This window comes from Rhamphochromis longiceps, linkage group LG13 (assembly GCF_057381845.1).
Source record: "Rhamphochromis longiceps isolate RC_006_pf linkage group LG13, R_longiceps_female_GT1.1, whole genome shotgun sequence".
NCBI classification, from domain to species: domain Eukaryota; kingdom Metazoa; phylum Chordata; class Actinopteri; order Cichliformes; family Cichlidae; genus Rhamphochromis; species Rhamphochromis longiceps.
In genome coordinates, this window is record NC_140569.1 from 26,222,796 (window position 1) to 26,294,884 (window position 72,089).

A 72,089-nucleotide genomic window follows, 5' to 3' on the forward strand; every position below is an offset into this window, starting at 1 on the left:
TGACGTGGAGTAATCAATGGTCAAAAGAGTTTGAGGCTGACTGCAACTCCACCGCATTAGTGGAGGGGGAGGACCCTCGGATTACAGTTGGACGAATAGATTTTGAAGTTTCCTCCCTGATAAGTGAGACCGAAGATCGTGTATGAAGAAGATGGATCACTCGCGCACACGCCACTGACGTGCAGAATTGTGGGATTAAGCCACCATACTGAGTGAGTAAGCCCCTTGGACACAGCGACTGAGTAGTGGCCATCATTTTCTTCGTCACGTGTTTATCTTATTAAGAAAATCTGAAGCAATGAAAATACTGTTGTGTGGCTTATGACACTAGTTATCAGGGTCCCTTCCCAGGGCTTCAACTCACACCTTGCCCTAGGTGACCTCGATAGGGTGGGGCAAGCTCTCACAGTTGTTTCACCCTTATTTATTTGTTTGTTTAATCTTTATTTTATTTAACCATGAAGTCGTTTAAGATTAACATAATATTTTCAAGGTAAACCTGGTTTCAACCCCCAGTGATGGCAATGACCCACGCCTTTCTCCACACAACTCACACGATCAATATGGGTCCTTCAGGACCACCTCCAAAGAGGACGCTGCCTTTATGGGTTAAATGCTTGGGAAACTCCACCTTTTGTTTTTAGAACAGAAGAAATGTCTTGTATGAGGGCCGAAACGTCTTCAAAAACTTAAAAAAAGACAAGCTCTCAAGACCAACATGACCTGGATGACTGAGAATCTACACAGACATGGTTAGACTTGAGCATGACGTGTAAGTGATTTCAGGATTCACAATCTTTGCACTGCTAATGGCCGCATTAGTAATGCTGGTGTGATAAAGAGAATGCATGTTTGAGCCTGTAATTCTGCCTGGAGCAGTTAAAGCTCAACCAAGTCACTTTACATTGTTGTGATTATTAAAATCAAACTTTTCCTGGTACTGGTCTGGTGTTGAATGTGCAAGGGTGTCTTTAGTATTGCTGCTAAGGTTAAAAGAAGCATGTGAAGACTGAATTTGCGCTGGACTGGGAGTAAGTTGTTTCGTTTTGGATGTGTTTCTGTAAGGACTGCTAAAGTCAGCATGTCTGCTTGAAGGTGAACCACCATATGTGATGGATGAATCACATCCTGACTGGGCTTCAACACTTTGCTTGAGTCACTCTGAAGCACACCCTGCACACTTATAGCGCCCACATTTGTCGAGCATGATGGATCCAAAACACAAGCAGAGGATAAGGATTAGAAGGGTCAATTCTTCATAAATGCAGAAGAAAAATGATGGCAAAGAAAACATTTAGAAGAAAAAAATACTATAAGAAGTCACTAATTTGATTACATCTGTAGTTGTTATTAATTCTTGTTAATTATGTTTTTATCTTGTCACTTTAAGCCTTGATTATACTGAGACACGGGCAGCTGGAAACACCTCCTGCAGACTAGTAAATCCTGTTACCCTTCTTTGAAGTCTCTGCAGACAAGTCCACGTGGTCGCAAAAACAAGCAGGCACGTGGATGTCTGCACAGCTTAGCCCTTTTGGAATTTTTACTTGTGTTGGAGTTTGTTTATTTTTTTAAGAGTGCCAATGTGAAGCACTGAAGCATGCTATAGCTTGGTCCCAATTCAGTGACTGCATCCTTCCAATGCTACAGAGGAAGAGGAAAGGACGGTACTGAACAGGCCAGGCAGATGTGTATGGACACAACCGTGGTAACGTAAATGAAGCATATAGAGTCTACAGAGGGGCAAACGTGCCAGTGTAAACACGTTCCCCTGTAATATCCCAACTACACATTGCTTGTCATGGATGATGCTGCTCTTCAGTCAAATGCTGATTGGTTGACAAATGGGCCAAGTTCACCAGAAATGGGTTTCCATAGCCGAGCAGGTACATCCACCAAGTGCAATGCAAAGAGTTGGATGCGGTGGTTGTAAAGCACGCCTTCACTGACCAGTGGAAACATGTTTTCTGGAGTGACAAATCACACTTCTCCATCTGGCAATCCAATGGACAAGTCTGGGTATGGCAGTTTCCAGGAGAACGGTATTTGTCTGACTGCACTGTGCATAGTGTAATTTGCCTGCACAGAGTCCTGACCTCAATCCAAAAAAAACCACCTTTGGGATGAATTAGAGCAGAGACTGTGGCCTTTTCGTTTAACGCTAGTGTCTGAATTCACAAATGTGCATCTGGAATGATGGTCAGAAATTCCCATAAACGTGTAAAACTTGAGGAAAGACTTCCCAGAAGAGCTGAAGCTATTATAATGTGAAGGGTGGGCTGACATCATATTTAAACCCTATGAATTAAGAGTGGGTTGCCACTCAAATTCATATGCATGTGTAGGCAGACGGGTGAATACTTCAAAGATCTTTATCCTATAACTTGCATTTTTTAATGCTCGTTGTGCCTTGAATTACATTTTTTGTTGTTGATGTACATAAATAAATGTGATTAATCTCTCTGTTTTTTTAATTTATTGTTCTTTATCGGCACATACATCCACCCATAATCTTCGGCTCATCCAAATCGGGAGTCTATCCCAGCGGAAAATGTTAATTGATGACTATCCAAATACAGTTCATGAATAAATCACATCTCTAAATATCAGTACCATACAATTTCCTTATTGAAAGAAAACACTAACTTAAATCACAGTGGTCTAATCTTCCTTTACTAGCAGTAAGGAGAAGAAATTAATTTTTATATTAAGCAGTTCCACTGCAGTGGCTATGGTGACCCGTTTGTTATCATCACATCAGAACGATTACTTCTGAAGAGACCCCACGGACAGCAGCTTCTTTCCAACGGAGATTGCTTGATCTCCAGGAACTCCTTTAAATTCAGCTGGCCTTTTAGGGCCTTTCGTTTAATTTCTCTGGTGCTCTTGCTTCCTCCCCTGTCCAAAGACATGCATGTTAACTGATGATTCTAACCGGGCTATTGGTGAGGGCTCGATAAGGTGTTTACAGTGTGTGGAATAAAACAAATCAAAGTCTAAAACACTTTGAGTGGTCAGCAATGCTAGAAAAGCATTACATTGTATGATGACAGCTGTGCTTTTGTGCACACCAAAGCAGTTTAACCACTGGAAGGCCACAGCCTCACTGTGTCCATGAAATTCTGCTGCGTTAACCTAGAAGCTGGAAGCTAAAGGTGTTCAGGCAGGAACTTTGTGTTGTTGAACATAACTGAGACCTTTTTTGGAGGAACTTGTAGTGTTTCCTCAGAATAATGAGGAAGATGTGAAGCACTTTGCCAACTCATGCTCTGCGGCTTGACGAACTGATCGGCCTGATTGCTCACTTTAAAAAAAACACCATTTAATTTTCATCCTCGTGGTGAATGATTGCGTAACACTGTGAAGATACTGATACAACTCAGAAGTGCTGTAGTTCCTGTGTTACCGAGAAGATGCACAAAGTAATTCAGAATAACATCATATGAAATTGCAGGACACTGCCGATCCTCCCATTCAGCGAAGGTTGATAATACAGTACTGTAAAGTATTATCATTGCATTTGGTCAGCTACAACACCTAAGGTGACAGTTTACTACTGATTCTTGGTACTGATGCCTGGATGTACAAATAAGAGAACCACAATTGATGGCAAGTATTAAAACACAAAATAATATCAAAGATTTTGCATCATACACTGTGAAGTTTGGCCAAAAAAGAAATTAAACATTCTTTGCTTTTAATTTAATTTTTCATTATTATTAAACTGATATTAAACAACAAAAAAGTGCAACTTTGCTATGACCACATTATTTTTAATGAAAGGACGTTTCTCTGAAAGCAGAGCAGAGTGGTACCTCTTCCTGTTTTGGACCTCTCACAAGAGCTTCAGTTCGTTTTAGAGACGTCGGCCTGCCCTTGCGTCACCGTGTTATGTGCAAACTTACCATTTATGGTAGAGCTAAATCCCAGGATGTGGAATGTGCCGCTCCCAAAAACTGAATTCCTGCCAGAGGGCCTCTGCTGAAAGTGGAGGAAAAAAATAAAGGGGGGGCAAGGCGGCCAAACTGAATGAAACACGTCCTTTCTTGTGGGTTTTGCTTTGTAATGTTAGGTATGCCAAAAAGTCTGTGAGCCTGTTTTAAAGTGACGCTGTTATCAGTTCAAGTGGATATGGATCAAGTGCTTCTGGCTGTTCTGTCAGCAGGACTCTGAGCGGCTTTCAGCATTTGTTCACTGTGATTACAGGAGTCTGACATTTATTGCTTCATTTCACCCAACAGCATTCACCCACTTTCCTGAGTGCAGCCACAACACTGCACTACATCAGAAATGATCATCAGATAACACAGCTGACGTTCAACAGTCCAGAGGTGAACAGCTCCCCTTCGAACCCGTCTTGTAGGCAAAGTTTGAAGATCTGCTTTTTCAAAACAAACAAACAAACAAACCAAACATAACCCCCACACCCACTTCATTAGTTACACCTTGCTGATACTGGGTTGGCCTTCATCTGGCACAGATTCAACAAGGTGCTGGAAGCATTCTTCAGATTCTGGTCCACGCTCACATGATAACATCACACACTTTACATCATGCAAATCTCCCGTTCCACTACATTCCCAAGGTGCTCTATTAGATTGAACTCACTGACATGTTCAAGAAACCAGTTTGAAATGATTTAAGCTTTAGGACACCAGGGCATATCTTGCTGGAAAGAACCATCAGAAGATGGGTACACTGTAGTTTTTCAGTTTCCTGTTTTTAACTGTCAGTAGTGGGGTCTTCCGCTGCTGTAGCACATCTGCTTCAAGGTTTGATATGTGCATTCAGAGATGCTCTTCTGCATCCTTTGGTTGTAACAAAGTATTATTTGAATCAGAGATTTTCCCTTTTTCAGATCATTCTCTGCAAACCCAGAGATGGCTGTGCTGGAAAATCCCAGCTGATCAGCAGTTTCTGAAATACTCAGACGAGCCTGACTGGCATGACCATGCTACATTCACAGTCATTAAATCACCTTTCTTCCTCATTTTCATGCTTGGTTTGAACTTCAGCAAGTTGGCACGCCCCCTTCCCGAAATGTACTGAACTGCTTTTGAGATCAGCTGATCAGAGAGTTATTTTAACTAGACAAAGAGGTGTACCCAGTGAAGTGGCTGGTGCTATATTTAGGACCCCGGTGATCCTGTGTCCAGAAAAACAATTTAACTTGGCAACTTAAGTGCTTAAAATACTGTTAGTAATTTACTTTAAACACTTGAATATACAGTGCTGAATTCATTGTTCGTCTTTGCAGGTTTTCGTCTATTACATTTTCTAAACCAACACTCTAATGAGCCAGGATGAAAACTCACATGCTCACACAGCCGGAACAAGTTGGCCAATGCTAAAAACGGACTTTTCCCCTCAGATTTTTGTCAAAAAACAAAACTGGCAACACATGCAATGGTTTAAATGGTTTATTAAATATTGCATAATACCGAACACAGCAGTGTATAGTATCTTTATTTTAATATTGTCAATGTAACAGCACTGCAAATTGAAGCAAACAAACCAAACCTGTTGCAGGCTGTGCGTCCGTTTTTCATGAGTGTTAATCATGTCGAAGCGTTATGTCACACTTTTAGGTTCTTGTACAGTAACAGACAAGTTCTTAGTAAATGTTCTCCCGTCACAGAGACTCGAACAAACGGGGAAAATCAGGGTTACACAAAATACGTCATGGATACATTTCAGTGATACTGAAAAAAAAGAAAATGAGGCACAATTTTTCAAACATAAGGCAACATGATCCTCACAAATGGCAGGGTAATGTTTAATCTTTCTGTGCTCAGTAACGCTCCACTCTGTGCTTTGACAATAAAACAAAACAAAAAAATCCTTCAGGCAAAATAAACCACTGCAAGTGACAGAGAGTTCAATCTGACGCTCCTATTGCTCGCAGTCTATTTTTTATTTTACATATTTACAATCCTTCATTTGCCGAACTGTTCAATAACGTTTCACACGTTTTTTTGTTTTTTTACATGTTTACACTGCCTGCAACACATTCATATATTCATACATTCATACATCCCGTGACGTTTTACGGACAAAAATCACAGAAACAATCTATTGCCAATTGTTTTGTCACTAAACGAGTGATTATTTGCCCATCGTGCAGTGTGTCTGAGAAGGAGCAAACCTCTCTACGTCGCAACAGGATTCATTTCGAAAGGCGACAGCTCAGCAGACTCCCGACTAATCAACACTTTCATGAAGAGCTGGAGTTACAGAGGCGGAGGTAAAATAAAAAACAAAACACGCTTTTGTGATAAAATGAAATGCCTGGACATTAAAAACAGTGTGATAAAAAGGCAAACCCACACTGCAGTGTAATATATTCCGTGTGATATCTCGCTGGGAAAACATTATTTTGCTGATGTTGGCAAAGTAGCGGTTGTGATCTGCACAGGAAGAAAAACCCAATCTCACAGGAAACACTGATTGTACTGACCTGGCTTAAATGAATGTACTTCATCAATTAATAAAGTTCAGATATGACCTACGTGGTGGCCACATGCACAACTGTAGCTAACACATCATGGTGCAAAAAACAAAGACACTGTCGACATACGCTTCTAGATCTAATAAGTCTTATCTGTCTTATGTTTCTATACTTCAGCTTATCTTTCAGATTTTGTGTGTTCATAAACAGCTACACTGTAGGCCCTTTAATTTGAGTTTTTGGATAAGAAGGTGATGACAGCGCTTCTCTGAGTTCCACTGCTCACTACCATCAATCTTCCCAACATAAAGTACGATTAGATAAAAATACTTCTTTAGCAATTGCGCAACGAACTACCCCCGTCTGCTGCTCCGAGCAGGTCATAACAAGCACTAAGGGTTTTTTTGGACACACTACCCGAAAGCTCTGCACGGCGCAGACACTGATGATGTGAGGGCGCTCGTGTGTTTGTGTGTGTAGGATCTATTCTGACACGTTACCGGATCTGATGGCGCTGGAGATGTGGGCGCTTCGTATTTGCAGGAAGACGGCTCTGATGCTTTGGTAGCGGAGATCAAAGCAATCTTCCATCGGCTATCGGCCATTAAAGGCTCAAAAAAGCGGCGTTCACCGCGTCATTACTTCTGTTTTCTTTAAGTTAAAAGTGCAATTATTAGGGTGTTGGCTGGCTGATAGTGTTTCATGCTCCAGTGTGATTTGTCAGTCTCTCAATGATCTTATAGTGCATGCTGTATTAATGCTGACCTTACAACTGTAGTCATTATGAATGAAAATGTGCAGCCGTACGTATACAGTTCTCTGTACGCATTTACATATACAATCATGTCAGTAAGGGCACAGTTAAAATCTCAATACGCTCTAAAAAAAATCACTGATTATTTACTAAGACACCTTGTTGGCTTTGACTTAAAACTTGAAAGAGTTTTAGGTCATCAGTGCTATTACACTGTTAGGAGCGATCTTCCTAAATGACCAAACAGGAAGTTAAGTGCTACCACGCCTGTCCTGTGGTTGCTCTGAAGCTAGGCGTCTACCATCGGCTACCTTAAAGGCATCAATAATCAGCAAACACAGTTTTAAAATATACAAAATATAGGATGTGCATATACACAGTTTTTGTTTCACTTTTATGACACATGCAATAAAATCTGCGTGTCCTGTAATATGTGTTTGCAGTGGAAACTGAGAAAAAGAGAAGCCAGCAGCACACATCAACATTTTAGAGTTTCTACTCATGCACACGGCTGTTAATAACTTCTCTGTAGCAACCTTTGGATAGAGAATGAAGACAATACTGTATTCAATGTAACACACTTGGGCTACAATGAGTTGTGAATGCTGTGAGGCAAATACTGACTTTTCTGATGATTCAGAAAATGTGGAGGAAAATAGTTTAATATTTTAAAAAGGGTCATTTTACATAAGGCTTTAAGTATTTAGAGTACCAAGGGCACTGACTTTAAGCTGTTTTTTTAAGGGAACTGTCTGGTTAACAGGGTCATAGAGTGATCTGATCATATTACAGGTTTTCTTTAAGTAGCTAAATCGAATCAATTTCATTCACGATACCTGATTTACATCATACTTTGCCAGCGATGTTAAACACCTCTGGCCCTGAAAGATCAAAACACATTCTGACGCCTCCCCAGGTTCAGTTCAGGTAATAAGATCCACTCCTTTTATCCATACACTGCTCTGCTGCCTGCCTCTAGACTGAGGTGCTACGCAAACTCTTGCATACTGTAAAATTACACACACACAATAAAAGCTATTACGTGTACGTCGAAAAGCTAATTTGCAGGAGGCTTTCACAGAGAAATTCCACGTATGGAGACCGATGACTTCTGTGGAGACGTGCGTAAAATGTGATGGAGGTGTTTGGGCAGTGAGCTGTCCCCGTCTTCGCCTCGTGCAGTTTGACATACCTGGAGCCGATCTGATCACTTTCCCAGATAAAAATATTCGCCCGGCTAAATGACTATTCTAACCAACAGCCATGCGCGGTAGTTATGACTTCCCAAGCTTGACAGGCAACCGTGTGTTACAGCCAGATTAGATAGCTTTACAGTTTCACCTCCTTCACGTAATTCCCCGGGAAAGTCCCAAACTGTTTTGTCCGCTTTGATGTACCTGTGGAGGAAAAGAAAGATGAACATTGATCAGATTCTTTCTCAGATTTAATGCTTACATGACCTCAGTGTTAGTACCAAAATAACCCCTTTGAGCTTTATTTAAAATTCTGTACAGGACCTGAGCATGCACACTGCACTCAATCCTCTGCTGTCATTCTTTAGAAACTCTATATATGAAGGAGATGACACGCTGAAAGAACCCTGAGCCTGCACATTGCACGCGTGCAGTCCTTTTTTGGCATTTTGCAGAAACCCTATATAGATTAATGTGACACACCGAGTGTGACCGCATCTCTGAGGAATCTAGGCCTGTGACACATACCAACGAACCAGCCGTCATCGCACTTCTCCATGACGCTGACGAGATCTCCCTCCTGCAGCTCCAGCTCGTCGTCGTTTTGCGGCACGTAGCTGTACAAAGCCTGAAATCTGGAGCGGCATGAAGCAGGGAAGACACAAAGTGTGAAATCAGCAAAGGTCTGTCTTTACCTAGAATATTAATAAGAGTCTGAAACGTGAAACAGATCTTACTCACATTCCACAGTTCAGACGGTTCGGCTCCGGGCTGCTGCTGTGTGACTGGGGTTGCTGGGAAATGATGAGAGATTGTTTACTGGGGTGGGGGTGCAGTCTATGAAGAGAGTCATTATGGTGGTGGGACAGGGTGCTGCAGTACCTCACCGAGGTCTCAGCTATATTCAAGATCTCATTACACACTGCCTCCTAGTAGTAGTAGTAGTAGGTGAAGTCGTCAGAAAAGAGAGAGAGAGACCCGGCCCACCGAGAGTCCCGGAGGAGGCCGAGGTGAAGGTGAGGAGGGGAGGTGAAGAGTTAGAGAAGGGGAGGTAAAGTGCAAGACAGGAAGGTAGGTCCGGTGAGTAGCAAGACAGAAAAGGATGTGATCCGTTAAAAGCCAGGAGAAAAGGTAGAGGGGGTGTTGGCCCAACCCGGGAGAAGAGGCATGAAATGGAAGGTCACCAGTAGAAGCATGTAGACAGGAAACATGAAATATTAGTTCAGTTGTACAGGATATAAGGCAGTAAGTGCACGCAGTATTAAAGGTGGGCTGACAGATTCAGCTTGAAGGAACAAAATAACCTCTTTGCTGCTAAAAGCTCTGTGAGCAGACTGATGTACATTCAATATACAGCTCAAGTCGGTAGCCTGTTAGCTTAGCTTGACAACTTAAAGGCTCAGGCTTATACTTAATGATAAAGCCAAACAGTAATTTAAGAGTAGCTTCACATAATTTTCTTAAAAAAAAAACTCATCTGTGTTTTGATCGGCCATGCTGCATTTTAAATTTTGACATAAAGACTACATATTAGAACAATAACTGTGCTTTAGAGATGCTGGTGGAGAATTTTATCAGCTCTGGATACATTTCATTTCCCCATTTTTTTGGTATTTATGCTAAGCTAGCTATAGCGGCTTCGTCAGCTGCAAAATGATTGATATTTAACTATAACTTCAGCAGGAGAGTAAGTTGAACTTCTGTTATATCATACGTCTAATATGTATGGGAGTTCAAGGTGCTGTGAGTCAAATGGATCTGTTAAGGTGGTATGTTTAGGATGGCACAAGATGAAGTCAGGTAGCAAACTACACATGCTCTTTGTAAACCTTTAACAGAGGTTCAGGAACACTTTCTATCACCTTACCGCAAACGAGTTAACATTGTTGTTATCTTGGATATCAAACAGCATCACAGGGCTTCTGGTGCTTCGTCCATGATGGTCGGCCTCATTTTTTACAAACTGTAACACAAAAAAAGGAATTCAAAATGAAAGCCTTGCACTGCATATCAACGTGCTGCGAATATGATCAAACTCCAGCGTGAGTCAAGTTTCCTGCAGGTGGATATTTCAGCTTCACGGCAGCTTGTCACTGTCCAAACAAAAAAACGTCCAACCAACAGAAGCATCTAACTTGTCAAGCTTGTGCACGGAACAACAACATGCATCTGTACGCTGAAATTTACAGTATAAAAATCAGAACTTATTATTATTGCAGATCAACCCTGGAAATGCAAACACACTTGTCTTACAGCTCTCTGCAGCTAGGAAATCTAAGACTTAATACATAAGCACTCAAACACAGTAAACCATTTGCATATTAGTGGCTCACACACAACACCATGCAGACTTGCATATGTAAGCAAAGTGACCAGTTCAGTTACTGTCTTTAAAACTGAAACCAGCTATTGGCTAAAATCACCTTCAGGTCAGATCTACCAGTTAGTTCTCCACAAAAATGTCTGCGTCAGTACTCAAGAAAATCTACTTTAATGTCTCAAACTGTGGCATAAGCCTGTGTTCCAGAGTGAACTTCAGATGCAACACCACACACCATGCAGAAGATACCTCTGCAGGGCTATTTCGCCTGCTGCCCGGGCCTGCGCGGCCCCTGTCCCCCTCTGCGCCTTCCCCCTCTGTCAATTCCTTCTCCCCCCTCAGCCAGCACTCCAGCACCGGCCCACTGCTGGGGCTCACACTACGTGACACATGTGGGGAGGAAGGAGAGAGCAGGAAGCCCCCCCCTTGAGGCGGGGTAAATGTGAGGGAGGGGGTGGTCGAGTTGGGTCTGGGTGGGTAAGGCGGGGGTAGAGGGGAGGCGGATGGGGAGGCCATGGGGGAGACGCAGTATGGGCTGCCAGTGATGGGAGGCACGGGGCTGGCAGAGAAAGGTGGGGGCAGGTATTCGCCCCAACGGTATGACACAGTGGGCAGTGGTGGCAGCGGAGGAGTGGGAGCCGCAGGGGGACTCCCACCTCCCACAGTCAGGGAGATCCACTCAGAGGAGACAGCATGGACCTCAGGGGACACAGAGCGGCGGGGGGAGCGAGGGAGAGGCAGAGGGGAGGTGGTCAGACGATTACGGTACAGCTTTTTAGGGCATGATGGAGACAGAGAGAGGAAGAGGGGTAAGAGAAAGAAAAAGCAAATGAAAGACAAAATCTCTACACAACACAAATTAAAAGGTGGGCGTCGAGGTGTGTGTAGAAGGGAAATCATTTTTGGATATTAAAAGCACACAGAGGTGGTGGTAAGAGAAATTGCTCAGTGATCAGTGTGTTTGAGTCCCTACCTGTGGTGAAGCATTGGTGCTGCGCTGAGGTGAATGGCTGACAGGTGGATCCGGGTACTCCACCCCGTTTTTGACCCGTGGTCGTTTGTGAACTTCTACATAGGTGACGGGGAAAATGCCTTGACGATTGGTGCCTGAAATTTTGCCCTCATACCAGTTCTCGTCAACTCTGCGAATCAGTGTAATCCTCTCTCCCTGAACACACACAGGCAGATCCACTAATCAGGGTTTTAAAAAATCCTTGTTTGGATTAAAAGAGAAAGGGAATAAAAACCCGCTAGTTAATAGTTTATAATAACTCTTATTAAGTCACACCTTTCTGAAGGACATTTCCACAACTGTGTCCCCAGTGAAGTTAAAGCGGGCGACAGCTTCTCCATATTCCAGCACCTGCACTGGGGCACTTTTCTTTGGCTGTGCTTTCTCTGTGGGGGGGAGGAGCTGTGCAAGCAGACAAAACACCCAAATGTGACCAACCAAGAATATAAAATAGGGCATAAATTGTGAAAAGAATCGATTCTGAAATGCTTTAAAAAAGATATGAACTATGAGTCACAAATAACACACATTAACAGGCAATATACCTCAACATAGCTTCGAGGGAAAATACCAACTCTTCCATGATGTTCACCTTCATACCAGTTCTGATCAACTTGTCGAATGATGTACACAATGTCTCCCTTCTGAAATGGCAGCTCCCTGAAAATACAAAACCAACACACATTTAGAGATTAACCTCTCATAGTGTAACAAGATTGAGACGCTTTGAGGATCACATGGGTGGAATATACAGCATCACTTCACGGTCAAATGGTAGTTTTCTGTGATTGTTACATTTTTTTGGCACTACTTTATTAAAAGTTGAAAAAATTACTTAATATTACTTAAAAATATTACTTAAAATTACTTAATTAAGGTCCACTAGGCAAATATTTAACTCATTGGTGGTGTTATCCTTGCTGCTGCTTTGAGCTTCAATGCATTTATGGTATTTTCTATAAAAAATATATACATATAAATTCTCATAATTTCCACTTACTTTAGAGTTTCTGCTCTGAAGTCAAAGCGAGCCATGGCGGGCATTTTCTGTGTAGATATATAAAAACAAAAATAAACGTCTGTGACTGTTACTATTTGGCAGCAGCTACACCAGTGTTATTCTCTGAATCGCACTGAGTGAGTGAAAGTTTCCCTGAAGGCTAAATACCTTAAATGCCTCCATCTTTGTTCTTTTTGGCTACTACGCTCTCTGGGCTTTGGCATTTATGTGCGCTAAGAAAAGCTTTTCCTGGAATTTGTTGTTAGCTGTAAATCTGCACTGGCCTCTCTGAACATAAATATTCTAGCAATGGGAAGAATGATATGTTTGCGACTGAAAGGATGACTTGACCTCGGGGGCATGCTCAGTTAGAAGCTATTGTGTGTAATGTGCGAAACAGCATGCATGCCCTGCCACTCTGGACGTATAGCTGGTAAACTGAGTCCACTCTGCAACTTGAATCAAAATGTATATGGGAAATATTCCAGTGATAAACAGGTCAAATGTTGCCTTCTATCATGAATTTTTGACCAGGAGTGGAAAAGCCATCTGTGCCTGCAGAGACCTCCCCCCACAGCCTGACTCACAAAGTGACAAAGCATCTGCCGTCTTTCTTCCTGCTTACACAAGGATAAGACACTGCCGTGCATTGTACCTCTATGCCCGATTTCCTTTTCTCTGTGTTATCTGTGATGTTAAGCAGGTCTCCAAAGCGCTCGTTGGTGATGAACTGGTGGTGTGTGGGGACAATGCTCGTGTGTCGCCTCGATGCTGTGTCAGCCTCTTCCTGTTCCCGCTTCAGCCGCCGCTGCTCCTCCAAGATTTTCTGCCAGGAAACCAGACTGAACTGTTTGCACATTCCAGATATGGGTCTCTACTCTTTTATTCACAGATCCTTTGTTAGGCATAACACTCATGTTTCACAATAATCTTTATCAAAGTATTTGTGTTCAGAGGGTTAATTCATGAATTTTGCACTGAGAGGCATCAGTTATGAAAGTCTGGATTAAAGTTGAAGAAAATTCACCTCTTTGTCCCCATGACGCCTCCTCAAAACTTCATCCTGGCTTTCTCCGTGAGCTGGGGAGGAGTCTGAAACAGAAACCGTGAGGCGATTATCCCGTGAAGCGTTCTCACTGACCACCTCAAGGCCAGCTTTCAAACAAAAGAAGATGGTATTGCAGAAAACTCTCAATTTAAGTGAAAAAAAATCTCAAAACAATACAAAAAATATAACCATGCATGATTTAAATAACCATCTTTTATTTTTGCACCACTAAAACAAACAGCACACGCACGTTAAAAAAAGAAAAATCCTGCATGCACGTAGGAATGAACACAGAATGACCCAATGTGTGTTCATGACAAAGAAAAAAAGAAATGCAGGAAAGAAACAATGTAACCTACTGTGTCATGGTCAAAATAAATAAATGTGACATCATGACTTTACTGATGTTGATCGACCAACCAGCATCCACTATTTTACTAAAGAATCCTTTCAGTATTGCTAACACCGCCGTACCACCATAGATGTTTCATTTTGTGTCCGAGTGAGGGCCACAAGAAACAGCTGTTAATGCTTCAGGCTTTCTATCAGATGCTCAGAGTAGCATCTGTTATATGAGATAAGTTAAAGCAGGAAACATCCTGACAGGCTAAGGAATGAAACATGGTAGATGTGGACAGTCCCAAAAAGCAGAGAGGGTACAAAAATGGACACAATAAGACATCAGTTTGAGAAAGCCTTTGCTCTGTTAAATGCCTAAATATCAGAGTCAATTCCTAGAAATGTCGCTTTTACATAGGATGGGCATTTCAATGCAAGGTAATGCATTCAAAGTTTAACATTACATCGCATAATATAATAAAATACTGCTTGTTTTCGATGTAATGCCTATGCAGACCTACGCAGCATGCAAACAACTCAAATCTGATGTCCAGGGATTATATACGTTACCAAAAGCTTCCTGAACCTCCCCTACAGTCACTGAAGTGTTTTGATGCATTTGTGGGACCATACTCATTGACAGTGAAATGGAAGGGCACCGAACAGCACACTCATAATGAAATGGAGAGTTCCCTGTCACTTTGTAAACACACCACACAGACTGGAGATGGAAGGTGGTGGCATTGCTTTGTGGAGAAAAGGGACACAAGGTGAAGATAGAGTCAAGATAAATGAAAGACCACACAGGGAGGGAGGGTGACAAGTGGTGAAGGGATGGAGATAGCCACCTCTGCGGTGAGCTGCCAGCGGCTGCAGTAGGTTCCCGTTGGCGTCCAAGCCCTGCCCGTTACTCAGGTAGCCAGTGTTGTTTTCCTCTCCGTTACTCAGCCTCTCCAGAACCTCCAGGGAGGACAGACGCTGAGGGATGGAAGGTCTGAGCTCAGGCGAGAGACTGATAGGCCTCTGGGTGCCCGCTGGCACCCTGGTGGCTAACAACATCCTCCGAGTCTGATGGGACTGTGGGTTCTTCCGTAACCTGAAGGGAGCGGGGCCCATGAGGAAGAGGTTTCCAGGTAGTGTGGTCTTCTTCTCTGTGGGTGGCTGCTTCTCCTGCTGGTTCGTGGCCTGCTGCCTCTCATGCCTGAGGATAGTGGTAAAGCGGGTGTAGGAAGCTGGGCAAGAGCCTTTGCATTTGCTGGGTTTGAGGAGGAGTTGATTGTTCAAGTGGTGCAGGAGGTGGTGGTGGTGGTGGTGGTGGAGATGGCTGTGTTGCGGAGGAGATGCTGTAAGCATCACTGAGGGGCTCTTTGATTCACTGATGTTTTGGTGATTTAGTTCTGGGGAAATTTCTCTCAGGATTTGTTCAACTTCTGCTTCTGTGTTACAGGGGGATTCAGTTCTGCTGTCATGTCTGTCCTCAGTGGACGAAGCAGCCTCCTCCACCATCACACTTTCTGGTGACATGTCCTCCTCCCCAGAGCTCTTGGCCTCCTGCTCGTCCAGGTTGCAGACATCAGCCTGCGTGTTGTTGGCCACTAAAAGGGACTCTGCTGACACTGCAGAGGCCATGTAGAGGTGGGCAGGGCTGTGGCTGGGGCTGTGGCTGTGGCTAAAGTGCAGGATGGGCAAGGAGGAGGAGCGGCTGGGAGCCGAGGTGGAGCGCTGGATAATCATTTCAAACTCGTTGACCCGTGAGGATACAGTATCCCGTGGAATGCTACCCCCATCATCTGCCTCTGACCTCTCATCCCCGTTGTCCTTTGGTTTTTCAAAAAGCGAGGTCAGGCTACGGACACTGCCGTGTGGGCTGCAGCCGGTCGAGCTGGGCCGCTGGATGTGATGCATGGTCCTGTACAGGCTGGAAAAATCTGATGCGCTTCTCCTAATTGCAGGGGAAACATTTCTGAGACCATCGCCACACTCACTCCCACAGCTGGACCTAGAATCTGAATGTTGGGCCTCCGCTTCAGCACAGTCTGTGTCACATTGCCCCGTGTAGATATCCTCACAGCTGTGGGCCTTCGGGTGCCTGGCATCTTTAGTCCTGCTGTCCTTACTGTTGCCACAGGGTGGCAGCAGTTTGGGCTTAAACTTAGAGGGCAGGATTTGGGGTATGCAGGCTTTGGCAGCAGATAGAGGCTTCTTACTCTTACATTGGTTACCTATTGCATTACTGGCAAGACTCGATCGACTATTTACAGAGGAGCAGGGTGAAATTATATAGCCATTCCCACCTTTATAATCCACTGGCAAGCATGCAGGACAACAGAATAAACAACATATTAGATTACAATGGTCACAGGTTTACACACATACACACTAAAACAGTCAGGCACAGTTCTAAAATAAAGACCAAGTTCCATCAGAAGTTGATGAGAAGAGGAATCAGACTTGATGCACTGTGCATCAAGTAATATATGACTGTTAAAAAGCTAAAAGCTAAAAAACATGGTGCTGCAGCAGGGGATAAAGTTTTACAAAGATAGAACTAGCAGATTCCCCGTTTATCAGTATCACTGCGAACAGCAACATAATGAGTGAAACAGGAAGTATCAAAAGGGTAATATAACGTGAAATGTTATGTGATGTCGGAGGTTATAAAGGACTCACTAAACAGGGACTACAGTAACTGACATTTTAAAAACAAACAAAGAAGAATGCAAAACCTTTCTGTTATCTATTTGTATTCCAGTAAGCAGTAAAATTATCCTCCATTGCGTTATCCTCCTACACAAATCTCCTCTCCTTTTAGCAATTACACAGACGTCTACAGTGATAAATGGCTGCTGGCACCAGTGCTAATACACCGCTCCTCCTACACGGCTGCAACCCCCCCAAACAAAAAAAACAAAAAACCCCCCCAAAACTATTCTGAGTCGACCTGCACAGTGAAAAATGAAAACCTATGAGAAATACTCATGTCAGTTCCTGGCTATACTAAGCTTGTGACAGCACTACAGATGGCACTGGGAAATGACACAACGCTTTCGCATGCTGCGAGCCACTTCTGTAGCATGAGTGACCAATCTGTCGCGTTCGTATCTGCCAGGAAAAACACACGCACTGAGGAAGTTAACTTGATATACTATCCAAGTCATATGGCAAGTAAAGAGTTACCATTCAGCCCACAAAAAAAAGCCCAGAAGGAGGCTCTGTTCTTTGAAACACAAAGATATTTTTTAAATTTTATTTTAAGAGCGCAAGGCAGAAACACATGATGATGATGAAGTGTTCCTTGCACTTGGTTATGTCTTCGGGCTTGTCTACACTCTACCTTCTGTGTCTTAAATAGAAAGAGACTCTAATGATCAAGGTGGCGCCTCAGGCGGGAGGGTGAAACAGGAGTGTGGTAGTCAGTTGACTGGAGAGCCAAATTTATTTACCACAGTTCAAATGGTTAAAAGTCAACACAAATTGGTCCAGAACAGCAGATGTAAATGGCTCTTCTTTTATAAGATTCCTGTAACAGTCATATTTTATGGAAAATACACCAAACTTTAAGTATTGGTGGGCAGTTTATAATCTGCTTATATCCCTAATGTAATGTACTGACATGTACTGGGTCAAACTGCCTCTTACACTCTTTTTCTTACATCTCTTCTTCTCTCCACCTGAGTGTTTCTCTCTCTAGCCATGTGCGCAGGCATTCCAGCCTCTGACCCCACACTGACAGCTGACTTCCTCATGCCCGCCCACCCTCTGTGTCCTTTCTGTTTATCTCAACCCTGTCTGGCTGGGTTGTGAAGAGCAGAGCTCGTTTTATCTCACGCGTATCTCCTCGTCCATCCCCTCACTGGCCCTTAGCTCCCTGGCGCTGGAACGCTCTGGAGTCTTGCCCTAAGCCTGCCTAGCGACTGGCAGCTCACAACTGGAGCAAGGGTGGGTGGGTGGGGGAGCCCCAAGGTTAGCTTCCATCGACTTAACAAGACAACCTCACTCCCTCCGTGAGTTTTCCAAAGCAGATACAGTACACGCTTGATGAAAACATCCATGGCATTAAAAGCTTCTGGGGGAAATGAATGCTGTGAGGTGATTGGCCAATGCTGTGTGGTCTGGGAGCAAAGGAAAATGTGTGAATTCCGACATAAAAGTAAACAGAAACAGATGTATCCCTGTCTGATGATTTGAATGGTCCAGCATCACCGCCTCTAACTGATTGGTTCTGTCTCGGCAGGAGAAGCCTTTAAAGGCCAGCTGAACTGTCTACCATGTCCACATACATAAACATACACACACCTGCTTTTTTTACTGGCCACATATGTGAAGTAGCTGCTATCCTACCTTTAGAGGAGGAGGAGCTGCCGGGGCGCTTGTTTAGAGCCCGTAGACCTTGCAAGGGAATATCGCCGCCCTCTAGGACACTCTTGTAAACATGACGGTCACATTCTGGAGCCACAGGCTCATCAGTAGATGATCCTCTGTCCTTCTCCACCTCGCTGTGTCCAGACTTGCTTGAGGAGCTAGACAGCAAATCACAGGAACGCAGACAGCTAATTAAACACAGTCAATTTCGTTCAGCAAGAGCTGTTGTTGAATGTTTTTATGATAGCCAAAGGCACACAAATTGGGTAATGGGCTGCCATATGGTTCTTATTTAGCATATCTTGAGGTAATTCCTGTCTTTGCAGACTTGTGGGAGACGAAATAACCAGAAACAGAAAAAAGCTAAACGAGAGAGGGAGAGAGAAAGGCTGAATTTGGAGGCTGATGTTGAGAGAAGACACTGGCTACAACAGATATCTTGGCATTCTAGAGAGGCCAGCAGCAGAGATTTCTATAAATATTCTCCGAACATTCCCACATGGTACATCAGCCCCTGCCATGCACCTGTAAGACTCTCAGGTTAACTCTCTTTCCCATGCTGTCATGTGTTATTCATGTTGCTTCTCTCTCTGTACAAACAATCCTCCCGTTTAAAGAGACGTAGTCGCCAATAACATCTTGGTAATATAAAAACCCATTCAAACCATAGTGTTTAACATCTGCAGTGCTGCCAAGCCAAAGTTTTACATACTTGCGAATACCTCAACAAGAAGCTCTTTCATAGCTGTCAGAGAAAAAAAAAAAAGTGCGCTGCTGGCTATACAGAGCCATTAAAATCACGTTGGCTCTACTTTACTTGCAAGAATTCACATAAACGGTCTCCAGGAAATGTACAGTACAGGAGCCATGCCAGATTTAGAAGAAGAAGAATCTCCAGGGAAGGTTCAAGGAAAATCAGACACCACTGTGACGCTTTAAAAGCAGCAACACTTCCTGCAGGTTAAAAACAGTAACACATTTATCTGGAATGATGAGGATTTCCATGAAATGCAAGTCACTGTGTACGTACTGCTCCATCATGACAAATTTCTCTTTTGTACGTTCATTAGATCAGTTTTAATGAATCTATTTCTGAGAGAATAAGACGCACTCCCATGTGCTGTGCTGCCTCAAAACATACACAAATTTGCTTAGCGTGAGCCTAATGATGCTATTTGGGCAACACACAGCTCTTGAAAAGTCTTCAACTTCAGACAGAGTCAAAAAAAAAAAAAAAAAAAAAAAGAGGACTGCCATAAACATATGTGCCTTTGAAGGAAGTCAGTTTATGAGCTGAGGTTTCCCTTGAAAACCTTTGGGTGAGTGAAATTCCACTCGGCTTTCATCAACCACTTCTTCCTTTCAAATTAACAGCAAATCAGTGGATTAAAAAGCCGGGGTACGAATGTCTTTTGCAAATGCTTGGCCATGATGACATAATGATTGTAGCAGATGGAAACTTCTGGACTGTAAGCGCATGACAGTGACTATTACTCATACTTAAATTCCTAACATTTTATTACACAAACAGAAAAGACAGCATGCCAGTATCACCAGACAAAATTAAAATGATCAAAAGCTTTGTCCTAATGTGAGCTAACGTCAACTCTCATAATCCAGTTGCTCATCCTAGTTCTGTGCACACATTGGAAGGGACATAACGGTTTTCTGAGTTATGCAGCAGCTGGGCAAGTTCCCTCTATCCCAGTGACATCCAGGTTGCTGTCTTTAAATAAATCCCCACATAGCAGCCATGTCTCGACACCACAACCACCACCCCCGTAAAAAAGAAATACGGACAGAGGACACACTGTTCTGGTGGCTTTTTGCCTTATTAACAGGATCTCCTCAGGAAGCAGGAGTCTCCCGGTTGTAGGCGGGCGACCTCACCAGGGTGGAGAAATCTCTCATTGATATTTATACCCATAAGATGACTTAAATAATAATCTACACACTGGAAGGAGGACGCACAAACATTAAAATAAGGAGGAGAGGCATCGACTTACTACTGCTGCAGGTCGGAGGCTGTTTCCAAGGGGCTGAAAGAGGGGGCACTCTGCAACAAACCAAACAAAGAAGTCATTGATAGATCCACAGGAAGGTCTCCTCCAGCTAGAATAGAGGCAGCAGCATTAGCTGTGGCCAGATTCTCTCTTCTCCTCCTCTCTGTCGTTCACTCGCTGCTCTGCCGTTTCTGTCTCGAGCACCCGGGTTTCAGAGCTTCTCTGGTCTGGCTTGGCATGGAGGAGCAAGCGTGTGTTTTGGCCTGCATGCAAGTTGGAGAAACAAGCGGCAGTAAAGAGAGTGGAAGGGAGGGGGGCGGTGGGTGGGCGTGCATCGGTCAGGGGGCGCCCATGCGTGGAGGGGGCTGTCACAGGCTCAGCCAATGAACTGCTGTCTCCCGGTGAAGCCATCTCTTTTGTCTGATATTGGGTCGCTCTCATTATCACTGGACCAGACCGAGGGACAATTAACCAGCTGGTGGTGCAAGAAGGCCAAATTACGCACACACACACACACACACACACACACACATATACACGCTCAATATTCAAGCTCACACACTTGTCAAAGAAAAAAAAAATGCACTGAAACAACATATTATAAAAGAAACAGGTAATTATGTTATAAAGACAGAGAGCAAAAACAAAAGAAACACCACGTGAAGCACAAAGCGAGTGAAATGTTTAAATAAATGTAAGAGTAGCTGTTTTTAGTAGCTGCTGTTATCTCCAAAACATATGGGTGTGGGTGTATTGGGGGGGGATCATTCATGCAGCATGGTCGCACCAACATTTTGAATAGTTTACAGCAGACTAATTTTAGCACACTGTTTCTGTTGCTTTCCTCTTTTCGGACGTCACAGCAGGCAAAAATAACAGACGTGACACGGGCACTATGAATAAGAGCACAAGTGTTGTTTGCAAATACGATTGCACAATCCCTACCCCAGCCAGCCCGGCCTTGCTGTTAATGCCACATCCACTTCCCCGTGGCACGACCTAGCGTCCGCTTCCCACACCAACGACCAGACAAGGAACATTCTGAACAGCTCATTTGCCACAACATGCCTTTACACTTAGTTGCCAGGGCAGAAGGATCATTAATAACCTTTCAGAATAAGTGCCTGTCTTTATAAGAACGGCATATCGGGCTGGCAGGTCTATAGTCTGATCTATTTATAAAGCTAAATGTTCCATGTAGACTTGGGGAACACACAAGTGTCACTGAATTATCAGTGGCTCTTCCTTGCTCCACCACATCTTGTATCCCCCCCTTGTATCTGATAGGAAGAAGATGGTGTCCTCTGACACCCCAGGGTAATTGGGCTTACACACACACGCACACACACAGCATCAGTGGAAAGTAAACAGGAAACAAGCACGGGGCTTATCTGGAGTAAATGAATGGAATCTTAATCTGGTTATTTACAAGATGCCTGATTAGTGTCAGTTTATGTAAACTTTTCTTTATATAAAAGGTGGAAACTGGTCATTTTCAAACTAATCCGACACTGAAATCACTTAACATCAATTATTTTGTGACAGCTGACTAATGCTTTTATCCAGCTTGTAAAATAAAAGTGGAAAAAAGAAGATTGTTTGACAGGAAGAGACATGCATAAAGGATGAAACTACATGTTGTGAAAAGGGTCCAATGCTCTATATGGACATGGATATAAGCCTCTGTGAGTCAGTGGAACACCAATGACAGTATTTCTGCAGAATTTCATGTGCATGTTTCCTAACAGGTGTCCCCGTTTACTCAGAGCTCAGACTCCTGTAGGCAGCGTTCATTTTCAAAATAGCGATCGTGAGTGGGTCATGGTAACACGAATCCCATTCTTTCCAGCCCCTTGTTTTCTGTTGATATGCTCTCATGAAAACAAACAGCTTCCCCATTGTGAATGGCCTGTTATAGCCCTCCACGCCCCTCTTCTCTCCTCCTCTAAATGCTTAAAGGTAAAGGTTAAGTGTATAACATAGGTTAAATATGAAAGCACAATGAGCTGGCTGGCTTACGGAGTTGCCTCCTTTAGAATATGTCAGGTGATAGGGGGAGGCTCTATGTAACTCGGCGCTGAGACAGTGTGGCAGCAGCCCTCACGCCAGCATATGCTCGACAGATGGAGTCACCATGTCAGTTACAGGGGGCCAAAATGCTCTTCCTGACCAGAGATACGTGTGGAATTCCAGTTCCCGCAAGACATGTATATCGATGAGCCAGTGCTTGACCACGACTGCCACTGGATGCATTTTCCGGCTCTTGTTGAACCTTGAATTTGTGACTATTAATCAAGAGGGCCATCACTGCAATCATACACAGGTCACTGTTACTTAGTGACTAGAAGTGGCCACTAGTGGACAAGTAACGATTTGAAAGTAGAATTTACACAAAGCCTTGTTGTATAAAAAGGGACTTCAAATTGTTTTAAACCATCCATCCATCCATCCATCCATCCATCCATCCATTCGCTTCCGCTTATCCTTTTCAGGGTCGCGGGGGGCGCTGGAGCCTATCCCAGCTGTCATAGGGCGAGAGGCAGGGTACACCCTGGACAGGTCGCCAGTCTGTCGCAGGGCCATTCCTTGTTTTAAACCAAGGAATCAAAAACCTTTTATTATATTTAGGAACATTTTTCCTAATAATATAAAATGACTTAAAAGTTCTTCTTAGAGGTTCTTCTTGTCAGCACTCTAGGAGTAGTAAAAAGAGAGAGAACTAACTGAAGACAATTGAGATTTTTAGAGACTTCCTTCCATATCTCTAATCCAGTAATACCAAGTGACTGCTGATATGTCAATCAAACTCCAATGAGCCAGTGTGTCTGGCTGGCCCTTTAAGGTCAAATGCTGTGCATACCAGGTGCAGCTTTAGAAGTGACTTTGACATTAAACAGGAGCCAGTCATCAAGCCGAGCTCATCTGGCAAACATCCAGGCTGCCATGAGATAGAGACGGCCGCCTCCACCGCTAAACCTCCTCCACATATACACAAACCCGGAACAGGAGAGCCTGCCTCTACGTCTGGCTGATGCTAGGACATGATCTCATGCCGTAGCCAGTGGTGCCACCTCATATGATCCAGGGTGTGTCTCTGACTGACAGAGAGCGAGGAGAATCAACATCTGTTTGTGTGAAGCCAGCGCTACACTTGTCTGGTGCCAACTAATGCCCGAGGCATGGATTTGTCATGACACTGTATACTGCTTCATCACTGCCTGCACGCCTTTGGTAAAGATAGCAGACAAACAGCAATTATTATCTGAAGTGGCTGGGATTATCTTGGAACCTGATGCTCGTTTGGACTGCAGCCTCTCCAAGTGAAGAGTGACTTCTGTCTGAATCAGCCAGTCCAGGCCTCTGGCTTATGACATGTATGCTAGTTGGCAGGATGCACATCAAAGGATTTCTCTTGGGTTCTGAGATTAAGACATTGAAGAACAGGGTGCTTCCACAAAACATCAAAAGATCCCAATCAATAATCAGAACTTTTAAACACTATTAATCGAAATTGCACATGGATAAAGGCCACTGTTTTCTGCTGTCTGAATAGAATATGCTCACTCTGCCTCACAGGTGCAAATAAAAAGCTGAGATGCTCGTTTTTTGTTAAAAGAGGAACAAAAATAGATTGTTTCTATTTTAGATGCACCTGAGGAAAAAGTCCTGTGTATGATATGATAATCAAGGATGACAGTAGCTATATAAAGTCCTTTGGAAAGTTTGATCCTGATTGGTAATTATACATGTTGATTATTTTTAGAAATTTAAAAGCGAATATAAAAAGTCTAAGAGGAGTGAACAGAGACGGACTAAAGCTTATCAGTCATCGGTATTATTAATCCACATTGATGTGACACATGACAGTAATTTTAGTATAAGAGGAAAGAAAAAGTCCTCTCACACATTACCATATAACTGTTTTAATATAGGACGATCAGGGAAAAAAATAAAAGAGGGATGAGAAACTGACGTAGTCCTTACAGACATACAGTTTGTTTAGACAATATTTGAACATGGATGTTATCACATGCAATAGAAATATAATACAACATGCTGTCAAGTCTGAAGACAGCAGTCACTTACCGCTTTGTCAAACTCCATCTCTGAAAAGAATTTATACCAAGGCTCATTCTCTAAATCTACATCTTCTGGACTTACATCCTGAGTCTAGGGGCATGGTAACAAGAGGAGGAGAAAGACAAAGAGAAGACAGTTCAGACAGCACAGAATATACACACCGAGGAAATGAGCCCATAACATTGACTTGACTGAGCCAGTTTCTAACCAACAGGACAATTTTCAAGCAACGCTGTAGGTGCTCTCAAATAAATTAAAGATATGATTTGTATTGTTTTGAAGTTGATATTTGAATAGTTCAGGAAAGATCTTAGAAGGCTACTAATTTACTTTCTTGGTAAGCAGAAAATGAGAAGATTGTTATAAAGCAATAGCTAGCAGACAGGTCACTTAGCTTAGCACAAAGGCGGGAAACAGACAGTAAGAGACCCCAGGAAACTGCTGTTTAAAAAGTAAAGAAGTCATTTCTGACACTTTAAATTCAGTGAACACAAGTGTAACAAGTTATTTCGTTTCATAAGTGTTAGCAGGGTTGCTGTTTCTCTCATTTTCATCCTTTGTGCTATGCTAACCTGCTAGCTTTAGCTAGATATTTTGACAAATGGAGTGGTATACATCTTGTCATTTAAAGGCTTGGCAAAAAACAATTCAACAGGTTGCCCAAAATGTCAAATTATGCCTTCAACAATACAATACTCACATACACAAACTGTATGTACAACTACAAGCAGCTGGCGATGTTTTCCCTGTCTGCACTGTAAAGCTATGGTCCAGTTTAGAGAGAAAACACTGAGAAATACAAAGAGGATATTTTACAGGAAAATGACTTTAACTCTGAGTATTATTTACTCATTTATTTAACCACTGAAGCATATCGTTAGCCTCTGCTGAATGTCTAAATGCAACTTTGCATCTTTTCAAATACAATAGACTATGTGCACTTAGCATACGCTACTTCCGGTGTGGAAACTCCTGTGGGGAGCTTTGTTTCCGGTGTCCTATTCGTGCCTTGTTTATGGTTCAAAACAAGTTTAGCAAATGAATGAATCAAGCGGCGATTTACATTTCTATAGATGTCTTGGGCATTTACCCAATATATCTGTAAATGATGTTCATCGACTTGTCGATGTTTTTTCCCCCACGCCTCAGAGCAAAAGAGAAAAGGGATTCAAATTTTATATTTCTCAGTATCTGTAAACAGCGGTCCCTCGTTTATCACGGGTGTTATGTTCTAAAAATAACCAGCGATAGGTGAAATCAAGTAGCCAATTTTATTTTTTGACGGTGCAAAACGTTTCGTCGACATCGTTGACATACAGTACTGCACTTCGGAGTCACACTGCTAGCGATCGATGCAGCGATTCTGTACTGTACAGGAGAGACGTCACGGAGGAGTTCGTCTGCAGCGATCAGGACGCAGGACACAATGTGACGTAAAAAAAACAAAAGCATGCAAACTTGCACTAAAAATCAGCAAAACAGCGAGGTGAAAGGTGAACCGCGTTATAGCGAGAGACCACTGTAATTGTTAAGGTAAGTCACAACATACCCTTCGTAAATACTAATGTATAGAAACCCTTACCAGCAATCATTCATTTTTTGTGTGGCTTTTTTTCACGGTTTGTTGACATGCTGTGTAGGTGTGTACTTGACTAGCTGATATCGACATAACGGGGGAAACATCTGGTTTGACTATTCTTCACCTGTAGTTTGAATGCTGAACATTTTCCTGTTTAAATCATAAGACCAGTCACTATACAGAGATGTGCTTCTGAATGTGGACGATGTGTCTTCTGATTTTGTAATGCAGTTCTGCTTGTGTTGAGTGACGTAAACAACTGATCGATCTAAACTCTTTAAACGTCAAAGTTGATCATTAGATTTTTTATGACACAACAGTGGTGAGTGTTCCCACCTTCTGCTCTTTGTAACTCAACGCGATCTTTCCGTTTTCGAGTTTTGGACATGATTGTGGAGTATATCTTCGCAGTAGCGATTGACCGCAAAGTAAAGCTACCGGAAATGTACAACCCCACATCCGGTCTCAAACCAGGAAGTTAGCATTTTCTCGTGCACAGGGTCTACTACTTTAGAAGGGAGAAAGGAAAAACACTTTCAGCGACCAAAGATAACACACTATCTATAAAATACAAATGGATATAAAACTGTCCTTTAAGCCTTTTACCGGCACAAAGCTGTTATTTAATAAGAACTACATATCAATTTTATTCTAATCTAATTAACAAGCAGATACATAATGTCCAACAATACATGCATACTCATTCTTGATCCGCAGAAATGTAGTCATATATGGAGAACAACACAACTTTGTGTAACATGAATGGACTGAAAGGAAAATGACCACCTCCATTAACAAGCGCATTCTTCTATTATAACAATTTGAGCTTGTAATTAAAAACAACAGAGCTCATTATTTTACCCCTGTCCCGGGATGAATTGGAGCACACTCCTAATGAATGCACTGGTTGGCACTGCATTCATTAGGAGAATCAGGCTAGATCTTGCCTAAAAACATCTACTAGTTTGATGTAAATGGGCTTCAGACAGCAATTACATAACCAACTAAGTACTTCATTACAATACCGAATATTCCCATGTCCTCAATATTATGTAAGAGGGAAATATAAAAACAGCCACCTGAATCTTATGAGACACAAAAGATAACTCTCAAGGACACTGAGTAATGCTGCATCATTTCCTCATCACAAAGTGTCCAGGTGAGAAATGAACATAAGACAGAGAGCATTGCATTTCCTCTCTAGTAAACACACAGGATCAATGTTTAGTGTCTGTGCAGGGACTCTCGGGATGCTCTCACGAGCCGATTCAGCCCAATAACCTTAAACTGAACACAGGAAGACAATGGCTATCCTTAAGTTGTAAGTGATACTACTCCGCTTGCTTCCAAACAGGATCGTCTGTCACCGCAACAGGACACCCTTAAGGAATGTAGTGGCTACACATACGTCGCCTGCCGAGCCGTTAGTGAAGCTGCCACTCAGGAGCTTAGACACAGTGGAGGTGGTGGGGGTGCGGGGGTCGCATGATGGGTGGAGTGTGGAATAGCTCACACGACATGAAAACACAAAGGCAGAGAGAGGAAGGGAAAGAGAGAGGGCGGGGGAGAAACAGGCAGGAGGCTAGCATACCGTTCTCTCCAGCTTCAGCACCGATGATTTCCCCGGCTCGTACTCAAAGATGCTCTTGGGCTCGGCGCGGTACTTCCTGGTGTCTACCTTTTTATCTGGGGGCTCCCACTCATTCCTGTGAAGAGAGGCGGGAATTGGGGAAGGGTGGGGTGTGAGATCGAAGACAGCCAATCCTTATCAAGTAGTCTCCATAGCAACCAGCACAGGCTAAGATATCTTTTTTTTTTACGATTCATATATGACGTCCGCCCTCATTATGCCTGCCTCCCTGTCCTCCTCCTCTGCGTCTAATGATGATAGGACAGAAAATTCAATTCACAGTTGAGCCAAATGAGTAATTTGATTAGATAAACTAGATTGGACCTGGTAACAAAAAACAGAGCGCAGCATTTCCTGGGAGAATTTCTTAACAGACAGTCAAGTATAAAATGACTATTCAGAAAAACAGAAAAAAAAATAGGGCAAACAAAAAGCATGCCCTCTTTGATGAGCATCAAGAACAACGCGGGACGTTTCAGCAGCACTGATAACGACGCGTTTAGGAGCGCAGGGCTTCATCCACAAACACCAAGGAACAAGGAAGGTCAGTCCTCAACATGTCATCTGCAGCTTTTGTGGGCAACACTTTATCCTCTATCACCTGTCTGCCTTCATCACTCCATCACTCACGTCTCTGAGTGCAGAGGCAGGCCTTTGTCTGTGCTGACATGCGGTGTGGAAGGTTGACACTAATCATACTTCAAGCAAAAAACTAGAGGACACAGTGGTGGAAGCCAATGGGAACAAAGCATGCTTAGATTTTCAAAGTCAGGGAATAAATAGATTTTTTGCTCCACTACAGTAAGCCCTGCTTATCTACACTTACTAACTCTGTAGGTAAACACAGGCAGTATTTCAGTATTTGAAGTATTCCGAACTGTGAACAGCTTCTTCTTCTAACAAACACAAACAGAACTGTGCTGTGTGTTAAGTATCAAAGCAAACATCTTCTCTTTGGACTGGGGCAGATGGAAGATGCTGACCTTTTGGCAGAGGGTTTGAGGGAAGACGACCGCATTGGCACTGGCATCGAGCAGCCTCTTGAATCAACCTCATTCTCACTTTTTGAGCGTGGGACTGCTCTCACTGGAAATAGGAACATAAATACCTCAATACTTGCACTGTGTAAATAGTGCCTCCAAATTTAGAACATTATTTTGGTTGAACTCCTACAGCTACTTATCCCAGACTCACCTTCTTCCAAGTAACCAAAGGGGGTAGGACCATCATCTGAAAGAGGAAAGTACAGCAATAAAAAGTGATTTATTATTAATTTTATCTCTTGCTGTCTTTCTTACTTAAAAAGCAATGAATATAGCACAGTATTAAATAATTCAGAAGACACTGAAGACACTCTTTTCCTGCTTTTTCCCTTGCCTCACAACTTCCATTAGACCAAACACAGGCAAAGAGTGTCAAATCAAAGCACTTCAAGGGAAGCATTACTGAGCTAAAAGGGGATCCAAGCATCGATGAGCACTGAGGGTCTGACTGAGTAATGCACTGTAGAGCCACAGAGCCAGAACTGTCACAGTCAGAGAGCTCTGGTAAGAGTCACAGCTACACATCTACGTTGATCACTGAGCATCTCCTTTCATTTGACCTAAAACCTTGCTGTGGTGGCTAGATGTGCAAATCCAAAACCAAAACTATGAGCCAGACTCTACCTTAACCATCTAGTGCTTCAACCTAAACACTGGTTAGTAGAGTATTATTATGAGATCTTGCATAGATTCAACTCTGGGTAGCAGACTAAAAACCTTAATGTAGGACTACAGCAGCACCTAGTAGTGGAAATAATGCAAAAGATGCCTTATTGCAGAAAAGTCAGAATAAGCATCTACAAAATATTAAAAAAAAAGATTACAGCCTGAAATTTGTAGTAATAGATGGTTAACAGAAAAAAAAGAACATGACAATATTATTACATTTTTCTGATATAAAAGGAAAAATACACTTGAAGGCGTCGTGCATCATCCATGCATCAACTGGAAATAGTATATTATTCAGGGGATGATCATAACACTTCAGTAGATGAGATAACCTTTTCTTTAATCAATGATTGTTTCAATAATTGTAATAAAACTCAGAATTTAGTTATTTTTATTTCACTCCTGAAGTAGGATTTTTTGATAATTATGCATAAAAAGTATCACTCATTATATAATTTTGTTATTTACACCTGTCGTTTTCCTACTGTGTTATGCCACAGCATACAGTATTGTCCAAAAGTGTTGTGCCACCCCTCATTTCTTCATATTGTTCTTTAAGTAGCTTTGAGGAATAGTTCTCCGTGTATTCTTTTTCACTTCAGTCCAGTTCTGTCATGAACCGGCTGTGTGGAGGCAGATGAGGACCCAAACGCAAAACTCACAGAGGCAGGAACTGAACTCAAAATCACTGCTTTATTGCAGGTTTCACACTAAACTGGGAATACTAACAGAAGACCGTGGGAACACAGAAAAACACACAGGTTCGGGGAGAAGACATTGACGACACGACACTGACCTGATGGAGACATGCACATAAATACACAGAGGGTTAACGAGGGAAGTGGGAGCACACGGGGAACACAGCTGACACAGATAATCATAACGAGACAGGGCAGGAGCGAACACAACATGACGCATACTGACGAGAGACTGTCAAAGTAAAACAGGAAGTACACAGAGGTTCAGACAGGAGGAGAGAGAGCACGGGGAGAACACAGACATAACAGGCTGGGGAAAACATGGAATAAAACACAAGGAGAGACGAGGGCTCACAGATACACAGGGGCACACAGGAGGTAACCAAATAAGGAACATCTTAACTAAATAACCTAGGAACCAAGGCATAAATGTAGTGCCTCTTCACCTCACTGTACAATACCTTGTGCAATACTTTTGTAAATAGTCAACAGTGCAATAGACTCAATACAGTCTCGGTCGTTGTGTCCTTGGGCAAGACACTTCACCCGTTGCCTACTGGTGGTGGTCAGAGGGCCCGGTGGCGCCAGTGTCCGGCAGCCTCGCCTCTGTCAGTGCGCCCCAGGGTGGCTGTGGCTACAATGTAGCTTACCATCACCAGTGTGTGAATGTGTGTGTGAATGGGTGGATGACTGGATATGTAAAGCGCTTTGGGGTCCTTAGGGACTAGTAAAGCGCTATATAAATACAGGCCATTTAATACTTGAAATGTGCAATTCACTTGTATTTTTATTTTTTTATTCCTATTTATTCTATTTATCCCCTTTGTATATTTTATTTATATTTGTTTCTGTATTTATATATGTGTGTGTGTGTGTGTGTGTGTGTGTGTGTGTGTGTGTGTGTGTGTGTGTGTGTGTGTGTGTGTGTATATATATATATAACAATTCTGTAACTGTAACTTCGGTCGTTGCTGTGCTTTTTTTGGAAATCGAATTTCCCAGAGGAACCCACCCGAGGGATTAATAAAGTTCTATCTTATCTTATCTTAAATAGGGAACAAAATACAAAAACACATAAAAACTAAGAATACTGGGCCAACATGGCCCAGGACCATGACAAGTTCTTGTACCTGACCATTTTCAGAGAAATGTTTTTTTAAGCCACACTAACCTATGAATCATTTAAGCACCAGGCGCCTAACAAGGGCTGAACCTGTGTTGTTTTTACAAATGACAAACGACTCAGCAAAGAATCAATTTTTAAACTGAATTTTTAGTCACTTTGTTACCAGCAGCGTGTCTCGGCATTGCAGCATGTCCTTAAAAAAATGTGAGGAAATTGGAAAAATTGAGGACAAAAGAAAAAAAAAAAAGCCCAAAAAGCTACATACAGCAAACGAACAGCATCTGAAAGTCATGTACTTAAGAAATTGGAAAAAATCCAGCAAAGATCTGACACAGGACCTAAGAGGTGCATCCGGCCCTTAACTTGATCCATCTACCTTTCATTGAAGCCTCATCAGAAATGGTCTTTGTGGAAGAGCGAGTATCAAGAAGCCATTCTTAAGGAAGAAAAGGATAAGATATGTCAAATTACACAAAACCTGGACTGGAAATCAGTGGCTACAGGTCTTACAGAGTAATGAATACAAATGTGAAATTCGTGGTTCATTAGTATGTACAGGAGAGGTCAGGAGAGAGGGACAACAGTGAGTCTTTACAGACATCTGTAAAACATAACGGAGGCTCTGTCATGGTTTGGTGTTGCATTTCAGTTGGGATACTGAAGATGAAAATCGATGAAATTATATACACAGAAAAGCATCATCAGATTTTGGTTTACAATGCAATATGTCTGTGAAGGTTCTCAGTCATCCAGGTCATCGTAGTCAAAGGAGCTTGCAAAGAAAAGCGTCTGGACTTCTTTAAGTTGCTTGAAGATGTTTCACCTCCCATCCGAGAAGCTTCTTCAGTTTTAAGGTCAAATGGCGGAGAGTCCCAGATTTAAACCCAGTGGGAGTTTCCCCCCACAGAGGGACAAAAGGACCCCCTGATGATCCTCTAATCACCTGAGCCAAGGTGTGAAACTGGGTGTGGGTCCCAATCAGCCAGGGTTTCAGGGGAGCTCATTGTGAAACCTGGCCCCACCTTATCATGCGATTTCCTGAGGTCAGATGGCCCAGGATGTGAGTGGGCGTTAAGTCGTCTGGAGAGGGATCTCAAAACTGGATTATAGATGGCAGACAGTTGGTGTCGTAAACCCCCGCCTCTGTTCAAAGATGGTCGCTCACAGTGGACATAGATGGCTTCTTTCACTCCTCTTTCAAACCATCTGTCCTCTCTGTCCAAAATGTGAACATTGGCTTCGAAGAGCCACCTCCACAGGCCAAGACTCAGCAGTCCATCTGCATCTTAAGGATAAAGGACGCTCTTTTGAGGATACCAATGTTCTGCCATTTGACCTTAGAACTGAAAAAGCTTCTCGGATGAGAGGTGAAACGTCTTCAAGCAACTTAAAGAAGACCAGACACTTTTCTTTGCAAGCTCCTTTTACAATGCAATAACATCTAGAATGCATCTGATTGGCAACAGCTTTGTTTTTCAGCATGACAGTGATCACAAACACACTGCCAATGCAGTAAAAGCACACCTGGGCAGAAAAAAACACACAATCAGGAACACATTCAATCGTGGATTGGCCTCCCCAATGCCTGGACCTCAACATTACTGAATCCATGTGGGATCATCTTGACTGAGAACAGAACAAAAGGCAGCCAGAATCCAAAGAAGAGCTGTGACTGAGCTTCAAGAAGCCCGGAGAACTATTATTAAAGAGTACTTACAGAAATTACTAGAAAACTTCGCAAAAAGAGTTCAGGCTGTGTTGAAAAATAAAGGTGGTCAAACCAAATAGTGACTTTCAAGTTTGTTAGAACTGTACAAACTCTATTTTTTCCTTATATATTCTACACTTCCACGAAACAAGGGGTGGCACCAGACTTTTGCACAGTATTAGATGCAAACAGATTCGTTCTGTGATCAGGAGTTCTGCACGAACCTTGCGGTGTATTTAAAGATTACTGTAATAGTGACTGTTAAGAAACACATGTCAGAAAAGATTACATTAAAGCCTTTCTGCATCTTCGAGCTCGGTCGTTTCGAGGCGAGTAGGTACTAGCGCAAAGATTAAACACAGCTGAAGTATTTAAGAGGGTCCAAGATGGCTGCAGATTAGTAAAGCCAACGAGAGTGGAGTTACTGCCATCAGATACCTTTCGATTTCACCTGAATCTCATAGCTCTCAGGGAATATGTAGGTGGGACGGTAAGGGTTTTCCTCAATAGGCTCTATGCACAATGATGGAGAGACAGAGGACAGCATGACATAACACAGAGACACATATATAAAGACACACAGGGACAGAAACAGACCAGGCAAAACTGATCAAACAGAGAAACAACACAGAGTAGAAAAAAAGAAACGACTTACCAGGTATTTTGTGAATCTGTTTGAACATTGTCTTATACCAGTCTTTGGACTTTTCAGTGTTCTGAAATTACAGTGTGGGAACAATTAATTCACAACCAGTCAATGAGAATTTCAGAAGAGCATCATCTGCATCCTTTTCGAGCAGGAAGACGTTCCCCTGTCTGAGTTTCTCAGAGCATTTTGTTTCATTTAATAAAGTGCAACAAATGAGAATGACAGCATCTCATTTAACGTTAATTCTGATGCAGTGCTATTGTGAAGCTGACACCTAAATGTGAGAGTGCTATTAGTAACACACACCTGCTATGAGTGTGATTAGAGGACTATATATTATATTTATTACAACGATTAATAAAAATAAAAATAATAATCACATCAAAAACATGACATGTGGTCATGCTTTTTGTGTAAATACCTCTTTTACTGTAGCATTAATCACTCATGTGTTATCTAAACAAAGCACCCATTAATAAACATTTACAGAGAGTCGATTAGTCTTCATTCGACAGCTGGTTTAATCGCTCACCCGTACAGGCACAATGGGCTTGTTGAGAGGACTCAGCACAGGGGAGTGCAGTGATAGCCGCTGCCTCTTCCCGTCCATTTCAGGGACTGGACTGACAGTTTCACTTCTGGATTCGGGGCTTTTGTCCCTTTCTGGGGTTGGGTCTGTGAAGCACAAGAAAAATAAGCTAAAAGAAAGCTAAGCTCACAACACATTTCCAGTGATATGGCAGCACAAGCAACCAAGAAGCATGAAGAGAGATTATATAAAATTTGTGCAAGAAATAACTTTTCAGAACATTTCAGATGCAGTACATTATTTACTTAAGTTACTTCCACCACCCATTTATTGTTTATGCTGGGAAACCACCATTACTTACTGGGATACTTCACTCAGTGAAGTGATTCAGATATTAATACCGCTCTACCAAGCAGAGTAAGCCTGTAGCTCAGTTTACTGAGCTGGCTACGTGTGTTTTCTACTGCTAATAAACTCAACTTTTAACTTAACAGGGAGACTCTTAATAATAGTGCCACCAGTGTATTTCCAGCAATCCAGATGAAAAATGTCTTTGGAATATGGGTCACCAGCTCATCCTAGTAAGCTACACAATGCATTTTGGGTATACTGCCTTTCATGCCCCTTTTACATAAAATACATGACAAATATCAGAAAGTATATTGTCTTTGTTTTCTACATGACTTCTCAGTGGTACGACAGGCTCAGTCACACACACTTGGATTTAAATGATAAGGATAAGGTCTGTCCAATGTCAAGTAAATAAATGAAAGAACAGAAGCCGGCCTACAAAACTCAAGTTCATGCTAATCAGTAATTTTTCCATGTAACCCACTGGTGACGGGAACAATAAAGTCTAAGATTAAAATCCCAGGTTTGATAAGAAGCAACACAAAAGAAAAACAGCATCAAACAAAAAGGAAATGAAATGTGTTCTGTATAACCTGAGCATCGTACTGCGTTCCCAAAAATGGTAACATGTTGGCGCCAGTATCTTGACTTATTACTTCATGACGCTTGTATCAAACTAACAAACAAAAGTTAGTCATGAAACCGGGAAAAGGGGGGTGGTGAGCACACAGATGGTTCAGTCGAGAAATGAAAAAGGTGTTGCGCTTTAATAAAAGCAGCACTTCTGCGAGCAGTCGAACGAATGAAAAAAAAAAGTGTTATATGTTGTAGACATCAACAAGACCTCAGTGCGTACCTTCAGAATGAGAAAGCTGCTTTTGCTGTTCTGTTGTGAAACAAACACGGACAGAGACATGGCAAGTAAAACGTGACTCAGCAGTGATGTGTGAAAGCAGTTGTTATACATGTAACGCGGACAGAGACAACAACACCGTTAAATGTTCCATGTGAGACACAGCAGAAAACATCTACTCGCTAAGTAAAGATGTAGCGGAGTGATAAGCAGAAAAGCAACACAACCAGTGCCTGAACTGTAAGCTGAGGTTATTCTGTGTTTTGGCAGCTGGTCCCTCTGCATGTGTGTTTTTGATCTGACATGCCGGTGCTCCAGTGCAACATTCAGTGGGTCTGAGTGACATATATATGACTTAATATCACCAAGCTTCCCTAAAAGGGCACACAAGCAATTTTAAGCTTCTTAATATCTGTCGCCCCCAACCTACAGACAGGTGTGCTCACCTCTGTTGTGTTGTAGCAGGACTATGGTGGGGTTAACTATGCTGGTGCAGGGATAAACAGAGCTGGGAGTCGATGTCACCGAGTTCTGAATGTCAGTGGAGAACGGAGCTTGATTTTCTTTTATGCTCTCAGATGAATTGTTCTGAAAGTGACAGAAGATACAAGTTTACAAGTCAAGAGAAAGAAAAACTGTCCTGTAATAAAAACAAGAAGAAAAAAAAGACATCTAACCAGCACCCTAAAATAACAAGATCAATCAGTGCTCATAAAATCAAACCAAGATCGTGTGTTAAATGGGGTGGAAGTAAACGTACCTGGCACAGAGTGTTGTTTACAGGAGGTAAATCGGCTGTGTCATTGCTGCCACCCTCAGCCAGTCCTGCTTTAGAGCTGTCTCCATTAATCTGGCTTGTCCAGCCACCTAAAAAGGGTCCAAAACTCTCTTAGTTTGGCAGCCAGCGCGGCAAGAACAAAAACACTGGGGACGATGCTAAAAAGTAAATTCTCTGACCGAGCTTATGACAGCAAATCATAACAGATAATTGCAGATAAAATAAATCTCCATTTCATTCTGCAGGGTGTGAATGCTTTCCTTAGTGGTTTTCATGCATGGGGCTGTTAATATCCCCAGAAAAAAAAGAAGAAGGATTCTCCCACAATCTCTGAACTTTGTCACAAGAACAAAGTGCCTATTCAGTTAGCTGTTAAGGCCATTTGTTCCACTGGCCTTTATATTCAGACTCTACAACAATTAAAGCATCTCCCCAAAAGCCTTGGCTAGCCTCCAGACCGGTTCCATTCCGCTCTGCACAACAAACGAGCCCACAGTTAAGGCTGCCTGCTCCAAAGTGCAGCGTGGGCAGGCCACAACAAAAGACCTCTTTGACACTTGTATGAAAATATGAGCAGTCGCCCTTCATCACGGCTCTGAGCGTGCCCAGCTGAGCATACACTTTAAAACGTGAGTAGTTATATAATCCTGCAAAAACACTTGAAATGCTGACAAACATGACGAAACGCCCGTTAAATTACGGCCAAACTGACATCCTCTGTCCACATTTTACACGGATGTGCTCCTGGTCCCCCACCACCACACACACGTGGCCATGTTATTCTTGCTAACCTCTTAATATTCTCTTCATCATGTGGAGAGCTGTTACGAAACAACTGTGGCAGCTGTCCTGACTTACTTGGTGTTGAGATGACGTTTGGCTCATCGCTGATGCAGTCCTCATCATCGATGTGGACGAGAGTGGCCCTTAGGGTCACCACGCCTTTCCCTTTGCAAACTCTGCTCGGGTCCAAATCTGAAAACATTCAAAATCTCACTTTAGCTGCTATTTATTTATTTGTTTTGGTGGTTGTTAAGGAACGTCTTGCTGCTGAGAATCCAACTTACTGCTACTTCATGCTCCAAATCGCCAAAATAGAACTGTTACATCAAAACCAGGCCATCAAATTAATATCCTGCTGTCCTGTAAAACTAATTACCATGAGCACCCCGCCAGAGGTGAAAGTAGAGCGCCTGAAGCTTGCTCTATGCAGAATTTCTTTATTCCCTCGTTAAATTAACACCCAATTCTCAACAAGTGACTTTGAAGACCACATTCTATGTCTTCTGTGTGAGTATGAGGTTTCCACAACTGTAGTAGCTGAAACATTGATGAGCCACATGGATGCATCACCTGGGGTGGGAATCAGGTCAGGAGAGCCTTTCATGCTTTTCACAGGTGTAATCCTGACAGCACAGACTGTTCGAGGACCTGAAGGGACTTTAACACAACAAACACACAGGAAGGAACAAAAAGAGTTTTTTTGTGTGTGATTATGAAAAAAATTTAAGGCAAAACATCCCACTTTTAAGATTTGAAGCAATTATCCAGCAGTTATCTATCAGCTGTTCATTAAAGCAATTCACTATCTGATTTAACAAGGGTGCTCGTGATCGATTTAATGCCATGCAAGTGATGAATTCACATCATTGTGGTACAGAGGAGATGAGGTTAAATTAACTATTTGATAGGCTTAGACTGAGAGCTGACTTACTGGGAGTTGCGCTTGGTCTTACGCCGCCCTCTGCTGGAGAGCCCTGGAAAGTAAACACATGGAAGACTATTAAATAGGAGGATTCCCCAAGATAGATTCCTATGATGTATTATTAACTATTAACCTGCAGCTACACAAAGATCCAGACAGAATTCAGAAAAAAAATTTATGAACAACAACTAAATAACTTTTTGTTGGAGGCACAAAACAAATTTTTCAATTCATTTCAGGTCCTAGCAGAAAGAGATGAAAGGGTTTGGATCTATGGGCACCTATAAAGAAATCCACTCGTGTTCATTTTAATCTACAGTCACCTGTGCTTCCCTCCAATGTTCATGACTTAGTCTGACAAATGTAGCACCGCAGCAGTGGAAACATCTGCATCATTCTCAATAAACTTCACATCAGATGGACTGAGGAGCATGGATTTGATAACCGGGCCAGGTCTCTGCTTGTTAGAATGGATGACTGTATGCACTGAAGGAATATAACATACACAGAAAATGTCTTTTACGGGTAAGATTTGCTTTAGCACTGGCATTAATAGTGAAGGCACTGCAAAGACAGCTTTAATGAGGAACCACATACAGCTATTGAAACTGTGGTTGTGCCTCTGTGGTTGGGTTACACACTGAAATGAGATACAACACAGGAAGGCAGCGAACTTTATCTGTTTAAATCATCTGAAGGCTCTTTCACATTAAGTTATATTAGTAATTCAAAGTGTTGTTTAATTCAGAAAAACTTTCAAACTCAAGCCATTGTTTGCTTAGAACATAATACAGCACAGTCTATATAACATATAATGATTTTTTTCCATCCAGAGAGACATTACAACTTATGTTACAGATACTAAAAGTTGCAGTGAAACATCGGTAGCATGGATCAGATGCCACAAAGATCTGTTCAATGCATTCTTGCTGTACAATTCTACTGTTACTCAGCAAAGATAATTAAGATAAGATTATTGAGAATCAAATTCAGTGCTTTCAGTACTTTTCACTTTGATATAAATTCAAAAATTGCACATGTGCTTCCCTTTAATGACAACAAGACAGGAGAAAAGTAACCCGTATTGCTCTAAGCTCCAGCAGTGGCGCATGCAGAAGTCAGAGCACGGCCACCATAAAAGTATCTGTGAAACTTCCTACTGCTCATCTGGCCGTTGTGCTCAGGCAGCATGGCTGATTTAGGAGACATCCCCATTTCAAATGCCAAGAAAAAGACTGATTAAGACTGCAAACACACTCACCAAGACACTCAAACAGTTACTTGTTCATATACACAAACAGACACAAAGAGTGTTTTCTTTTCATTTTCATTTGTAAACTAAGAGGAAAACAGTGAGCAAAAGCCAGAGCAGCAAAAGCCGTCTAGAATTTACTCTGCAATGAAAATTTTAAGCTGCTTTTAAAGTTGTTCCTTTTCTTCTGAGTTTGCGTGGGACACCGTGTGCTCTCTGTTTACACATGGCGGTAAATAAGCCAACCTGCAGAACAGGCTGATGTTCCAGCTGGAAGCCTCCACAAATAGGCCTAAAATGGATGAGGGAAATGGGAGCAATTCCAAACAAGTCCCAAGGAGACACAAAGCAAAAAACCTTTTTAAACGTTTTCAAGTATTGGAGCCGAGCCGTCCCTGAGCATCAGAAACCGTGTGTTTATTTCCCGTCCCTCTTTAATAAAATCAGCTTGCTTCTTGACCCCCTGCATCCCGGAGAGGCAAAGCATCCATGATCTCATTTCCAAAACCATTAACAGGCATTCCTTTGAGGAGTGCTTACTCTGATCTCAGTTCTGCTTCCGCTGTATCCTCACATGAACCCCGAGATGGAGAAATTTACAGTAGAAAGAGCATTTTGAGTGTGTTTGAAATTCTGGCATATAACAGATAGAGCGAGTATGACAGCTGACAGCGTTTAGTTTGCTGTATAAACACACAGAGCAGAGATCATCCCTGGCCTTTTTAGGAAGAGGTGCTTCTGAGCACAGCAGGGCAGAGAGCACCATTCATCCAGACTGTAAAAAAAAGGGCAGAGCATTGCTAGGACAGCACGGGCCGGGCCAAGGCAAACAGAAAAATAAGAAGACGCTACATCAGCCATCTGATTAAAACATTATCTAAATTCACTGTCATTCCTTATAATCCAGGAAGCTCCTGTGCACTCGGGTCCTGTTATGAGTCTATTTGGCTTAGTGGATATGAAGTTAAGTCACTATTTGCTGAATTTGTTCAAAGTTCAGCAGACCAGTTAGTGGGCCTTGAGTTAGTGGCTCAAAGGTTCCAAAGACAGCCTGACTTTCCTGTTTTTAAAGCTAGCGGATGTGCTATTAAGTGTTATTTGTGCTGATTTCTCAGAAACCCCCCCAAAACAAAACAAGTCTGACATGTAGAAACTAAGTCTTATAACATTTACCAAAAAAAGAGTTAAATTCAAATTCACAGTTTAACAATTAACAGGGTAGGTGTCATTATATTCACATCACAGTCAGTGAAACACCCTCTCAGCTCTGACCTCTGCCATTATCTAAAAGCAGCAAAGCCCAGATGATCCATCCAATATGCATCTCTCAGTTCCATTACAACACAACGCTCTCTCTCACACACAGATACATAAACCTCCTACTGAACGAAAGCTCCCTGGTGTGACCAACACTGCCAAAACAAACAACTCATAAAAGCCAACGACCACCCCAAGGCGTCACTGCATGTCTGGAGAGAGAGATACATTACCTTCCTGATGATGTGTACAAACAGCCCTTATTCCACGACGTACATCAGGATCCTCTGAAGCCCCGTGAGCCGCACGGCCGAGCTTTGAGGGTCTCATGTGGGCGGAACAGTCCCAGGGTTGACCTTGACCTTTCGCTATGCAGGGGGGGTCTGTTTGCTTGCGACAACAGGCGTGTTCAGATGCACCTGTCACCACATGCCACCTGGGAATGTTGCACCCACTCAACAACTGTGGAAATCCTCCTGCCTCTTAAAATGCTCACGCAGGACAGCAGATGAGAGACAGAGAGGCAGACCAAAGATGATAGCTGCAATTTGCTACTGGATGATTCAGCCACCCATAAGGTCTTCAATGCCACAGATGCTTTCGGGTTTCCCGGAATCTGCCTGCAGTCCCAGCGCTATTCACAACTCACGTCTGAGCGGGCCATCGTGTGACGAGGATTCTATTGGCTTTTTTCTTTTTAATTTACCTGCATTCGTAAACAGTTGCTGGCAGGCAGAAATGGAACTCTAAGCCCACTGGCTGGCTACACTGAAAGCCCCCATCATCAAGGCCCATTGCACCCAGAAGCTTAGCCAGCACAGTAGCTGATGGGTTCCCAGAATCCCTGATTCAAAAGAAAGGCTCCCTCCCGGCGCGAGGGCAGTATTAAAACACTTGTTGCTGATTCATTTAAAAGTTTTACATATAAAACAGAAAAAATATGGCAACTTTCTCTGTTTTCACGTTGAGTACTTTCTGAAATCCTGAATCTTATCTTCCCCACAATCTTGAATAATTTTAAGATTGATGGAAAGCTTTCTTCCCCAGCATTAATCTAGCTTCTTAAACATGAAATTTATCTTACTCTATGATGGAAAACTACATTGTTTACTGTATTAATATCAATAAAAACAGGGAAAAGGGTATCTGGCAAAGGCGTTTGACACTGAGGTACTGAAAAAAAAAAGTTACCAAGGAGTTTAGCTACAATCTTTCACAAAACAGTCAAGATTGAACCACTCTTCGTCCTCCTAAATGATGCGGGTGGCTCTTTGTGTCCACAGGACATCTGATTTTATTGTTTAAAGTTTTGCCTCCCTGGATCAGGGAGAACTTCCTTCAGTTATATAATGGTACCAACAAATATTTACATTTTTTTTCTCATGGAACATCGCCGTGTTAGGAAGAGAAATTTCAACAACTTATATAATCTTTGACAACCCTTTTTCCCCTGATGATTTTACAAGCTCAATACAGAAAAGAGCCCGCGAATTTATCTGTATAAATAAGTCATAGACCCTGTTCTTTATGTCCTGGTTGTTCCATCCATCCGTCCGTCCGTCCAGGATTTTTTCGATACATACTAGAAATTTTTTAAGGAAATTTTGCAATATCCATGCAATTCTTCACTTGCTTGAGAAACATTTCCGATATTTACACGGAGTGGGAGGTGGGGTGTTTAAAGATGTGGTGGGTTTTAAAGATGTTAGCAGTTGTATTTACTTTACAAACCAGCCTGAAAGCCTCTCTTGTTTTATTCTCATCCTTGAATAGGTTTGCTCCCTAAAGTGTAATAAACAAAACACAACAAAGCACCTAATTTTTAACATTATTGTCCTTCTGTTTGGATGTTCTGTGCCTGTACAGGTTTTCCAGTCCAAAGACAAGCACGTCATTCTAAACGTGAGCATGAATGGTTTTCTGTCTCTCTGCGTTAACCCTGTGAATGGCCGTCGACCTGTCCGTTGGTACCCTGGCTCTCACCTAATGCTGGATACCACAGGCTCCAGTCACATTGTGACCCTGGCTCAATAAACTGGAAAATGGATGCATGGATGGATAGTTTTCATATAGACACATACTGTAATTTGTTATTCTTTATCCCCTGTGTAATTACACAATGTCTTGTACAGATTTTCTTCGTCTGAGCCTTATCTTAAACTGGACCTCGAGCTTTGCTTGTAGTTTTGGCACTTTCCTTTTGGAAAATTTTTATTGAAGTTGTCTGACAAAACTGTGCGTCAAGCTCACTGTTTTTTTGTTATTTCTATTTTATTAGATTATTATTTGGCATTATTTTAAAACTCTGTGCATCAATCACTTGTTTGTGAATGGAGTTTACTAACCAAAATGACTAACTTATCACTTCTAACCTTAGTGTAAAACCCTACATGCTCTTATGTAAATAGATTTTTCCCTGAATCGATTTATGACTTCAATATTTAAGCTCTTGGAGCATTTTTACAGGCACCACAGATTACTCCATCTGTATGATCTTATGGATTATCTAAATTTCCTGTCTGTCCATTTTCAAATCTAAACAAAGCAGGGTGATACAAAGTTGAACTGTAATGCATTCCCTCCATGGGGGGTAGGGGTCTCTGTGAAACAGTCAGAGGCTGCCTTAAAAGTGAGCCATGTCAACACAAAAGAGCTCTCTTCACACGCTCAGCTGTACTATAGACGGAGAGAAAGAGCTGTTATGTAACGCAGTTTGACTTCTGCTTTGTCAACAAATGGCAGAGAGGGGAGAAGCTATCCAGTGCTGTGTGCAGATCCCACCAAACAGCTCCAAACATGGCTCGAAATGGCTGCTCCGGAGCAGCAGCTTATCCTCCTAATTGAGAAGAGACCCCCCACCTACCCTTCTACCCTCCCCACTCTCTTCCATAAACAGCTTCCACACTGGACACCAGCCTTGGATTCTACACATTCCTCAACCAAAGCTATTTGAAGTTCATTTCAAACAACTGCAGCATAAAAGGAAATGTATGTAACTTACACACTACCCTCATTACAGTCCTGAGAACAGGATTACACATTTGTGTTGATAATGGAAGGAGCTTAAGCTGGGGTTGTATGAAGACAGCTTCTATGCCTTTGAATTCTTTGAAGAAGAGTTTAAAGCGATCCTGCAGTATCACTATCATATTTGAGGGCTTATTTTGAGGATAATTCTTCACCTGTAGATAAAAAGGTCCTTTTTGGAGGGAAAACAAACCCACTCATGACACTTGTCATTGTATGATGTGTTCCCCATCGCTCAGAGAGGCTAGCGACCTGCCAACGCATCCCCGAGAAGCCCAGACAGTTACTGGAAGTGACCATGGCCAGATCCCCGGGACAGGAAACACTTGGCTGGTACGTGCCGAGGTCCTGGGGAGGACTGCAGTTGGCTGCATGGACCAAACCGCCTGTTACAGACACTGTGTTAGAGAGCCAGGCTCCTTCTAACATGCCTGCTAGGCTTTTAGAGCCAGCGTAATAAGAATGTCAGGGAGCTGACAATTTACCCAGGGTGATACATCTTCACAGCAAGGGCTCCAGGCTTGACTCCAAGAGTGAGAGAGCTTGGCTCACAGGCCTCACAGAGAGGATAAACACTGAATATCCAACTAGCTTTGCGGTGTCTCCTTAAGGGACTTTCAGATAGTTTACTTTTAAAGGAGCTGAGTTTAGTTTAAAAAGTTTCAGATGAAAACAGAGTGACATAATTGGAAAAAAATAAAGTCCATAAGACAGTAGAGAGGTATGTAATTTGGTAGTATGAATAAGACATGGCGTTTATTTAATCTCATAACTCCATAATGAGCACAGCTGTGCACAACAGATTCCTCCCGGCTTAGATAATGGGAGGTACTTGCACATTAGGTGAGCGGCGCTGACAATTCAAATCATTGTCACGGAGTGCGCTCAAAGTGTTTCCTCATCTCCGCTGAATGTTTGGACTCTGACAGGGACTGGAAGCTCTGAGCGTGTTACCTAATATAACTCTCCGAGCGCCTATGTGACAGCACTACTTGATAATTGAGTCATAGGATATGGCGGCTAAACGTGAATATAAACAGCGATGCGATAATCCAGCAATTTTAAGTGCTATGAAGGCATCCTCGTGTGAAATGAGCGTGCAGCAGGACTCCAACTGGTCCCCATCATCCATCTATTTCAGGAATGCCGGTGCAGCCTGACTCGTCCCCGTCACACCCAGAAACAAACAGAGGCAGGCAGCACTGTCTGTAACAGCCCCGCTTCACAGGTGGTGGCAAAATATTAGATGGTCCTTACTCTTTGTTACATGTTGCAGTGAGCGATTGAGAAAGCTGTGGCGTACAAGTGTCACTTGAGAATTCTGGATTGGTCGGTGAGATTTTTAGTCAAGACGTCTGCTGATTCTCATTAAACTATCTGCCAGCAAATGCTGCGATGCTGGTGTTTTCCATCAGCGCTGACATGGGTGGGTTGGGGGTTGGTGTGGGACGTGTGGTGCTTGTGACGGCAGTGGAGGCGGGCGCTGCTTAAATCTATCACCAAAGCATAAATGATCTTTTCACGGTTTTGTTTACGTGCATCCGTGATCAGGGCGGGGGTTCTGTGCGCCACCGACCTTGAAAAGCCAACGCATAACACTTCATTTCCCCATCCACTTCATCCAATGGCAGGAGACGGTGAAAGCAGACAGGGGGTTCGGTGGTGGGGGGTGGGGGTTGCCAAGCAACCTGTTGTAACATTAACAAGGAGTGAAAACAGAAACCTGGTGTCTGGCTGAAACATCCGGCCTGATCCAAAGCCATCCATTATTCCCAGTAAAGCGAAGGCTGTTCTCTACAAATGCTGCCACTACAAAGCTTTCTGTTCAAGTCATGCAAATATCCAGCGTCACCACACAGCTGGTGTACATAAACCGCAGCTAATTAAAACAAGTGATCCTAAAAAAGTATGTCTCAACAAGGAAATACTATCATTTCATTATTCTTCCAATATCCAGTAAAAATAGTAGTACATATATAACTACATATATCACTCTGAACAGGTGGGTACAGTAGGCCTACAACACAGCGACAGTATCCACCTATGTAAACAACAGCAAAAGCTAAATTATCCACACTTTGGCAATGCAAATAAATTCTGAGGAGACTGCATGACCAAAGGGGTAATTGGACTTGAATGAAAAAACAAAACATATTGTGACTAGTTGTCTGTCTGATTTCCAAACCACATGGAGATCATCATGGAAAAACAAGACTATGATATTCCCCAGGCCAGCTGGCTTTGGCAAATCTTTAAAATTCAGTTTTGAGATTCATGTTTCCGAGGATCGCTCCTCTCAAATCTAGGGGAACTGTGTAACGTGACTCGTCATAAAATATTAACAACCGCGCTGGGTTCATGGTAAACAAAGAGCCCCGCGCTCGAGAAGTTGCACAGATCAGGCAGCTGTTTGTTGTGCAGATCAATCAGTTCTGTATCGGCTTTTTTGGATACAGAAACACGATGTGTACCTCGGTGGTGGATGCTATTCTGCAAATGGAAAAATTCAAGCATACACGTTGCAGCTAAAATTAATGCAGGTTGCAAACTTTACACTCTGTTTGAATATTATTTGAACTGTGCACTCTATCCTCCTGTTTAGATACACTAAAACACCTGATGAATCACTGTATCTATACATATATATACATATATATGTTTTAAATCGAGGAGGGAAAGCATTCCTTTGCAAATCATCCAAATTTACTGTTGAAGAAAAAGTCAATACCGTCATGTGTTCAATCTTTCAGAACATAACAAACATTTTCCTTCACATAGATCACTTTCACCTTGCTTTAAATGCACAACAGAACCTGCAAAATGTCATAAGGGTACGTCTGCTCCCTGCCTAAGTAAATGGCTCCTGGGTGAGCTGCTACCAAACATGTGACTGATGTGTTATATGTACACACCTATCAAAATCCCTGTGTAAACAGCCACAGGTCCTCTACTGACATCTGGTAAACCAGAAGTCTTTGTTGTACTTGTAGTAAGGACATGTGGGAAGCTAATGGATTTCCTGATCTTTCTATGTAAACAACGCTTAGATAACTGAATATCTCCATTAACCACGTCCAACAAGTCCACATGATAAGACGAACACAAGTGACTGGGTTATTTCCAGAGCGTGGCAGCTACACAGCAAAACACTGAAACAGGTGGTTTGGAGTAAAATCCGTCTGAATACTTTCCCCCTGTCCTTGGAGCGGTTTGATGAATTATTTGTGCAAGGGTTAATATTTTATCACGCCTGTTTAGACTCATGTTACTCGGGGGTAAAAATGTGAATGAAGACTGAGGCGGGGGATCTGTAGAGTTTCACAAGTAGGCGTCTTATGTATTATAAAAAGCTCCAATCTTAGATCTTCAGTTAAAATAGGAAACGGCAGGATTGTTTTCCAGGTAGACATCACGCAAAGATGCCTCTGTAATTCCTTAGAATTCCATAACAGCAACAATGAAAAATGCATATTATAAAAAATTACAACCATAGTGACCAATGTCAGTTTTGCCTTCATACAATCCTTCCCAGTGGCATGTTTAGTGGGACTAAGAGAAAATCCCAGTTAAGATGTGGGCAAGACGGAGGTGTTTGTTACAGTCTGTGAGTCTGTGTGTGGCCACAGTTGTGCCGCCAAGCAGTTGTTCATATCACATGCTGTTCAGCGTGAGTCTTCAGACAGACCTGTTTGACATATAGCCCAACATTCAGGTCCTTGTGTCAACACAAAGAACATCCACACTTTTAATATTGTGCAGTTACATAACACAGGTGCTAAGTTAGTCATGCTCACAAAGATGTCCCTGGAATAAGGAGTGGAAAATGATAACGGTCCTACCAAATCAATCTCCTATCAAGAATATCTCCAAAACAAAGATGACAGAGGTGACAGTTTAGTTTGATCACACTGTACAGTGAACAGCTCCCAACATCTCCATGCCGCATAATATGCATTCCATTAAGTGGATGGTCTTGCTGTCACAGCCCTACTGTATGCATGTAGAGTAGCCTGAAGTCTGCTCCCTATGACTCACATTGACAACCGCCGCCGTCCAACTTAAAGAAACCAACGCGCGGGATCGGATTTGTCTTAAAATAAATAAATAGATACACAAATGTTATTCAGCAGTGTTATACAGACAGCAATCCTTTAATTTTCAGATTAAGGATTTAGGTTTTTTCTTCTCGCATTCAGCTACAGAGTGCGGCACCCATTCCCACTGTATGGATCTGCCTTTACTGCAGCAACTGTCCCACAGCCAATGCCCCCATCTGCTGAGATGCAAAATCAAAACCGACTGACTCACAGAAGCATTCATATTTGCTAACCATTGATAAACTCACGTAGCAGACTCTGTAATTAATATGAAATACATTATGCAGTACTGGCTTTGCATCACACCTTAACAACTCTCAAGTCAGCTGTTAACAGAGCCAGTGGGAAATAAAAATAAACTGTTCATGCCCTGATAATAAGAACCTTTCTTTTAAGAGAAAATCTTAAAGAAGGGCTTCAGAGAAGTGCAGCTGTAACGAGCAGGTACGCTCACCTCTCTGTGATGGTAATCCAGCGTTGTGCTCGCTGATGCAGACAGACACACTTCACTGAGCTCTTTGCGACAGCTGCTCTCCACCAGCGTCCTGTCAGCGCTTCACACTCACCGGTTTCAACTGCGTCAACATCGGCGCACTGCTCGCCCACCGAGCGCGAAGACCTCTCCTTTCACAATAAAAGCCTGAAGCTAGTCGCTTCAAACATAAAGGGGGAAGAAAAAAGTTCAACTGCTGACTTTGTAAGTCTGTTGCGCTGGTAGATAGCTGGGAAATATTAAGCATCTGGATAGAGCTATTTATCCACCTTTCTATTTAATTCCTTTATGGATTGATGGATTGGCCTCGACAGAGCCCGGAGCACAACATTACAGAAGCAGTGTGGGATCATTTAGTCTGAGAAAAGAACAAAAGAGACAACATCCAAAGGAGAGCTTTGAACTATTCCTGAAGACTATGACTAGAAAGCTCGTATAAGGGATTTCCAGCAGCATTGAAGAATAAACATTGTCATATTGAATATTAACTTTGAAACTAATTAGAATTGTCTAAATGTGTATGCCTCAATAAATGACTTTAAAGACTTTTAATTCCCATTTTTCTAGCAAAATATTAGAAAATAAGGGATGTTCTCAAGACTTTTGCATAGTACTATGTAACTATCAATCATCATCAATCAAAAAAAAAATTCACCAAATAACTATGCTGTTAATAGTAGAATAATATTAATATTCACTACTGTTATCCACCTGCTACAAATACAGTTTATTATGGAATAAGTTAAACAGTTGTAAGCTCAGCATAATAATAGGGCAGCCAGTTGCTGTAGGGGTGGCTTAATACTTTTGTAGAGTACTGTATTTGACGTTTTTACAACAGTAAAGATTTTACTTTGAAAGTTTCGGCCAGAAGTCCCAGCTGTCTACACTCCATCGCACTTTGTACCTTTCTCTCCTCAAAGCATTTAAAAGGATCTATTTTAGGGTTCATTTATATTCATAACACTATGTTAATTTGACTCATTTGATAATATCAAGTAAAAGGTTTTTACATACATAAAAAATATGTAAATATAAGCTGAAGTATACCTTTAGAGGGTAACAGAAGATGTGAAGCACCATCCAGTGATCAAATGGTATATCACAGCTTAATAAATGAACAGCGGCTGCGTTGTACTTACCCAGCTAAAACATGTATTTTTTTAATCACCATTTTGTCATGTTTAAAAAATTACATAAGGTCTGTTAGACAACAAAACTGTCTTTCCCCACTCCATTCATGACTCAGTTTAAGAATGATACTGTACAAACATCACAGCTAAACTGTAAGTCACTAAGCTGTTGGTGGGTAACAGGAATTCAGGTAAAGTAAGTAGAATACCACAAAACTCATAATTAGCACAGGCAAAAATATCACATATTTATCTGGTAAACGGAGCAGCATTAATGTCACTTTTCAGTTAAATTACACAACAGGAGATTGAACACACTGAAATATTATAATTAGAATATCAAGAAAAACAAATGTTTGCTATTCTAATATATCAAAATTTAAACCCATAACAAAAAGAAATTAATACGCCTACTATTAATACTACTATTATGATTTTCATTAGGACACTTAATATTTATTGCAATTATATTCTTTGAAAATCTCACATTTATTTACAACTACAAACTTACTTTTACAATATTTTTTACAGTAAAGACATACCATAGCAAATACAGCGGAAACATATCACACATGGATCACAGGCACAGTCATGAGAAATGGATGTTTTGGTTCTGTGGACTCATACATGAGAAAGAAAAAAAATTAAATAATATATAACCATTACTCTGCATGAGTTCATCTTGCTAAACCTGATGGTTGTTTACAGCTACATGTTACCTTCTCTATCCCTCTTACACAATAAATAACTTACAACTTGACAGATCAAATTCAGTAAAATTGAAGATGTGCGGCTCTCATCGATGTCTGCGAGGTACAGGAGGTGCTGAGTCAGTTGGCCTGTAAGAAGGTCTTTGAGGAAGTATTCGTGTCGGGCAGGATATGTAACGCTCATGGACCATCTCTGTCACCCTGCAGGAAACACACTGTTACTGTATAGGAAGGTTATTTGCACTGTAACAGTAGAGACGGTATACAGCAAAGGGTGTGTAAACTGTGACGTTTAATTTCTTATAATTATGCGTGAGAAAAAAACAAAACTTGAAAAGAAGATGCAAAGATAACATTTCAGACACAGTTCTGTATCATTTACTTATCTGACACCCTACATTCAGGAAATATGAACTGTACAAGAATCACTCATTCACTGGTTTAAAATAGATTTCAATACTTTAACAAACTGCATGTTTTAGGAACTACAGTACATGAACTCTCTGATAGTGGTCACAGCTCTTATGCAAAGTTAGTTAATGTCAAAGCATGTTATTTTTTTCTATCATTACTGAATTTAGTCATCATCTTATTTAGTTATGTAGGTGGAATAATAAACTGAATTATTAATATTTTTAATGAAATCAACAATTCTTTAAGTTACAGCCCATTAAAGAAACATTAAGCAGTTTTACATTTAGCTACGTTTTTAGCTAAAGTTAGCTAATGTTAGCGCACACACAAGTTAAGCTGTTGCACGTTTGTATCAATTTACTAAGTTCATTTGGTTGTTTATATTCAAACGCTTTGCACTCCATCACCCTTCATACTGTAACTTCTCATTTACATGTTCCCAAGACAAATATCTTTTTGATCTTTTAACCTTCAGACACACAGATGCTAAGAAAAACTCTAGATAAGATCACAGTACCATGCAATGAGAACAAATTGAACCCACGCATGAAGAATTTAGTATACTCTATGTAGCAGCTCATACATACTTGGTGTAGGTGTTTGTTCATTTCTGTTATTTATTCTTTAAAAACTGAATAATTTAATGTCAGTCTGTGGATGTCAAATTACTTAAAATTCTGTGTACTTAAAGCAATTTTGCTAACTCTTGAGTCTTTTTTTTAACAGCACACAAATGTTGTATTTACCCACTAATAGTAATTAAAACTCATCACACACAATTACTGTATGAATGAGAAGTATTATGCAGATATTTAAAGTATAATATAATATTTCTGACATCATGTCAGAAAGCTAAAGAAGCTGATTGTTTATCAGATTTTAGAAATACATTGTACTGCCACCCAGATTTTTTTTTGAAAGAGATAAGAGACACAGAAGGGCATTTATCAGTAAAAAGGATCTGCAGCGTTTCACAGGTTCTCAGGAATTTACGGCAGCTCTTGCTACCCACTTCAGTCACTTTCATCTTTTTCATTTTTAAGTGGTCTCACTATAAGTGGTCTCACCTATGTGTGTGGAAGTTATTTGTGTGTTTACAGAGTATAAGCATCAGTATCTTGATCACTTTCTCGCTCTGGCTTCCTCTGAAACGCACAGCTGCGAATTAGTGGTGGGTGAACATTTCCTCTTTTACATTTTTCTGTTTCACTCAGTGCTGCTGATAGATTTTTTTTTACGTGCTCCCAGTCTTTCTGTCATATCGTTAGCTTCATAGCATAATTGCCTAAGTCATTTGACTAAGTCAATGACTTAGGCACTTATGCTATGAAGCTAACGATATTCTAACACAGTTATGATTGCTGCTAGGCACCGTCACATAATCGTACAGTGTATTTGCTACTTTGCGTTGTTTTTTCCTATACCTGATGTCGCATAGTGCTCAGTACTGCATGGTTCTGCTTTCACTTCAGTAATCTGAATCGCTGTTCTCTAGACTGACCTTTCTGGGTTCCGTGGAGGAATCCTGGGTGGAGGAATGGAAGGTGCAGCACTGCCTGGCCGTGGCGGTCGTGGTGGAGGAGGGAAACTTTCTATTGAGTCCTTTAAAAATACAATGACATATATATGTGGCCACACTTGAAATACTTCAAAATAAAACAGCCTAAAGCTCTAGTTTAACAGCTGAGTCAGTTAATGAAAAAGCTAACATTGTCACAGTTATTGGTTTAAGCAATTCATCTACTGAAACTGTCAAGAACTCCCAAATTTTCAGCTAAACACACAAAGATGACAGTTGTTGTTTTGTTGGTCTGGAGAATAAAAGATCATTGTTTTAATTACACCCTGAGGAAGTCATTAAGCAGTGTCAGTCAAGCTTCCACGATGGGTCGTGCAGTTTGAGTCTTTTAACAACAGACAGGGAATACTCATCTTACCCATCTTGCAATTAAAAGAAGGACAGAATTTGCACCAAAATCTAAGAGATTCTTTGTCTGCCCGTGCCCCAAATCTCCTTCAGCTCTGTACTTTTTCTTCAATCATGATGACAGACAGTAAACGCTAATGAAAATGATATAGAATCTGCTTCAGTAAAGAACACACATTTACAGAACTTACATTTAAATATTGTCTGGAAGGTATTTTAGGAAATGAAAAGCTGAAGTAAGAGAGCAAAATAAAACAAAACTAAACACTAGACTTTCTACCTCTTTTTTTCTACCTCTCTACTGCGCATGCAGTCATGTTGTATAGACATCAGACACATGCAGCATCATAAGAGAAAGGGAAGTTTTAATTTGGGTTATAAAGAGTAAGAAGGAAGAAACAGCTAGCTATAACTCATGCAAATGCATTTCTGTGTGAACCCTTCAGTTTCCACGTGCCTTGAAGATGCACTTGTACCTATTGTTAAATCAAGCTCACCTCGTCAGGTTCTGTACCGCTGCTGTAGCTAAAGGTGCTGTGCGTGCTGAGTCTGTTGCTTTCGGTGCCTGATGACAAGAAGAAGCACAGCAAAAATAAAACACGTGATTCCGAGTAGCTCTGAGGTTAGTGCTTGTGGTGAATTATGTTGTAAGACCACTTCGCTAAATGTGGGTAAAATATGTTTTAGGCCTTGACACTATTATACAAGATGTCTGCAAGAAGGTGTATGAACAATCAGAGCAAGACAGAGACGCAGCTCATATGCATACCACCATTACAGACTTAAAGTAATCATGAAGCAGTATAGCAAGCCATTCTTTAAATCCGTTAATGTTATCAGTGTTTTTGAAAGGAAACTGCTTGCCCCTTTTGAAATTTATGTGCAAATGTTTGCTTTTTTTAAAAAAAAAAACAGAAGAATAAAACATCTACTACAGCAAAATTAAACATTAATTTAAACCTTAAAATACTTTTGCATTTGTGGGCTAATTAAACAAACTAAAAAATGGTTTTCTTCGTAAAACATTATGACTGAATTATAACTGCTGGTGCGACGTGTAAAAACACAAATAAAGTTTCACAAAACGTCTCATCCTTTATGTATAACAAAACTACAAAGATGGGAAATAATAATAACAAAGTAAAATAAAATACATACACTGACATTCGAGAACATTAAGTAACATTAAGCAGTAACAAAATCACTAGAGTCATGTAACTTTATCATACAGAAAAAGTCTGTTTATTACAATTAACCTAATATTTCAAGCTATAATCTGACTACTTTATTTCTTGCTTTTTTATTGAAAACTTTTAAAATGAGATCTCAATTAAGATTTAAAAAAAATGTGAGACTAAAATAAATTTTGCATTTATTTGCCCGCAACAGGAGAAAACACACAGCAGGGCCACGGGTCGGACTCAAACCTGCGCCGCGGCTCTCTTGCTGTGCAGCAAGTGGTTGCCTGCTTACCCACAGAGCAAACACGGCACCCTTTCTTTTCTTTGAAAAACTGTGACTGATGTGTTGAATTTCTGTTTTGACATAAATAATTTTTCAGCAAGGTCTGCTCTGTCCAAGCTCTAATTAAACGCGGGTTTATTAGTAACACTGCCTCGTACCATCCATGTGAATATTCTAATGATCCCATCTAGCACTTTTTCCTTGAACCACAGCTAAAATTGACGCATAGAAAAGACAGAATGATCAGATCTGGCGCTCAAACGTACCTCTCTCTCCAACTCAAAAGTGGAGGCAGGAAGTCAGACTACAAGCACATCACTTTTTCAGTGACTTACATATGTGTATAATTTACATTTCTCCCAATCTGTACTCTAATGGAGTTGCAAAGAAAGCCACACAAAGAAAGACTGAAAGCTTTAAGTCTTTTTGTTTAGTACTTGATAAAAGCAGAAAGTAAAGATAAGCATTTGGACTCACTCGATGTGCTGGATGTGCTACCTGTCTTCCAGCTGCCTCTCTGGATAACCTGAGCCACAGGAGGAGGCTGAGCCGTCGCTCTGGGTGTCGACTCATACACAGCACACTCTAATGAGACACTAGTGCCCCAGAATGAGTTTCTCTGAAGGGGTGCACTTATCTCATACTCTACGGGAAAAGACCAGATTAAAAAGATAAGCGTTTTTGACAGCAATGGCATGTTATTTTTCAATATGTGTTTGTCACCAATGAATCCTAACAGTATCAGCGTATAAACAGTGGAAGGTATACAATGTGATAAATCTGCGTGAACCTGATCTGATTCCAAATGAGAACATAAATAATTTTACCAAGTTCCTTTCCTGTCTTCTCTCTCTCTTTATGGCGTCTGGTGATGCTGTTTCGTAATGTCTCCAGATTTTTCTCAAGTAAGAAAAAGGAAACACAGGCATTACTTTTATTGCTTAACCAACAATCAACTTCTTAGAAAACCACAAAGTTTGAACATTAGATCTACCTGCTGATAGCGTATGGAGTTTGCCCTCCGCTCATGATCAACCTGCCAAGCCTTAAACTCTTGGACTGCTTCGTCCACAGTAATTTCTCCTACTTTTACCCTCTCTTGCAGAGATATGAGCTGCCTCTGCCCAGGGGTCTTCATCCCAGCGTAAGGATCATATGCAGGCGTGGGGGCTTCCACTACAGGCCGAGCTGAATGGGAGGAAAATAGTGTATAATTTATTCTATTATTAATTTATAAGCAAAAACCTTTGGAACATAAAATATTGTATTAGTTTCATGAAAGTCTTACAATAGTTTGATGTATAATGGTAATATGGGTGCGAGAGCAAGCGCACTAATATTTTTTATTATTTTAAATTTTAAATGTCTTTACATTTCTGATGTAAATATAAACAACTACTAAATCCTAAAAACTAAAAAATCACAAAAACAAAAATAAGACCTCTTGTTATGTGTTGATGACAATAGTTCAATAACAGTACTGTATTTTTATTTATGATGAGCAAACCAGTTTAAAATCAGACCCATAATCAGTGCACACAGCTAACCAATCGTAATGCAGTATAATAATACAAGACGATAATACCAGAGGATGTAATTGACATGTCAGTGACAGTAGTGGACTGTTGCCTCACTGCAAGAAAGTTCAGGATTCAGACGTTACATGTTCTTCCTGTGTCTGTATGAGCGCCCAGAACCTCTGGGGGCTACCAGATACACGCATGTTATGTAAATAGGCAACTCTAAGCTGGCTGTAAATGTGCAATGAACTGGTAACTAGTCCAGGCTGCACCTTACTTCCTGTCAGCTGGGGTTTGCTCAAGGTTTCAACTTCACTTTCATTTTTACCATTTAAAGTTAAATATTCAAATGAGGAGCGAAAAACAAGAACGCTTCTGCCGTACGGGCCACGTACATTTTTGCTCTTCCCGTATCACATTTAAGTGTCTGCTGTGAAAAGGGCCTATTAATGTCAGAAGATCACATGAACATTTGTTCTCAGTCACCTACCCACTCTGACACCAAAAATTCCCCCAACACAGTTAGCTGTAACCACTGAGTCAACTACAAAGGTTACTGGTTTTGACCAATGTGGTAGTATTAAAAGCCCTGTGCCTCACAGAAACATGCTACAGCACTGTACAAGACTGATGATAAGTAATCAAGATGCAGATAAAATAAAGGCACCTTTTCAAAAGCGGTTTACCAAATGAAACCATGACCAGTTCTAAACTAGCTTTATATAAGTGAAAAAAAGAGAAAACAGAAGCATAACAGACTATAATGATTAAATGAAAAGAAAATTATTTTTATTGGGATTTACCTGCATGATATCCCATGTCCTTTGCTTTATTCTCAGATGTACCTTTATCTGAAAATACTATCAAAAAAATAAAAGTTACATATTTTTGACACATTTGTGATATAAAAAAAATATAACGTAATAAATAAAAATCAGACTGCACCATACCTCTAGAAATGTACGTCGTAGACTTTTCAAGCTCAGTGTTAAGCTCAGGCCTGGGGATAGGGGCTGGTGGACGGTTCAGGACTACTGGGTTGTAAGTACTATTTGCATCCACAGTATCGTAGATATCCTCTGGACAGAGGTTGTATGGGTCTTCCTCTTCCTCAATTTCATCTAAGCTATTATGATCAACTTTTTCCTCTTCCTCACTTTGAAGAGGTTCATTGTCCTTCTTGACTTCAGTGGCATTTGGTTTTGCTAAAGGTAAGAGTGTAACCACATGAAGCACTCAATGCCATATAGGATGCAATATTATTTAAGGAAATTATTTAAAACTTCAAATGTATACCTTGAAAGAACTTCCGAAGCATAGCTTCCTCAGGGTTCTCATCTACTGCAGTCATCACCTCATCTTGAAACCCCGACCAGAAAGAAACAATACAGCACCATCATCATCTGCTGCTCCCAGTTTTGCTGTATGAATTATTGTTGGAACAATAAATAAAATAATGCGATACTTACAAAAATCCTCTGCACATTCAGGGTTGATCCCCAGCATCGACTCATATATATCCTCTGAGCAACCCGAGTATTTCATCATGATATCTTGAGAGTTAGTGGACATCAACTCATATACCTCTGCACTCTCGTCTGTGTTGATAGTGTCCTCAAAGTGAGACTTGAGCAAGTCTGCAGTCTCCTGGATTTGTTTAAATGCAAAAGACAACCAGACGCTAAGTACAATTCGTGAAAATGCAAAGAATTGAAAAGATTTTCTCTGTGGACTTACAACAAATTCATCCATGAACTGCCTGAGATCATTAAAACCACTCTTCTCTGCAAGCGTGTTTGGGTAGTCTCCATTCTTGTTCATCACACTGTAAGCCTGCAAAGCTCCAGGACACTGAAGCAGAACGGTGGTCAGCTTCTTCAGGCCATACTTGGCTGCAAAGTGGAGTAAAGTAGGAAGCTCCTCATTCCGCTGATCTGAAGCCCACAAAAAGGCAAACAGATAGAACCAGTTATATATCAGCTGCTCACACTTTCTGCTTTTTATCATAATCTTTGAATTTAAATGAGAACTGTTAATGGTGTTATTGCAAAGTGGAAGTATTTGGGAACCACAGCAAATTCGCCTCAAAGTGGTGGACCACGTAAAGATGTAGAGCAGGGTGGCTGAGAGCTAAGGCCTACAGTGTATTTATAAGTCACCAGCGTTTGTAGCTATCTAAAGCAGCGGTGAGTAGCGGTAAGTTCCAAGCCTCCACTGGCATTAACATCTGGCCACAAACTGCGCCAGGAGCTTTATGGGTGGGTTTCCATGACTGAGCACCTCCTGTAAGTGTAACATGTAGGTGGCCCAGAACTTTTCACCATATAATGTATGTGCGATAACAGGAAGTCTTCTACAAATTTTTTTAGCTGACTCGCCCAACACCAATAAAATCATGTGTTAAACTTACATGCTGACATATTGTCTTCCTCAATCTGTCTGATTCCAAACAGCTGAAGACCAGTTGAAGGGATCTTGGATTTTAAAGAGTCGGACAACATGCTGTCCAGTGATTCTGTTGCATTGGCTGTTATGTTGAATGCCTGGATGTTCAAAATAAATAAATAAAGCTTACACAAGCTTTTACAACATTAATCTAGCACAACGATGCTATTTAAAGCGCTAAATAATGTCTCACCTGGCTGATGAAGTTAACAGGATCTGTAGCATTTTCAAGATACCGACTGACTTCACCCATGCTGGTGTAATACGTAACAGGAGTCAGGCTGACAGAGGACTGGCCAGTGTACATAGTGAGGGACACAATTCCAGCATGCATATCTAAATGAAAATAAAGAGCAAATTAACAATTACGGTGATTTCAGATTAAAGCTTTCAACATAAAAGTCCTGTGACTTCCTACAGATACTTGCCAGGTGCAGTAACACTTATGGTGTATTCATTCTCCACGGTGCCTGGCACCCTTTTTGCAGGTACATTTTCAGATGAAAACTCCACCTCTGGATCCGACTGATCATCTATTTTCTTTTTGAAAATGATAAAAAGTGTCTCCTGTTTCTAAAAGAAAAATGGAAAACTGGAATAAAATTGGCGTGTTGGTGACATTTTACTGATATCAAGAACTTCCTTTAGCTCCGCTAAACACTAGAAGATCAGTGTAAATGTTTCTCTGTGTACCTGTCATACAATGTAATACAGAAAACTGGATTTATTTCAATGAACCAAACAAACATTACATTTGATGCAGCTCTTGTGCAATTACTTACCCCGCACAGAACTCTGTTTGGTTGCACAGTGAGACAGGTGATGTGCGTGGGTGAAGTTATTTCCTGACTTGCTGATATTACTGCGTTCGCAGGCTCTTCATCCTTCGGGACATTTTCTTCATACTCTTTTGTCACCACATCCTCTGTTTCATCAGTGCTAGGATTTTCATCTAAAACTGGTAAGACGTACACATCGTCTAGGGCTACAGGAACTTCACTCTCACGTTCAAGCTCCACTTTTCTGCCTTTAAATTAAAAAGAAATCGAATGTATTACAAACATCTTTATTTTCCCTTTAAATTTCTACAAATTGCACAATTTTAACATCTGTCTAGATGAAATCGCCTTCTTTTAGTTATTCAGAAAGTTTCACTACAGCACATCCAACTTTCTCACTGAGAGTTTCTGTTTTATGTTCCAGCTTTAAGATAATTGACAATTGTTATTTTATTTAATATCCTATTCTTTGTGGGTGCAGTAAAAACTGAATTAATTATGTTTGCTTCCTGGGCATCGAAAACACTGTACAAAAGAGAACATTTTACATACTGTTGGCTAATGCTTCCAAAATGGTAGAAACATAAACACCAGGCTCATCCTCTGCGTAGAGCTTCCTCCAGCTTGGCCAGTCTTGGAAAATCTTTGTCAATAGTTCGTCCTCAGACACACCACATAAAAAGGCCACCACTCGGTGAGGAGGATAGAGAATTCTCTGAAGTGCCTCCTGTAGTTCGTGGTCACAGAGGATGTCAAGGAAAACCCCTGTGAGGAGCAGCACGATGCTCTTGCAGCTTTGGAAATATTCAAAATTATAACCGTGGAGCTCATCGGCTGTGCTGATTGCATATAGCAAAATTGATCTTTTGTGGAATTTGCGAGAACTTTTCAAAATCTGGTGCAAATATGACGCCCATTCCTGTGCCTCAGTGGTGTGCAGAATTAACAGCTCATATCTTGAGAAGGATTCAGGATGTGCTGAAAAACACAACGCATTACAGTGTGATTGTACGCTCAAGAGATGTATGCAAACACTCTCCAAAGCAGGTATCCAAAGCATAAAACCTGCTGACCCAGCCTGACTGCACACAGTGAATCAACGTTCTGCTCAAAATACACTAATGACATGACACTAGCAATATTATGTGCTGAGTTCCTTGTTGCAGCAGATTGTGATTGCCGTGGAAATGCTCCACAACGTACCAGCTGTCCGGCTGTGGAATGTCAAGGTGACTGTGGCTGGGGAATGAATGTCTGATCTGTTTGATATTTCACTGCAGAGCCAACAAGACGTTGTGCAAACATTGCGCTGTGTCAACACTGGTCAGAGTAATTTTGTTTGACTCATTACAGTGTTTAATCAGGTCAAGCTCACCTCTGTACACGCTACCTAGGAAAGAGCACCCACACAAGCATTCGCTTCATCGGAGCAGCTCACTAACGACAGGGCAGTGAGCCCTTACATCGTTTTATTAAAGGACCGATAACATGAATGATTTAACTTTACATGTGTTGGAAATACTACATTAATTCAAATCAACCATACAGGATGCCTAAGATGCTTGCTTCCTCTTTTTAAAGCGGAGAAAACAGTTTGCCTTGAATTTTCTGGTAAATGAAACTCAATTTAAATGAACACATCATTTCAAAGTCAAACAATGCAAAAGAGTAAACTATGTGTTAATAATGAAGGTTTCAGTACATCTTGTAAACTGTAGCACTAACTAGCTGGTGAAAAAAAAGGTACACACGACGGGTCGTATTACCTGATTCAGTGCTTGAGATGGGTTCTCCCATGGTCTTGAAGCCTCAAATCAAATAAATAAATCACCTCAAAAGGATCATCATTTGCCCAAATGTTTCTCTTCAATTCGATGAAGTTTACTGATGCTTCTCTTCTCATCAGCTGAGACTACATTAGCTTTCACCAGCTACAGCTCGTTGCTCAGCAGTATTAATAGCAACACTTAGTTTCCTGATTTTGGTGACTCTGCCCTACTTCCTGAAACAGTTGAAGAAGTGAGAAACGCACCACTGTCATGACAGAATGTGCAACATGTCGGCAGTTACATTTGTTTTTGGCTGCTTTGTGTATATCTGTATGTTGTAAACAGCAAAATATTCTATAGATGAAACACAAATGAAGATAACGAGGGCTTAGCTAAGAATTTGATGTGTTGAATTTTGCGACGTGCAGAAACGACACAAAACCACTTGATGTCTTTTATGTAGGCGACGCTTTAGATTCGCCTTTGTTCTTGGTTTTCGTGAAGACTGTACACCCACGCACACAAACGCACACGCACACAAACACACACACACACACAGGAAAACATCAATTCACCTGTTATGAGCCACATCCTTCTTCTGTTTTTTCACTTCCTTACCAAGGTGCTGTCTATCTAGAGAGTTTTAAGGTCAGAGTGATTGTGTAAAATTACAATTCTTATAAATGAACATGCTTACCTCAAAAGAGTAGCTATACATTTGTGGCCAATAAAACTTACTTACTAGTAAGACTTACTACTGTAAACACATCGTTTCTGTGTTGCAGTTAACTTTAACATGCATAAGACTAAAGTGACAACTTCTGCAAAAAGTGATGCACACCTTAAAAATGTGTTGTTCTGTGATGCTGTGACACCTTAAAGCAACACTGAAAGTGCAAAACTGAAAGCTTTCATTGCTGGCGTCATTACACAGACATGTGAAGGATGAATGTGAAGTTCTAACACAATTCAGCCTTACAAAATTACTTGTGCGCTCAAATGCTGACACACACAGGGTACATCCTCATACAGCCACATGCTAAATATTTCTTAAGTAAAACAGAAAGCACATGACAAACGTGAATCAGTCACTGATCATAATGAATCACATGTTTGGTGTAACTGTTACTCAGTATTTGAAGTTTCAGTTCCCTCGTAAATGTCAACTATTTGCAACACATGGCACCACACTGACACAACCACTAGAGGGCAGAAGACACTAACTTAACATTAGATTGTTGTCCACCTATCATTTTGCCTATAGGCATGGATATGTACTTGGTTAAAAAGACTGTGGTGAGTTTGGCATAAGTCATAGAGATAGTTTCCATATACAGACAATCAAAAAAATAAAATAAATAGCTGTATGAGCCTTTAACAATAATGTTTATTTGCTATATGCTTCTTATTTGGCAGGGATATTTGCAGTCATAAGACCATTGGTGGATCAATTTGAAAAAAAAGTTTGACAGTGAATCCAAAATAAAGATGTGAAATTATGTATATTTTCATAAATAAATAAATGTGAGGCACATTATACAAACATGTACATAAGATTTAAAAACTATTATTAAGATAGACTGGGGTCAGCTGCAGACTAAATATTCACTGTTTGTAATGCACCACATTTTATAGATATGAAAATAACTGCACCTGGCCTTGAACTGCCAATGTGGAGATAAAAATGATTCAGTATCAGCAATCTGAATTCACTGACCTATAAAAAATAAGATTAAAATTAGTTAATTACACAAACAAAAAGAGACTCAACAGATTATGCAGGTGATATGTATAGAAGTTAAATTTTTTTTCTTTTTTCCTGTAAAATGTCTTTCATGCATGCTTAAAAGTGTCGCAGGGTACACTTCAGGTTTTCAGGTATTTACTGAAATGTGCAAACAGAAACAGTAATTCAGTGTAGAAGGCAGAAACAAGAGTGTGTACAACACTAACAAGATTTAAAGTCCATATGACTCCACATTGCTTTAATATTGCTGAGGTTCAGGCTCTAGGGTGGCCAACCCACATACAAATAGGTCACACTGAGTTGTTGCTTTAATTGTAATTACAGAATCAGTCAGCAAGAGTGTCTTCACCTGTCTAGACATTATTTCATTGACAAAATCAATTCACACTGCTATTCTCCAACAATACGGTCAGGTTTATTTCAGCTCTAGCCTCTTCCTGCGATGCAGACCTTATAATGGCCACAGCAAAAGTTCACTTTCTGACTTCTGAAGCTGCCGGTGAAGAGCAGGGTGATCCATGACCCGTATTTAAGTTCAATTTCCTGTAGAAAAAGAGTCCCCTAATTTCTTTTAAATCTGCCATTAGCTACCATAAGCATGACCGGCCCGTTACCTTTTGTTTGGGCTCCCTTGAAACCACTATCTATTAGGTGGCTCAAATCAAATCCCTGCAGCCTGAGTTTAATAAGAGAATATTTTTGCTCTTATGTTTTAACCTTGTTATCCAATATCCTGTCTTTTTAGTCCTGTGTGTGTTTTCAGCGCAAAGAGCAACCCTGCTACAGAGAGTGTGTCAGCCACAGCACAGACCTGCCTCTCGTAGCACAAAAGTTCAGACGTGGACCAACAGCTGAGTGATACTCTGCTGCACTGGCACTGAGTAAGTCAGACCAGCTTAATACTGACCAAGCTAACAGTGAATTTTTCAGTGTGTCTGACTCCTGTCTACAATAGATTAACAATAACAGGGTGCTTGACCATTAACAGGAAAACACAACATATTAATTTCTTCTTAGTTAAATTAATTTTATGCATTAATCAATTAAAAGACTTTTGGAATATGAATTATTGCAATAGGTAAAAGAAAACTGATATCAAATTGCATCTGATTTCAGTGAAATCTATATAATCTGTCTCCTGGGTGGAAAGTTAGCATTTCCAATATGCTGTTTTTTAATGAATGATGAAACGTAGACTTAATATTAATGGCAGCACACTTTTAAAGTTCGAACACTGAATTTTCAGTGTTCATAAAGATGTATAAAACAACATTAAAAAAGTCAGAACCAGAGTTAGAGAGCACTAAGAACTCCAAGATAGGATGCTGAAGCAGAGGGGAGTGAGTGAGGGGGAGGCAGACCACTGTACATCTAATATTGCAGACATAACGGTCATGTTACCGTCTCGTTTACTGTACTTCCCCATCTCGGGAAAGCTCTACCTCATATCTGCACTGCCTCAGACGCTGTTTGGGAGACTTTTAAAATAGAGGAAGCGGGAAAACAAAGCGCAGTCTGAGGACAGGGAGCGCAATCTTGAAATGGAAAACTGAAATGGGGAAAGGGTCTCTAGCTGAAAAGTTATTTGGATGATAGCCTGCATAAGAAAGAAACTGTGTTTGGTTTCTCATTCAGAGTCACCAGCAGGGCTCATTGTGATAAGAAAATAAGTCTAATGTTACCTGATCTGGTATAATGTGGACCAATTACCACTCCATTGCACTTCATTACAGGACTGTAATAGGGCCAGGGGTCAGTGCTTGAGATGGAGTGGCAGAGGAAAATTGAGTCGTCATTGATAATATGATAAAAACTGACAGTGAGAGGCCCCTCCAACAAATTATTGAAATTTACAGTTGATAGGGAAACACTATAACCTCATTTGGTAAGCAGCTGGCAGGCACTTGTACAAAGCAGGTCCTCTAACACAATGAGAGGCTTATGGAGGGAGAGAAATCCAAAACTATCACAGAATAGTTTTAGAGTCTTGCTTATTGGCTTCTGGCACGGTGCGCACACGTATTCAGTTTTTAGCATTTTTTTGTGTCTTTAACAGGTGGATTGTGGAGACTTTGTCTGGAATGACTTACCTCTTTAGTTTATGCAGCTACAATAATATGCTAACAAAAAAATAAAAAAGTCTCGAATAAACACATCAGATCTAGCTAACATTATTTCCTTTCGCTTTCCACAGCTGAAAAGAGAAGCGAGCAGGCTGAGAAAATAAAAATCTAGGTTTCTGTAAACTTCAGTGTTCTTGGGAGAGGTATGGGAAACCGTTTGTTTGCCTCGGTTAAAGTCCCCTCCATTTGAGGTCCCCTGAATAAATAAATCAAATAAACTACCGTCAGACATACATTTTCAATCCATCAAGGTAATCAGATTCTGTTTACCTGAATGGGAACTATTCTAAAATGTTATTAAAAACTTAAATGGAGTTTAGGTGTGGAATAACTAGGCGCTGGAAATGATGAGCAAACAGCGGGATAAGATTCCAATTACTATTAAACAAGCATTGCATTGACTAGTAAAGAGGAAAATAGCTTTGACATTTTCCACAGCCGGAGCTCCAACCTGACAGGCTTTGTCGTGGGAGAGCACAACAAATTCAATTCATAGGCTTTAAGACATGAAGTAGTCAAAGCTTTCTTCTGAAATATTACCTAAAGGTCCATTTTCAATTATTTGACCAGCAGTCAACATTTGTGTTTGTAATTTAATAGACACTTTACATGGAATAATTGTATATATTTTAAATATCATAATATTCAAATAATAATATGAATATATGTAGTTTTAATTTGAAAAAATACTGCAAGATATATATGTTCAAAACACATCTTTTAAACTTGCCATAATTCTCCCGAAGCAATTACAATATGTCCTAAAATTAAGAATTCAACAAGGCCTTGAAGTCATTACCTCGTGCTGAAGGAAACACAATTTGTGAATCATTTACAAGACCAGTTAAGTTTATCTCACATATCTAAATAGGCAATATATTGAATGCATGCTTCATTGATCAAAACTGTTGTGGAACAACTTATCGAGCGGCCATCTTTAACTAGTATTTAAAAGATCATTTTGCTTTCATCTACAGTCTGTACTCAGCTGAAATCACTTCAACGTGATAAGACAGTCAATTTGGATGTCAGCGCTGGCTACAGTAATCACGCTGGCCACTAGATAAGTGTGACTTTATTTATTTATATTGAGCCCTGTGCGTGTGTAGTTGAAGATAATAGTTTCATTTTCCTGAGAAAGTTTGCCAGCTGCCCTCATTGTGGAGTAAATGTGACAGATTTGTGCTTCATTAGGATTCATCGGGCTGACAAAGATGGATTCGTAAGATGAATCAAAAATGGCAAACGCGTTATGCAGGAGTCCATGAATGTCTTTACTTTTCTTATAGCAACTTTAAAGCTTGAAATTTATAGATCTCGGGTGACAGCAAAGGAATAAAGATGAACATGAACTCAGTTGGTCAAGAAACAAGAACTCAGCACGAAAACATAAAAACCCACATTTTTTAAGCACGTTTCTCAATATCTGTACAGTGACGGTTCAAAGGAAGGAAATATTCTAGCAGAGATACTCTAGATGAACTTTTATAATTCGGTGAGTGCCTTTAGAGAGCAACACTTTTACAGAAAGGGTTTCAAATTGCAAAGAGACAAAAGATAAGAGAAGAATTTGGAGAATGTAACTGGTTTGTTGTGTTGATATTATTAAAGCTTCTTTAAAGGCAACTCAAAGAAGAATCTATCACGGGTTAAACAAAGTTAATAAAGCGTACATTACAGTTAATTTTATGCCAGAAGTTTAAAGTTGAAATTGATATAAAAATGTCACTGGATGACATTATACTTGCTTTTACTGGTAAAATGAATTTTCTTCATATTTCAGATATTTAATAAATAATATTTTAATTAATTTTGTGGTGATAAAATAATCAAAAAGAGTTTAATGTGACTGTTTTATAGTAAGAAATAACTCTGTTGCCGATGTCTATGTGATTCAAACTACCAGCTGTAACAAATGTTTCCACATCATTTTCCACATTACCTCATGTTGATCATGAAACCTCCATTAAACTCATTTCTTGAATTGCTTGCAATCAACAGATGACCGGGTCAGCTAACAGTCTACTTTGCTCCTTTTTGTTCAAAGCAACAACCTGATGTATTACTTCAGTCTTATTTTTTGACACAATTCCTTCTGTTTAAAATGTTAGACCTTTTGTTGTGTGACATGCTCCATGTGTAAATTGGTGGATTTTTAAGTGCATCAAACTGATCTGTGTCCAAATGTTATCTATGGCCTCTGAGAGACTATCATTGACTCCCATTGTTTTGCTACTGACCACGTATAACACTGAGAGGCAGGGCTTAGAAAAAAGTTACACTGTTTCGTTGCATATGACAAGAGTTAGAGCCGTACTGTTGAAGGATTAAGGGATATTAGGAATATTTAATGGCATTTTGCTTTAACTGTGTGCACTGGAGGGTGGCTGCTGGGGATGTTAGACAGCAAAGGTCATGAACAAAATAGTGGAAAAAAGTAGGACCATAAGGCAGCAGGAAAATGTTACTTAAATACAGATTTGATGATGACATTGACTGCAAATTTGTTCAGTTACAGCTGGTACAGTAGCCTGGGTTAAGCAGCACTCTCAAGTACCCTTTCAGAAACTTATAAAGGTTCCTTCACAGTTCCAGTGTGAACAGCCTATAAATGGATCCTTGTGGATCATTTCTTAGGACCTTTCAAAATATCACCAAACCTGTGCCTGGGACTATTATGGTAGTTTTCTGGATGTCACCTGAGGGGTCCCTAAAGTGCTACATATAGAGGAGCTGTGAAAGGGGCCTCTAAGAAGATTTAATTTCTTAAATATAAGTTCCTACTTACAAAGATATTGCATGACAGAGTCTGTTATTACCAGCAGTGTGAGAATAGCACAAAGAGTCTGCACTTCCACAATAAAGCACAAGAGGTCAGAGTTCCACTACAAATACTATGAAATGCCTCAGTGCGGGCTCCACGGCTACTGTATGCCAGACATGTACTATTCATCGTTATCACGAAGGCCATTGCCTGAAAGATGTCTGGTGAAATAGGTTTGTCTAAAACATCATTACAAATCCAATTAATACTGTCATTAGACTAGATGAAAAGAGTGACAACATTTTACAGATTGGAATTATTTGAAATTACCAAAAGCTGCACACTGTACCAGGTAGCAGTGTAACCGGTATGCGATGGTGAAAAGTAGATGTTATCGAAGAAAGGGAACGCGACATGCTTTACCATGTGCTGCACTGGTATATTACACAATTATCAGACTGATTCAAAATAGTAGTTATAATATACCGCGCTTTGATTGCCACTAGTAATAGCATGCCATTTTTAAAATATCTGACACAAAGATTTAAAATAAATAAAATATACGGCACTGTAAACTGATATAGTCAAAGCCTTTTTATGCCTTGTCCACACTGCGTGACATATTTGTGACCAGCACAAAAAAACAACAGAGTGACCTCCACACCATGAGAGGGTCCACGGGAGGATGTGACTTCCAGGAATTTATAGTTAACGGCAACCATAGCTTATGACAGACAACATTGTTTTTGACACATTTTGATAAAAGAAATATTATTATATTGGATTGTGGCACTTGCTTGTTTTTAATGCATTATACGGTGACGTGTGAATGCAACACAACCAAACACTTAGTTTTTCATATTTGTACAGCAGACTAAAAAAAGTATGGCTCATACTGTTGTGGTTATGATATCCCTTTAGTAACATTTTAATATTTTGTTATAGCATTTCATATGTATTCTTCCCGAGTGTAAGAAAAACACTAAAAGTCATGTGTGTGAGACAGATGCTGAGTAACAGAGAAACAAAGCAGACGCAATGAAGACTCATGACTCAAATTTGCAAACAGAAAGCTCGTAAAGAAACACTCATCAACTACAATTACTTAATTTTGAAGCCAGTTAGCTTATTGTCTCAGTGTTTTTGCTGTATTGCAATAGATAGTCTGCATTTTTTACACCAGAGATGCACAGCAGCTGACTCATTATGTTATTTACCATTTTTAAAACACATATTTCTGGTCTACTAAGTGTCACATGGGAAAGCATTAATGACATCTATTCTGTTCCAACTAATCTGTTGTCTTGTTTGGCTGTCAAAAAATGCACTCCACCTAGCACGCCATTTTGCTTCCGTCAATGACGACATTGACACTGAGAGGATTACAGGGTAAATCAATAAACACTACTGCTTCATGAATGAGCACAAGTCTCAGTGAACTGATACCTTCACACCAGGTTAGGCCTATTTACCTGTGATTCCAATCCACACAGCGATCCCAAGGGCCTCCTCTCTATAGTGGAGATTAGATGTCACCACACTTAACAATGAGAAGACACCTCACTGCTCTACAGCACAAATCCACATTGTGTTGGTCAATCGGCAGGTTAGCATCACCTCCATGTTTAAGCAGGGACAGACAGAGCAAGTATGAAACTACCTCGATATAAATGTCGAAGGTATCTAACACCACAAAGACTTTGTCCCCTTTTCTCTCTCTTGAATAAGCTCACTATCTTTGGTGTATTCTGGTTAGCAGCCTTAGCGATCACGCCATAAATGGGTGTCTTCAACTAGATATTCTTCACTTCAACTTTAGCAACTTCATGTTTCCATTTTGAGTAGAAAAGTAGATCTCTAACTTTAAGCAAATCGCACGGGACAAGAAGAGGCAAGGCTGCCGACCAGACAGACGAGCGTTCCACTCTCTAGCTTTTAACAAGCATAGTAATACATCAGTCAAAAGCAATAATTTTACTATTAATGAAATTCCAATTTGCCTTCAGTGCATTTCACGTTGACATTTTCCACATTGCAACAGTGCTTTGATAAAGTTTTTAAAATGCAAAAACGCATCTAAGAGGCTAAAGACCAGCCCGGGTGTCAGCGTGCCTGGCAGAGGACTATGGTACTTAATTTTTATCGCCATATGCCCGGGGCATTGGAAGCCTGAATGTTAACATTGGCTCCATTTTCATTATCATCGTATGATTATGGATTTTACTGCATTTAGCTGATAATACAACTAGGAGCTCACCTTAAAAGAAGTTGCTCGAAGGTTTCATTTCTGCCCAAATGAAATTTTCATTTGACAAACAAGTATAATTAGGCTGCACTTCTTGTTCAGTGTCAGTCTGTTTTCTGATTGAACTTAGACCAATTTGCTGCCACTAAATGAGTTTGAATAATTTCCATTCTGAATGTCTTGGGGACATTAGCTTTAGGAGTGCTAAGTGGCAGCATGCTTTTTGAAGTTGCTGATTATTTGATGCCACCCCTGTCTACCTATACGTTTTTGAGCTTACTTCAAAGTTAACAAGGGGGGGGAAAAAACCTCTGCATAGCCTACCTTGGAGTACAATGAGATTTTGAAAGTGTTTTTGGCCAGGTCTGGGAGGCAAAGTGAAAATTACTTTAATAAGTGTGTAATACACTTCGTTAGCTTCAATACTCTTTGCTTCTTCACTTTATTTCTTTCATGTGGCCACTTTTATTGTACTGAATGAGCAGATTTGTTTCTGTTGAAACTGTACACCTAATAACTAATATTGCGATATCACTTTCATTAAACCGGCTAATTATAAATTAATATATTATGAATTATGAGAACTGCTACAGCTGGCTCTCATACAGCGCTTCTGTTATTGATAATAATGTGAAACACTTCAGTATCCATACTGAACAAGAGCTAGAGCTGTTAATATATCACATAGCCTTGTTCTCTTAAAAAAACATTTGTCTTTGATAGCACAATAACCTTAAATTTCTAAGGTGACAAAACTGTGGGAGATGACTTATATCACTGTAAAACTCTGGAGCCAAAAGATGAGAAACAGCAGAGCAATATGCATGGTAGGAAAAAAAAAACAGGGTTATTTTCCCCCTAATGGATTTTGTAGATGACCTAAAATCTGAGTAACAGCTATTTCGGCAGGGGTAATCCAGTCAACCTCGAAAAAAATAAACACCAATGTGCAGCAAAACTGAACGAGAGAAATGGAGTGAATAAAATGAGTGACGGCAAAAGAAAGAGAGGATCACAAATAAAGCTCAGTGTGGGATTGATGAGAGGGAATGGGGATTTTGACAATGTGATTAAGTAATGGCTTCAAAATATGGAGGTAAGGGTAAAAAGGGAATAATTTACTGAGTATAAGAGCGCTGCATGTCAGTAAAGGGTGGAATTACATTTCATTATCATAAATAAGGAAACCCAAACTGTATCTTAGTTATGAGGAGTTTACAAGCAAGCGAGCCAAAGACTCAACCCCAGCTCCTCCAACGCAGCTCTAAATGTTTCTTTTAGAGTTTTTTTCTTGGTTTCATGTGAAAATTTTGGTACACCGACAGCAAGTGTGTCGCTCTGAATGGTTTGACAATGACAAACATTTAAGTATATGAAACGACTGTAAGGTTCATTTAATCTAGCGATATATATTTTTTACATTAGAAAGCACAAAGGAACAAATCCCATTGGATTATAATATTAAATCTATTTTCTGTGTGGTTCTGGGTTGCTAACACAGATCTATCCACATTTGAAAAGTGGCACAAAGTAACACAGCTACACACAAAGCAATGGTGGTTTACAGCACACAGGGCTGCTGAATGAACTTGACAAAGGGCCCGCGTAATGCTTTGCAATTGTCTCAAGACGGAGACACCAGAGACTGCAAAACATCTGTGATTTATTTGCGTCGTACTCATTTTTCCACGGAAAAATAAAACCGCTCCAAACTGCACAAGCTGACCTACACAAAGATACACTGCGGCTTTGTCAGTTCTCACACCAATCGTTCAATGAAACTCATTAGAGTGGAATAAAATGCAGTTCAGTTCATTCACCTTCTAAACAAAGACATTAATGAATAAACAACATTTCACCAAACGCCAACATTAAGCTGTTTTTTTTCTTTCTTTTCAGACTGGAATCAAAACATCTGTGAGCAAGTAATGATGCAGTAATGATCGTTTATTTGCACAATTAATTAGTGTTTTGCACTTTGGGTTTATTTGGTGGTTTCATGTCATTTGTACTTGTCCTAAATATAAAAAGCTATCTTCATGACTTATTCATAACCTATTTATACAATTAAAAGTATATGACATACACTGCCAAAATCAGTACTATTTGTAATATACTGAGAGAGGACATTTTTTTGAGTTCTTGCACAGCTTTCCAAATATAAATCATGCAATAACAGTGTCACTCTGCCCATCATTAGCCAAAGTCTCATTGGCTGAAGCACCATGCAACTCTCATAACGAAGTTGGTGTAAAAAAAGAAAAAGAAAAAAAGAAGCCATTTTTAACACTATGGCACCTCAGAGCAAAGAATTTTAGTCAGCATGGTGAAATTTTATGCAAGAATCTCTGTCTAGTGTAATTCTATGCCAGAAAGTGTTGACTTTTACATCTGCCATAATGATTACCTGAAGCTCCACTGTGTCACCTAGACAGGCAGTTTGCTACTGCTTTCTTCTGCCTGGCTTTGAGATGTTCCTGCTGGATGCCAGAATATATGTCATTTCTTGAATAGGCACTGCAGCTCTTTCCACATAAAGTAAGTTCTCGTCACCTGGAGAGAACTAAAACACACTGACAGTGTGTCATCTATGCGAATTTTGCAGTCATACATGCAGACATTTCTGAATCAGGTAAAACACTGAAAAGTAGTGACATACTTAATATCCAACTACCAGTGTTACATATGCATGTACGTTTTCTGTTTTGTCTCCACTCAGAATAATATTGGGTCACGTTCACAGTAAATACCTAAATTGGCATCTCACAAAAGCCAAGACCAAGCTGTATGTTGTTTATCACAGTTATTCTCTGAAATCTGAGCTTTCCTAATAAACTTTTACAACTACATTATACATCACCGCACCTTTGCATGCTAACTACAGTGCAAACAAAACTTTTAGAAGTAATTAGAGCAAACTAGAGATGATTTTTCAACTCCCTCAGTAAGGATTTCTAAAGATTAAATCTCTCTTAACCCACTCCACAAACACAAACAATGATAAAGCCAAAATCTGATTCTGGTATCTACAGCCCACAGTTTCTAT

The 72,089-nt window shown here is 40.8% G+C and overlaps 3 protein-coding genes across 3 annotated transcripts in view; all 3 read right to left on the reverse strand.

Moving 5' to 3' along the window:
• pdlim1 (PDZ and LIM domain 1 (elfin)) overlaps positions 1-58 on the reverse strand; it is a 5,836-nt gene extending 5,778 nt beyond the window's left edge. Inside the window, exon 1 of the mRNA XM_085428745.1 lies at positions 1-58. This exon is cut by the window's left edge and continues 170 nt beyond it. The gene's annotated coding sequence lies outside the window, so the exon portion shown is untranslated.
• Positions 59-5,450: 5,392 nt separating this feature from the next.
• sorbs1 (sorbin and SH3 domain containing 1) lies at positions 5,451-48,064 on the reverse strand. Its single transcript, XM_085428746.1, has 28 exons — positions 47,965-48,064; positions 37,887-37,929; positions 37,526-37,612; positions 37,031-37,147; positions 36,155-36,261; positions 35,841-35,982; positions 34,194-34,336; positions 33,668-33,728; positions 33,451-33,525; positions 31,681-31,740; positions 28,963-28,998; positions 28,752-28,854; positions 27,730-27,844; positions 24,566-24,649; positions 20,483-20,532; positions 18,456-18,634; positions 14,963-16,420; positions 13,755-13,819; positions 13,383-13,553; positions 12,728-12,774; positions 12,273-12,387; positions 12,004-12,129; positions 11,689-11,883; positions 10,965-11,486; positions 10,263-10,358; positions 9,137-9,189; positions 8,924-9,030; positions 5,451-8,599 (listed from the first exon to the last, which is right to left on the reverse strand). Exons 3-28 carry the CDS (start codon positions 37,557-37,559, stop codon positions 8,532-8,534), a joined length of 4,329 nt encoding a protein of 1,442 aa, XP_085284872.1. The 5' UTR covers positions 37,560-37,612; positions 37,887-37,929; positions 47,965-48,064; the 3' UTR covers positions 5,451-8,531.
• A 1,090-nt stretch (positions 48,065-49,154) lies between these two features.
• On the reverse strand, positions 49,155-60,679 carry pik3ap1 (phosphoinositide-3-kinase adaptor protein 1). The gene is made up of 17 exons (XM_085428747.1): positions 60,162-60,679; positions 58,948-59,373; positions 58,399-58,643; positions 58,045-58,189; positions 57,810-57,952; positions 57,582-57,714; positions 56,909-57,105; positions 56,641-56,818; positions 56,468-56,530; positions 56,122-56,376; positions 55,975-56,031; positions 54,646-54,839; positions 54,479-54,551; positions 54,129-54,296; positions 52,685-52,752; positions 51,762-51,862; positions 49,155-50,047 (listed from the first exon to the last, which is right to left on the reverse strand). Exons 1-17 carry the CDS (start codon positions 60,190-60,192, stop codon positions 49,933-49,935), a joined length of 2,592 nt encoding a protein of 863 aa, XP_085284873.1. The 5' UTR covers positions 60,193-60,679; the 3' UTR covers positions 49,155-49,932.
• Positions 60,680-72,089: the final 11,410 nt, after the last annotated feature.

Bases quoted from the DNA above. Each gene is read 5' to 3' on its own strand.
- sorbs1 (XM_085428746.1), bottom strand. From the start codon at position 37,559: ATGAAAGGCTCTCCTGACCTGATTCCCACCCCAG. The intron at 34,337-35,840 runs GTGAGCACACCT...TGTGCTTCACAG, and splicing joins CCTGCTACAACACAACAGAG to ACCCAACCCCAGAAAGGGAC. The intron at 20,533-24,565 runs GTAAGTGACTGC...GGTTTGTTGCAG, and splicing joins AGATGGAGTTTGACAAAGCG to AGTGCCCCCTCTTTCAGCCC.
- pik3ap1 (XM_085428747.1), bottom strand. From the start codon at position 60,192: ATGGGAGAACCCATCTCAAGCACTGAATCAG. The intron at 57,953-58,044 runs GCAAGTATCTGT...ATTTTCATTTAG, and splicing joins CATAAGTGTTACTGCACCTG to ATATGCATGCTGGAATTGTG. The intron at 56,819-56,908 runs GTAAGTCCACAG...AAACAAATCCAG, and splicing joins AGTTCATGGATGAATTTGTT to GAGACTGCAGACTTGCTCAA.